Consider the following 50,939-nt stretch of genomic DNA (forward strand, 5'->3'; position numbering starts at 1 on the left):
GACTAACGGGATCGGGTGGTCAGGCTGGCTGACTTGGTTGACGCATGTCATCGGTTCCCAATTGCGCAGATCGATGCTCCTGTTGTTGATCACTGGATTGTCTGGTCCAGACTCGATTATTTACAGACCGCCGCCATATAGCTGTAATATTGCTGAGTGCGGCGTAAAACTAAACTCACTCACTCACTCACTCACTCACATGTTTACTAATACGTGATGTCAACACCGAATTTCTTCATTAGTGAAACTTTCAGGCTCGTCCATTTGTCAATTCTGCTGACTTTGTGCACATGTCACAGTCTTGTGCTAGTTAAATGTCAATAAATCAACCGTCAATGCATAGTATTTTATTATGCAGCGCTTTTGCATGCGAAGTAACTGCAGTGATAACTGGATACGATTGGCCTTGTTTAGCGTAAATTTTCTGTTCCCAAGTTTGATCGACAGTGACATATCCGTACGCTGACAGTGTGGATCTTTCTCATTCTAATGTGTTCAAATTACTAATTTTGCTTTCAAATTTAATTATAAGAACTGACTGTGTATATATATTTCGCCTTTGCTGGCGTTAGAATCTAAAAACCCGACGGGTTATAAGTAAACTTAGCGAATGGATAATATTGAACAAACCTGGGATATCATGCATGTCTATGATGTAATTTTCACGTGCAAATTCTGGACTGTCGACTGGGGTGTGGTCTTTACGGATTGTGAGATGGCGGATCGGATCGGGGTGGGTGTTGTGACATGAGAGGGAACCGAGTTGTTGAGGTTTCATAGCAACGAGGATGTACTCCACAGCACCGCCGGAGTTTCGTATCCAATGCCAACCAACTAACATAAGATAAATTATTTAGCACAAATACTCCTCTTTATGTATCCCGTCTTTGTTTACATGTATAACCCGTGAGTCTAGGGCCGTTACTAATACAATGTGTCATAATTTGCTTAGATGGCTGTTAGTCTATCTGGATTACCCACATCGAATGATGCTCATGCTTTCAGTCACTGGATTATCTGGTCCAAATATTCTGTTATCGTCAGAGCGCTGTCATATGCTGGAAAACCGCTGACTGAAGTATGAGAAGTAACACACAAATCAGGCCTTTCTGTCTGCCAGTCGACCGACAATATTAGATGAGCACAATATTCAAATGGTCAGAGAACCTCTAGCCTTTACTTTCCAACCGTTCATGAAAGACACGTGGGAGACTTTATCAGGACAGGAGTGCTCTTCCCAGTTTCCACAGTAATATGAACACTACCCTAAGCAGAGAATTTTCTGATCATTTACCTGGTTTTTGTAACACCAAGTTTAGTTCTTCCAATATCATGACTGATATTCTTTAAAACAAAGGAGCGCCCTCATACTTTTCCTTCTAACGACAAGGAACCTCTGACGTTAGAGAAAACAATTTCAAAATCGTTCGAAGTACATTTCAGACCTAGAAAGTTACGTATCAACGGAAAATACTCAAATTAACCTGTTTTTGCCTAAACAGATTTTAGAATATACACACAGAAATTACATGCAATGCACGAAGAGGCGTAACAGAAATGGTGACTGTCCGACGTTGGTGTTCATGCATGGCGTGTAGCTGCAGTATATTTCGTCACGGATCTGCATATACTGAGGGGCGGTGGGGTAGTCTAGTCATTATTGCATTCGCTAATCACGCCGAAAACTCTGTGTCGATTCCCCACATAGGCATTCTGGTGTTTCCCACCGTGATATTGCTGAAATAGTGCAAAAAAAGTGGTGTAAAACTAAAATCACTCACTCACCCATGCACATACTGACAGAACCCGCGAAGATCCGGATTAGAATTGATCGTCAGTTGTGCTATTCCTCGTTGTTTTGAATGGTTCACTGCAAAGGTGGTTCTACTTTTAAAACGGTCAGTTTTTTGCAGTCCCAGAAAAGTGAGAGTAGGATTTCTGAGAAAGGTGTCTACTATTCCATTAGGAAAGATTCACCGTGATTTGAAAAAAAAAATTGTTAGTCACAGAAATCATTATTCTTATAAACCTTTACTATATCTTAGAACAAGTAATCACAAACTACCAATAGACAAAATGATCGCTGGTCGAACATGCCTCGTGAGGAGACATTGTGTACATTGTGCCATTCCCAACAAAGGTCCATTGATTATTTAGATGTAAAACATTGGCGAATGAACAGTTCTCGTTTATCAGTAATTACTTTTATGAATTGGCTGACGTCACAATATACGCAAGTGGTTGGGAATAATAATAAGATAGATGTCCTGTGGATTTCTGGATCTTGTTTTATGTCATCTTCTTGTAATTCCATGTGACTATGAGTAGAATGATACTCATGTACCGCCAGTGGTGGTTCCTTTGAGTAATAACGTGAATCACTCAAGTAACCAATGCGTGTCCTTAGAGGTGACTACATGATGCTCATGCTGTCGATCACTCTGTTATCTGGTCCACATTCATTAAATACCACCGTCATATAGTGGAATATTGCTGAGTGTGGAGATAATCTAAAGTCAGTCACTCACTCACCGATGAAGGAAATAATGCATAAATTGTTCCCCGAAAAGCATATTATGAAGAATTGTTTTCAACACAATTGTTTCTGTCGATTGAAACATACCAAACTCAGCCTAGTGGAATATAACAGTTATAATGCATGTCTGGTCGGCTCTTCATGTTTGTGGCGTCTCATGTATCAATCGTTAGAAGTACACAAAACGTTCTTTTATAAAGTGTTAAATGGCATGTCATGTATTATATGATTAACAGTCCACACCCATCTGAAGACAGACTAAGAAACGCGTCTGGTTCACTTGTACGTAGAGACTGCAAATCGAATGTACCAATTCATACTCAGGTTTGTAGCAGAGATAGTTATCTGCACTATTCAGAAAAAGTTAAAGTGTCGTGTTTGAAACAATGTAGATTCAAATCATCTATTCGTAATGTGCTGTGTATTCTTGAGTTTGCCACTTTCAATAAAAAGTCGATAAAAAAACTCTTTACTCCTCGGTTTTGTGGATCATCGTTATATACATTTACTACAAGACAGGTGTCTGGGGTTTAAAGTGTACTTTAAGTGATATAACCATGATATGATACGGTGACATCCAAGGGCATTGTGACAGTATTGTATGTCGGACCCATCTGCCACATCCCAGTTGTACCCCTCTTTCCCACCCTTCAGCCTTTTATCGTGGCATATTTCTCGTACTTGTGTATCATATTCTTTCTTCCTGCCTCTCTTTCAAGCCTGCAGAACCACTCTATACTCTGTACGTGACATGGATGTAAATACTGCCTGAATATTGTCACGTTTTGTGACTGATATTGCTGCTTGTAAACAGAAAATGGAAAAATGTTAGTTTGCAGGCAAAAATGTCGACAAAGATAATTATAGATGTTACTAAACACTTTTTGACTACCAAACACACATTTTACTTGTTGTCACGACTTCAAATCAGCAGAATATGTCTTACCAAAGCGTAGTACATGGTGGTGCGTCGACTGAGGATTAGCTCAAAATTACCAGGAAAAGTACGTTGACGAAGACGAATGAATATGTTGAGTTCAAACTTCTTTTGTTCGTTCCACAAGACATGACAAATATACACGAATGAGCTGAACGGACTTCAAGCTCAACCCCAGGGCTTAACCTACTAGCGGCATTATCCTGCTCGCAGTCGTCCACACACAGACAGTCGGAGTACCGGACTAATCAACTCCAGTGTATATGTGAGCATACATACATATAAAATTACATTTATACAGTTTTTAACAACAATGGACAGACAAAGATTCAAAAATGGACAGATAGAGAAACAATAGCACTTCCTTCTACAGTTGATGTGATGGCAGACACAGCCAAGGGGGATGACCAATAAAGGCCATAAATGTTACATACAGTAATCAATGGAAGTAACGAAGAGGAACAAGGTAACTGAAAAGACACTGCACACTGTGGTAGTGACAAAAGTTAAGAATGCAGATTAAATAACAACAAATAGGTCTCATATGGCTTGGTTACTTAGTTTGGAGTTTTTAGAAATATTTGGACAATGGTTGTCCTGAATTAGACACTGTTACAGTTTTATAAGACGGAAATCATAAGTGTAATTATTTCACAAATTTTACACACTCTACAACAGTTTTTTCTTGTTTTGATAGCTGACTTTAATGACTTTTCTTTGTCTCAAAGCAGCATTTTATTTCAAACTATCTTTTGGACATGTAAATCACTGTTATTGGTTTATTTCAACATGGTCAAAAACAGGAGAATATAATTCTTCTAAAAAGATGAAGCATTTCACCTATATAGGAATGCATTTGAAAATTTCTCTTCGTGATTTGCAGACAGCTATTTTGTTGGGCTTTCTTCTACATAGAAGCCTTCTAACATATCTTTGATAGTTTTTCAGTAATTCATAAAGGTAGGAGGGTTACGTTTCTTTGGGTATATTGTGTATGCACACATTCGTTCACTCGTGTCCAAATTACCCGAAGATATAGACGGAGATATAAGCAGAGCAATTCTTATTTACTCCCTTGTCTGTTTGCATATACGTAATTGCATTGTTTAGGCGTAACCAGCATTCTGTATACTCCCACTAGTTTAGCAAATTGAGTACTTTTACACACAGTTTCTTATTCTTATTTCGTAAATAACTCTCCTACATATATAAATATAAGTGCTTCTTAATGGACTAAAAGTTGTTATTAATTGTTATATAGCAAATGTAAAGAGTTTTCAGTCATTTTCAAATACTCAACATGGAAGTCATGTGACTATTATAGTAAACTCCGGACAGTGGCTACGGCAATAACAGTATGTTGATAATTTATATGGGCATCGCCTGCCATTTGCTAAATGCTGTTGTAGAGTTTGAGCGCCACGACGAATCATACTCAAGCCAAGTTACTAGTAGTTAATTGAGTAAAGTACGCAAAGTATTATAGACCTGTCGAGTTTTAAGTGACTTTTGTGCGTTTTTCGTACTCCCAGATTTGTAATTAATTGAGTAAATGTGATTTTTATTGAGTAAAATACGCAAATACGCGAGTTATCTGGAGCTCTGTATAAGGCAAAGTTATTCGTTAATATATACAGTACCTCAAACTACACTTATATTGAACTTGCTGTTCACATATTTCCGAACGATATTGACGTTTTCTTCGTGTTTGTGACGTCTCATGTATCAGTCGTGAGAAATAAACAAGTTCTAAAGCTTTATTAAAACATTCTTTCTGTAAAGTGTTTAGTGGCATATCGTGGATAATGTTACATGTTTAACAGTCCACACATTTGTGACGACAGACGCACATAAGGGGTCTGGTTCACACGTCGGTATAGGTACAAATAGAATGTACCATACATGGGTTTGTAGCAGAGATAGTTATCTGGAGTATTCAGAAAATGTTAAAGCATCGTGTATAAAACAATGTAACATGAAATCATCTATTCGTTATGTACTGTGTATTCTTGAGTTTGACACTTCAATAAAGGCTGTCAAATCACACTTTAGTCATTGGTTTTCTTGATTATCGTTAAATACAAAGTGTACCCCCAATGTGCCCACTTTTCTTGAAACAACGAAATGCAGTCTCCCTGAGGTCAATAAGTGAACTAAATTAAATAAATTGGCGAACACATTTCAGGAAATGTGGCGACACCCCGAAAAAATTGTTGAACACATGTCACAGTCATGTAGATATATGATACAATGAACCCCCACCTTATCACTCACCATCATGGCTAATGCTCAAGTTGACGTTTAAGTACATCGATTATGCATGGGGTGGACAAAATTTGATCATGGTCACTATAAGTTTAGGGTCAAGAAATGCTGTCCACAGTCTGACTTCAGTCGGGGTGGTGACATCAAGAGACTCATCAAGCATGCTGCCGCATTGCCCCTTGCTCCCATAGCTCAGATAAGTGACATGTGGCGGGAAGTGTTAGATACTGCTCCTGACAACCAAATGTATCCCTGTCCGCACACCATGTAACAGAGTTCTGGGTTGAGGGTAATCTAGGTAGGGACATGAGGAATCGTCGTCATGACACCGAAGGCCCTCGTACGACCAACCATGTACAGGGTTGGCACTCTAAGATTTCAGGACTCTTAGGTCCAGTTCTTCAAGTCGGAACAAGCCAACACAGAAGCAATCATCCTTCAGCTGCAGAACCACAGCAAGCTACGTCCATCACAGAAGACTTGTAGAGACGGTAACAGAAGATTTCTCGCCATGACGGATGATCTCCACCACGGAGGAAAATCTGTCTACAATACCTTGATTGTGTATCTCATTTAACTGCATTATAAAACGACAATTAATGGACATGAACACGATTGTTGATGACGCGTTATTGAAGCTATTCATGTATGTTAATAAGTAACTATTATTACTTCAAACTCATTATAGGTGTGTTTTCTGAGTAATTGCCAGTTACTAGTTCCTTTATTAACCATGTAGTTAAGTGTATATATACTATATACCACTGCCATAAATAAGCATTTTTATTTATAATTTAACCTGTAACTGAAGTGTATGCACTTGTGTATGGCTTTGCATTGGGGCGCAGTTGGCACATTGTGTTCGCATGTGCCAAACAGGGTAGAAATTGTAAACTCCCATTCAATTCTATAGATGGGTAAGGTTTACTCTTCTTCAGTATACTGTTTTCCCTAGTACATTGTATGAATGTTTTGACTGTGTATTTGTATAACATGTCTATATTTTAATCGACTTGATACAACCTGTAAAATGTTAACCTGTTTGTTATATATATCATTTTCCTGGAATCATATGTTTTGATGTCTGTTGATATTTTGATCAAATATTGCAGGACGGTTTAAAATATATTGTGGAATTTAATGTGGATTCCTGAACCGACTACCCTAGAAATATAATGCCCTCACCCCTACCAGCGTAGTTGTTGTTTTGAAGAAGAGAGCTGGTCACATGTACATATGATTTGCAAGCTTTGGAACAGGTGTTTGAAGGAATAAATTGTGAACAATCGACCGCCTAAATAATTCAAGATTAAAGCTTACACTTGTCACATTGCCCTTCGTGTTGTCTATATGCAAAACAGTATGCATGCAGGTAAAGCTGTTTTCTGAACTGCGATGTTGTATTAATTGTATTGATTTTGTATTGTAATTACTTGCAATGATATGCACTTGAAGGGATGTCAGTTAGGTTGCTATGTGTGTGTGTGTGTGTGTAATTCTAGACTGGTCATAGCGCCAAGTTGCGCAATAGGACGGAACCCAGTAAACAGGAAACTAGACTGTCCCTTAATCAACGTTTTGACTTCCAGCAGACGCCCGTGACCCTCCACCAGGGACGTAAGGAGCAGGGGAACGCCCACAGCATGCAATGACCAGGGCCTACATTTTCGAAACTTTCTTAACGCTAAGATAGTCGAATTTAACACGTGCGAGTGTGAAGACACAAATGGTTGAGTTCTGGTATCTTGGTCCCTGTCTGTCCTCCAAACAATCTGGGAATGTTACATACCTCTACTTTACCACGTACCACACTTGTTGCCGAGAGAAAAGTTCCAGGATGCCTGTTTTTTCCGGAACATTGGGAAAAGTGAGAGGCCAGGAAAACAAGCTTGACCTCTGCCCAAAATGCGGGTCCACGGCCACCCATTCACACAACAAAAACTACATTGTCTACCTCGGTCAGTGCATCTATCCACTAGCGCCACGCACCAACCCCTCACCTTCACCCTGGATAAGCAAATATCTAAACACGTCAAACTCCACGTATGTAAACTGGCCAACATCTCAACCAGACTATCTGTGTGTATATGCCACACAAACGTCGCACCCAAACTCATAGTGTTAATACCTATGTCAGTTGTGTATCGTGTAGATGATTAATTCATTCATCTAAAAGCTCTTGCCAGTGTTGATAACCTCCACGTGGATTAAGTTCCTCTCGGAACAATTAATGCCGGCGTAAATGTATAATGAAAACATGCTCGTGTTAAATATTTCCATGAGAATAATTCCTCAAGAGAGATTAGTATAAAGAACAGATTCACAGCTCGAACAGAGTAGCCTCTGACGAACACGACGATCGCACACACATGTGCAAAACCAGCACTTTTATTCGTAATCGTTCCATAAATGTCGGAATTGCACAATGTAATTGGAGCGGTTTAAGTTTATAAAATTAATAATAAGATAGAATTCGACCGTCATTATAAAAAACGTTGTCATTGTTTCGTTTTCTATTGACTGAAAGCATGGCTGTTACCTGAAAGCAGACCAGATTCGTCATTCTGGTGTGTGCACCCTCTCCCTTGGCTGCAATTATCTTTTGAACCAGAAACTTATCTCAGACACAAGAGTGTGGACTGACGCTTTGAAGCCGAAGTGTTTGAACAGAGTGGCAAATAGGTGAGTTGAACCAGCAGAACAAGAGGTGAATAAAAACTAAACAATTTAGGGTAACTAGTTTAAATGATCAATGCCGCAAGGGCACTGACGCCGAAGCTCTTGCACGTCACATGCTGTCAGGACCTAAGTACAAGGTGAGGTGAGGTGAGGTGAGGTGAGGTGAGGTGAGGTGAGGTGAGGTGAGGTGAGGTGAGGTGAGGTGAGGTGAGGTGAGGTGAGGTGAGGTGAGGTGAGGTGAGGTGAGGTTTAACGTCGTACCTTAGCATATTTCGCTCATATGACGACATGCATACGTGTGGATGTGTGGCTGCTTGTAATAACCCAGACATAATAGTGCAGGGGATTGTGAAATTCCACGGGAATACAAAGCTAATATTATGTACGAGCTTTGTTTATTCCAAATTTTCAGCTATCCTGGGGTTTCTTATAAAAGAGGGCATACCATGTACGTGACTACACCAGTGACGTTACGTACACAACGCCTATGCTATAGTGTCGATTATATGCTTTCGGACACTGTACGTCTTTGGACGGCCGTGATACCACAACGCATAACGCACAACGCGGTGCTACAAAGGCATTGCAAATGTTGGAATGGCATGCGTTTAAAGAAACGTTGTACTTAATAATTTGGTGATACGTTTTACAGTGGTTCATAGGATCAGAGAGAAAACCAGATTCCCACATTTCCCCATGCTGAGATCGTTCTGTTCAAATTTCTTTCTGATTAGGTCTAAAGAGCGGGTATTTGGTTCTTCAAATCAATACTCGTGGTGCGGATCACTGGATTGTCTGGTTCTCTAAACAAGAAAAATATCACACGTTTCCCTGTTATGGCTTCACAACTGCTCCTCGTAAGCAAATGGGATTTCTTTATTCATGCACACTGGTTGTTGGATCAGGTTTGTGAAAAAGGCAAAGTACCAAGTGTGACCATTTAACATATCTATAAACCGTTCTAACGCACTCTATCCTTCACTAACTCATAACAGACCCTATGCATGTTGTCGTAAGAGGCGACTAACGGGGTTCCCAATTGCCCAGATCAATGCCCATGCTGGAACATTGCTGAATGCGGCGTAAAACTAAACTCACTCACTCACCCTTCAGCGGCTTGTCCCGCTTTGGATATCCACTTTTCATGTTGCTTGACAATGACTAACACAGCCACATAACATTGTCATGATACTTAGACACTATTTGACTGAGTGTTGATTATATTACAGAGCGCCGCCATATAACTGGAACATTGCTGAGTGCGGCGTAAAACTAAACTCACCCTCACTAATTCACAACAGTCCTTTCACCAAAGACGTCAAATACCAATCTGTTCCAATAAAATATTCTGGCGAAAATCTTGTTCAGTCGATCGATTTGCATATTTCTGATGTGAAATTCAAGAACGGTGTATTTGTAGAAAAGTTGATTGTCCAGTTAAAATAATTATAATTATCTACGATATACAGCGGGGATTTTTGCCAGATGGAAATTTGTAGAAAGATATCAAACGATGGCAATGAGCAAACATATCTAAAAACTTCATTTTTCAGATAACCGGATTCAACTTGACGAGATCCATCTAGTCCGGACTTAGAACTCTCTTCATCACTTATGTTCTTCTTTTCAATGAGCGTTATGTTCCACGTCGTTACCTGGGCAACCGTCTCGAGGAACACCTACTTGGTTGGCATGGGAACACTAAAAGAGGCAAAGTCTATCACGTTGATGAGAGAAGGATACTTGTGAACAACTCGAGAGAAGTTGAAAACATTGTTTGTAAAGTTACGAAAAATAGCTGAGTTGTTTACTTGCTTGTTTATAATTCAAGGTTGTCCGTAATTTGGCTGCACCTGGATGGAAAACATTCAAATGTAACATTCATTGACTGAGGATGAAACAATGTGTGTTTAGAACATACAAATTTTAATCTATTTCATTGTCCTATTGGGGAGAATATTTTCTCAAATCTCACTCAAATAGCGTCTGAGTATCATGACAATGTTATGTGGCTGTGTTAGTCATTGTCTTAAAACATTAATAGTGGATATCCAAAGCGGGACAACCCGCTGAAGGGGGAGAGTTAGGCAGAATTATGGAAGGTCGAAAGGACCAAATATTACGAACTTTATTGTACGTCTGCGATGAAAATTTTGATCACAGTCCTGCAGGAATCAGACATGATGAATTATTATTCTGAAACCTTGAGTAAAGAAAACACTGACCGTTTTGTTTCATGGCTTGTAGAATTGGAGTTTTATATCAAAGCTTAAGCTAAGAACGAAAGTGTGAGCGAGTTAGTTTAGTTTTACGCCGCCCTCAGTAATATTCCAGCTCTATGGTGGCGGTCTGTAAATAATCGAGTCTAGACCAGACAATCTAGTGATTAACATTAAGAGCAATTGGGAACCGATGACATGTGTCAACCAAGTCAGCGAGCCTGACCACCCGACCCCATTAGTCGCCTGTTACGACGAGCATAGTCGTCTTTTATTTCAAGCAAGGGTTGCTGAGGGCCGATTCTACCCCGAACCTTCACGGGTCACGAAAGAATCACTGTTGGAAAATGAATACGAATTAAAGCTGAAACAGAAATTAAACTGCGACAAATAGATTTACAAAGTCATATTTCTCTTGGTACCTTAACAGGCGATGGACTGTTCCACATTTCCCACAACATACTGCTGGAAATGTTTTGGTTTTTTTTCACTTTAACAAAAAGGCTAACAATTGAATATACTATTTAAGGGGAAAGCTAGAATTTTATTAACTATTGACAGAAGACTATTAATTATAATATTATTTGTCTTCATCATGGAAACATGGCTTCATCAAGGTAAACACTATGTATTTACATGTTGTTTATTGAAGTTTAAGGAACAAAAGTCCCTCTTATTCCAAAAAAACATGTTGCCGGAAGTTCCATTGATGTGTTTTTCTCCTTACTAACAGGTACTTTACTACAGAATAAATCATCCACCCATCACAATAATCATCCATCACAACGAGTGAGTGAGTGAGTGAGTGAGTGAGTATAGTTTTACGCCGCATTCAGCAATATTCCCGCTACATGGCTGAGGTCTGTAAATAATTAAGTCTGGTTCAGACAATCCAGTGATCAACTGCATGAACATCGATCTGAGTGGAATAGGTCTCCAGCAAACCATGCTTGCCACAAAAGGCGACTTTGCTTGTCGTATGAGGCGACTAACGAGATCGGGTGCTCAGGTTCGCTGATTTGGTTGACATATGTCATCGGTTCCCAGTTGCGCAAATCGATGCTCATGCTCTTGATCACTGGATTGACTGGTCGAGACTCGATTATTTACAGCCCGCCGCCATATAGCTGGAAGTACGGCGTAAAACTCACTCACTCACGAACTTGACAGACAATATAACAGCCAGCATATCAGGTAACTAGGGACAAAATCACTTCCACATTCATGATTTTCCACATTAAGGTTTTTCGGAGTGTCGTTTATCTTGTGTACAGAGAAACTTTACACTAGAGAGAAGCAGTTATACTCATGCTTTACTCATGCTTTAGTCCTCCCAGAGGACTTTTACTAGATTGGGTATAAGTCAACATAAAAGAGCAGCTGAGTCATTAATAGGATTGTAAGCATTTAAAGGTGGGTGGGATGCCTTGACCTGCAAACACAGGGGTCCTGGCTCTTCTCAGGAAGACCAGGTTCTGTTTCTGCTATTCAGTCAACAAAATCATGTAATTTCACCGATATTTCGCCATCTACGACCATAGGAATCTGATTTGCTTGATAAACAGAACTCGATAATGTCTGTAGATCAAACGGAATCAAGTCTCATGTGTTCAATGTATTACTTCAACAGAATAGAAAGCAAACACTGTTATTACTAATAAATGTATCTACCTGACTGGATCGGGGAGGTGGGATTGCTATGTCCAAAGTACTGACCAAGATTGAAGTGATGTGGGGTCAGTAGTGTTGTGACGTTGATATAAGATAAGTGTGGGAGGCAGGGTATTGTCGGGGTATTTGCACAGACATTTATTTAGCGTGTTGTTGTGGCTACGTGTCCGACTTGGGGTCATGCTTGTTTTTATGACATCACGAATTACTCAGTATTCAGGAAATTCAGGAAAAACTAGCATCCTGGAAGCATTTATCGTTTCGAAAACAAGAGATACGTGGGAGAGACAGGGGTATATAACACCCCAGATCCTCTTGGAAGACAAGACACGAAAAAATCAAACCAGAGCAGACGACAATTAAAACTCGACAGTCCGACACAGTCAATTTGAGAATCAGACGACATTTGGAAGAAACAGATGGCGAACATGTTTTGGTTTGAAATTCCTGCTCATTGCATGCTGTGGGCGTCCCTCCTGCTCCTCCCGTCCCTGGTGGAGAGTCACGGGCGTCTGCTGGAACCCCCATCTCGAGCCAGTATGTGGAGACTTGGTTTCAATACCCCACCAAATTACAACGACAACCAGCTATATTGTGGTGGTTACCAGGTGAGACCAAGGATATCTGTAGCCAAATACAAATAAAGGAATATACACTTTTCAAGAAGTATTTTCTTTTAATGTCTTCTTTCTTTGATGATCTGGCACCGTTGAATGTATTACAGAAGAATCCATCTACTCATACGTACATGAATCACATATATGGCCTATTTTGATATGTATATCTGAAATAATATCAAACGCAGATATCATTAGGTCCTCCCTCTATGTGCCATGATGGATGTCCGGTCTTAGCTGGATTTCAGCCCCACCATCAAACTCTTCATTTGTTTACATTAACGCGGCCAATAGTTTCTGCCACTTGACCAAGTTCACATTGATTTCCATTACAGAGACAATGGGAACAGAACAAGGGGAAGTGTGGTGTGTGTGGAGATCCCTGGGACGGAGTCCGCGAGAACGAGGCTGGAGGGAAGTACGCGAAAGGTATTATCGTCCGCAAGTACAATCAAGGGGAGACGATCACAATTACCATTGATCTGACCGCCAACCACAAAGGTAAGTTTCATTCTTGTTGCGCCATTTAAACGCTTGTAACGCATATGAATATATTTGAAAAATGTTATTTGTCTTCACCATGGAAACATGGCTTGATCAAGGTAAACACTAATAAGACAAATGCCCATTACAAACAAATTCTCCTGGTTCCTTATTAATTTATATATTTACATTTTGTTTATTGAAGATTGGGGAACAAAATTTCCGCTGAGATAATTTTGTTCTTCCAAACAAAACATATTGCCGGAAGTTCCATTGATGTGTTTTTCTCCTTACTAACAGGTATTTTACTACAGAATAAATGTTTCGTTATTCCTATTTCAAGGTTATTTTGAATTCCGCCTTTGCCCCAACAACGACCCCTCAACCCGTGTCACTCAGCAGTGTCTCGACAGACATGTATTGAAGCACACCGACGGTAGCACGCGCTTTAACGTCACAACGCCACGTGAAGGCAAATACAACATGGAGGTTAAACTTCCGGAGGAAGTGATGTGTTCTCAGTGTGTCCTGCAGTGGAAATACAACGCTGGTAAGTTTAACGATTAAACAAAAACTGAATCTAGTTATATTGTCAAATCTGCGTCTCTGTCGGCACTTTAATGACATATTTTTAGGTATGCACAAAGGCCACTCTCCATAAGGGTAAATATATATTTGAACAACATTTAAGCAGAAGTTTCTTTACTATATAATTGTGCATTCTTGAACTATCTTATCTTTTTGTTTATATGTGAGAATAATTTCGTTTTCCCTTTGAGAAAATGTAAGGTATATCATAACATTCAAGTAACAGGACTGTTCGTCAAATACGATTTCAAAAAAGTTGGTTTTAGTTCAGGCAAGCTACTGTTTTTATCTGACTACACAGAGGTCTTATTGGTGCAGGTGTTCATGAATAGCTCAGTTCCACAACAAATATCATTGTCTTGATCTATCATGGAAATAGGCAGAATGCAGTGAAACAGTGGTATATTTTTCTTTTTTCACAACTCCTTTGAGTAGCAGTGAACAGAACTCTGCACTGAAATATGGCACCCAAGACCAAATATAAATTGCTATCTATGAAGTTTATCAATATTGTAAAACGAATCAGGTCCGTTTTATGAATATGAAAAGGCGCTTTGCAGCTTCTATTTTTTTATTTTATTTTATTTATTTATTTATTTTTAAAACATCAGCTTTCTTTGAGCCTGACAAATTGAACATGCTCGTCTAGTTACACATCTCTCCATTTGACCAGGCAACTCTTGGGGATGTGAAACAAGTGGCCACTGCTGTGTTGGATGTGGACCCCAGGAACAGTTTTATGGATGCGCAGACGTCGCCATATTCCCGTCTAACAATCACGTGGAAACTGTCCACGTGACGCCATCTAGTGGTGATAAATCCGGATGTTCAGCTAGCGGTCTATGGGCAGGGAATAGCCGGATCGTCACATGGTGCAAGACAAACTGCGCCCTTGGTAACTGCCCGTCACAGTTCTGTTCCGAGGGCTGCCGTGCCCTTGGCAACCAGTTGTACTGATTCTAATGCTCACAAGACTTTAGAAATTGCTCAGTGTTGAAAGGATTATATTTTGATATAATATGTTTGTTTTGATGATGTTTATTTTGTAATAAAAGTTGAAAAATCAACTCGGTAGTACTTTCGTTTGTTAGTTTCCCACAAATGACATACGTTTCGAACCCGATATTCTCAAAGAATTGTCTGATTTAGACCTGATTAATTTACAAAGAACATCGTACACTTGTAACACTGCCGAAATAAATATATACTCATGATCTAATCATCATTGCACACATTGCTGTACACATTTAGAACATGTTTCTTGTGGGCGTGGAAAAGGGTTTGTCGGTATTATTTCTAAGAACCAACAAACAATCCTGATCCACAACTAGCTATGTAGCGTGTATGGATACTGAAATCCCATCTAGTGACGGCATGTCAGAGAAACGTAGGCCATTTTCACATGTTTACAATCTTTAATTCGTCTTACTTAATTCGTTTCAACACCTAATACTAGTCGGTATATAAAAGACACAATACATGGGTAATTGCGGGTCAGTATTCATCCATCAAACGACTGGGTGAGTTTAGTTTTACGCCTCCCTCAGTAATATTCCTGCTATATGGCGTGGTCTGTAAACAATCAAGTCTGGTCCAGACAATCCAGTGATGAACTGCATGAGAATCGATCTGCCCAGTTGGGAACCGATGACATGTGTCAACCACGTCAGCTAGCCTGACCCACCCGATCCCGTTAGTCGCCTCTTTCGACAAGCATAGGATCTGTTATGAATTAGTGAGGGAGAGCGTGCGATAGAACGGTTTATAGATATGTTAAATGGCCACACAAGGTACTTTCTTACGACTTCTTAGTCGCCTCTTACGACACGTAGAGTCGCCTTTTATGGCATGCGTTGCTGAAGATCTATTCCACCCGGATATTCACGGGTCGGAGGAAATAAGAAACCCAGGGTTTCTCTATGATCCCACAAACAACTGTAAAACCGTCAAGCATTGGTATACGCTGTGTAACAATGTTTCACCTATTGTATATTGAGCTTGTAGAATTTGTGAGGGGAAATGTTGTGCCAAATTTAGACAAGCTAATAAGAATCTTCAGTGACACTGAGAATATTCTGGAATGTTCAAGGCTTTTTCTTTTGTATGCACGGGGGATCTGGCTGTTGCTTCTCATTTGACATTACATCTCTAGAAATCCAGCATTGCATGTGATTATCATGTTGAGGATAATCCCCGCCTTACCCTTTCTTTCTTCCTTTTAAGTTGGATCACTCTTGCTGATGGGTGAATTATGCGATTATGGTCTTCATCCCTATAACCACTTACCTCTGAGTTTGTGCCGCCACTGTTTAATGCTCTGTCATAGTGATACATTTGTATCGGTTTGTATTTCCGCCTTCATTTAGGGAGCCCTTGGAGAGATCGAGCGTTAACATAGTGTTGGCAGAGATGGATGAAACCATGCAAATCCCACAGAGGACTCTTAACAATTAAGAATTTAACAGACCTTGAAGCACAGGCAACCCGTAGCGCAAATGGGTGTTGCGCAGCATAGAGAATATGACAAGTCTTCATATATGCGAGCGAAGCGAGAAAAGGTTGACAACGTACTTTCCTCGCATCGGATCGAAAAATATTTTTCATCTCCAAATAAAACATCGCCACCATCAAAGGTACACTCCCATTTCCTCACTTGGTTGTGTTCTCACATTTCCTACCCCACGTTTAATAATTTACTCACGTGAAATACGTTTTATTCAACATTGTAAGCGCCACTCAGATCGTTCTTCGCCTCCATTACCCTTGCCAGCATCCGGTTGAACGGAGTGACGGAACAAGAATAAGCAGAAATTAGAAAGAAATACCATATTGCCTAATTTTATCATGAACCTGTTGGGGCTTATTTATCGTATCTGTTGTCGCTATTGTTATAACTTTCGTAACAATTGTTCTACATAAAACACGTCTGGCGTAATGGGCGAATGAAGCAGAAGAGGTAACTGTAAGTATTCCATATGGAATAATACCCTCCTGTTCCTTCACTCCGTTGAACCGGAAGCTCGAAGGGGGAATGGAGGCGAAGAACGGTTTGATCTGAAGTGAGGACAGTACGTGGCCAATCTTTCTTCGTTTCGCTCGCACGTAAGAACGCTGGTCATTTTCTCTATGTTGCGAAACCCATTTGGGCTACAGTTTGCCTGTGCTTGAAGAAGCACATTCCTGTTCTGGTCGGAAGCAAGTCGCAATGAAACTGTAGTAGAGTGTTTTCCTGTAAAGATAATCAGCCACACCGTTAACTAAAGAGCGATTTGACGACATTTTCCCACTTAAGAAAACAGTATAGTTGCATTGTTTTATATACGATACATTAATATCTCATTAAATACAGAGGTTACCTATCTGTGTGGAATATGTATGTTCATTAATTCGTCTCGATAGGAGTGAGAATGAGTAAATGAATTCCTGCATGAGGGCCTACATGTGTGTAACAATGATTTTATGCACATGAAACAAGTATTTACTGGTGAAGGTAACTTGTTCCGAACAAACGCAGATTTGAGAAATCTCGTTTAAGGGGTAACTGAAACAGCGTATACCTGTGCAGATAACATGTTTTGGTGTATTACACGCAGAAACGTTTCCGCGTAGAGACTCGCCGGCAGATACAGAAACCCCAAACCCCCAAAACAATACTTCCTGCCAGGCGAATGAACATGGAAACGCTATAAATTGTAGGAAATCAGAAATTGTATCCATACTCTGTACACTGTTGACAATCGGCTATGACGACTATGCGTGCCATAAGAGGTGACTAACGAGATCGGGTGGTCAGGATCACTGACTTGGTTGACATATGTCATTGGTTTGCGCAAATCTATGCTCATGCTCTTGATCACTGGATTGACTGCTCCAGACTCCATTATTTACAGACCGCTGCCATATAGTACGGCGTAAAACAAAACTTACTCACTCATGTACTCTACACACAGTGGCCAGCATATCAGGTAACCCGAGACAAAATCACTTCCACATTCATGATTTTATACATTAAGGTTTTCGGAGTTTCGTTTATATCTTGTGTACCGAGAAAGTTTACACTAGACAGAAGTATTCATGCTTTACTCATGCTGTAGACCTCCCAGAGGACTTTTACCAGATTAGGCTCTGTTTGGAAGTTAAGAGAAAAGAGAAGCTGAGTCATTAATAGGATTGGAAGCATTTTTGTCACAAACTATATAGTCAAAAGTATTCTGTGGATGTATTTCTGAACGTATATGAGTATGGCCGATGTCATCACGATTCTGTGTCTATCAGTATCTAGTTGGAATACTATTAACACCTCGGACGAATGTCCCATGTCATTAAACACCTCAACAGGAAAGTATCTCGACTCACTTCCCCTCCTTATTTACACTGTACACAATGGGGCTTTGCTCCTGAACTGTAATGTCTTCATTTCATTACTGAATCTTATTCACTACTTGTTCGGTCTTGAGGTGCCTGGACGAAGAGTCCTGGCTCTTCTCAGGAACACCAGGTTCTGTTACTGCTATCCAGTCAACAAAATCATGTAATTTCCCCGATACGAGTAGTTCGTCATCTTCAACCATAGGAATCTGATTTGCTTGATAAACAGTACTCCATAGTGTCTTCGATCCTCGGACGAATGTCCCAAGTCATTAAACACCTCAACAGGAAAGTATCTCGACTCACTTCCCCTCCTTATTTACACTGTACACAATGGGGCTTTGCTCCTGAACTGTAATGTCTTCATTTCATTACTGAATCTTATTCACTACTTGTTCGGTCTTGAGGTGCCTGGACGAAGAGTCCTGGCTCTTCTCAGGAACACCAGGTTCTGTTACTGCTATCCAGTCAACAAAATCATGTAATTTCCCCGATACGAGTAGTTCGTCATCTTCAACCATAGGAATCTGATTTGCTTGATAAACAGTACTCCATAGTGTCTGTAGATCAAACGGAATCAAGTCTCATGTGTTCAATGTATTACTTCAACAGAATAGAAAGCAAACACTGTTTTTACTAATAAATGTATCTACCTGACTGGATCGGGGAGGTGGGATTGCTGTGTCCAGAGTACTGACCGAGATTGAAGTGATGTGGGGTCAGTAGTGCTATGACGTTGATATAAGATAAGTGGGGGAGGCAGGGTATTGTCGGGGTATTTGCACAGACATTTATTTAGCGTGTTGTTGTGGCTATGTGTCCGACTTGGGGTCATGCTTGTTTTTATGACATCACGAATTACTCAGTATTCAGGAAGAGCTAGCAACCTTGAAGCATTTATCGTTTCGAAAACAAGTGATACGTGGGAGAGACAGGGGTATATAACACCCCAGATCCTCTTCGAAGACAAGACACGAAAAAATCAAACCAGAGCAGACGACAATTAAAAATCGACAGTCCGACACAGTCAATTTGAGAATCAGACGGCATTTGGAAGAAACAGATGGCGAACATGTTTTGGTTTGAAATTCCTGCTCATTGCATGCTGTGGGCGTCCCTACTGCTCCTCCCGTCCCTGGTAGAGAGTCACGGGCGTCTGCTGGAACCCCCATCTCGAGCCAGTATGTGGAGACTTGGTTTCAATACCCCACCAAATTACAACGACAACCAGCTATATTGTGGTGGTTACCAGGTGAGACCAAGGATATCTGTAGCCAAAAACAAATAAAGGAATATACACTTTTCAAGAAGTATTTTCTTTTAAAATGTCTTCTTTTTCTTGATGATCTGGCACCGTTGAATGTATTACAGAAGAATCCATCTACTCATACTTACACGAATCACATATATGGCCTATTTTGATATGTATATCTGAAATAATATCAAACGCAAATATCATTAGGTCCTCCCTCTATGTGCCATGATGGATGTCCGGTCTTAGCTGGATTTCAGCCCCACCATCAAACTCTTCATTTGTTTACATTAACGCGGCAAATAGTTTCTGCCACTTGACCAAGTTCACATTGATTTCCATTACAGAGACAATGGGAACAGAACAAGGGGAAGTGTGGTGTGTGTGGAGATCCCTGGGACGGAGTCCGCGAGAACGAGGCTGGAGGGAAGTACGCGAAAGGTATTATCGTCCGCAAGTACAATCAAGGGGAGACGATCACAATTACCATCGATCTGACCGCCAACCACAAAGGTAAGTTTCATTCTTGTTGCGCCATTTAAACGCTTGTAACGCATATGAATATATTTGAAAAATGTTATTTGTCTTCACCATGGAAACATGGCTTGATCAAGGTAAACACTAATAAGACAAATGCCCATTCCAAACAAATTCTCCAGGTTCCTTATTAATTTATATATTTACATTTTGTTTATTGAAGATTGGGGAACAAAAGTTCCGCTGAGATAATTTTGTTCTTCCAAACAAAACATATTGCCGGAAGTTCCATTGATGTGTTTTTCTCCTTACTAACAGGTATTTTACTACAGAATAAATGTTTCGTTCTTCCTATTTCAAGGTTATTTTGAATTCCGCCTTTGCCCCAACAACGACCCCTCAACCCGTGTCACTCAGCAGTGTCTCGACAGACATGTATTGAAGCACACCGACGGTAGCACGCGCTTTAACGTCACAACGCCACGTGAAGGCAAATACAACATGGAGGTTAAACTTCCGGAGGAAGTGATGTGTTCTCAGTGTGTCCTGCAGTGGAAATACAACGCTGGTAAGTTTAACGATTAAACAAAAACTGAATCTAGTTATAATGTCAAATCTGCGTCTCTGTTGGCACTGTAATGACGTATTTTTAGGTATGCACAAAGGCCACTCTCCATAAGGGTAAATATATATTTGAACAACATTTAAGCAGAAGTTTCTTTACTATATAATTGTGTATTTTTGAACTATCTTATCTTTTTGTTTATATGTGAGAATAGTTTCGTTTTCCCTTTGAGAAAATGTAAGGTATATCATAACATTCAAGTAACAGGACTGTTCGTCAAATACGATTTCAAAAAAGTTGTTTTTAGTTCAGGCAAGCTACTGTTTTTATCTGACTACACAGAGGTCTTATTGGTGCAGGTGTTCATGAATAGCTCAGTTCCACAACAAATATCATTGTCTTGATCTATCATGGAAATAGGCAGAATGCAGTGAAACAGTGGTATATTTTTCTTTTTTCACAACTCCTTTGAGTAGCAGTGAACAGAACTCTGCACTGAAATATGGCACCCAAGACCAAATATAAATTGCTATCTATGAAGTTTATCAATATTGTAAAACGAATCAGGTCCGTTTTATGAATATGAAAAGGCGCTTTGCAGCTTCTGTTTTTTTATTTTTTTTTATTTATTTATTTATTTTTAAAACATCAGCTTTCTTTGAGCCTGACAAATTGAACATACTCGTCTAGTTACACATCTCTCCATTTGACCAGGCAACTCTTGGGGATGTGAAACAAGTGGCCTCTGCTGTGTTGGATGTGGACCCCAGGAACAGTTTTATGGATGCGCAGACGTCGCAATATTCTCGTCTAACAATCACGTGGAAACTGTCCACGTGACGCCATCTAGTGGTAATAAATCCGGATGTTCAGCTAGCGGTCTATGGGCAGGGAATAGCCGGATCGTCACATGGTGCAAGACAAACTGCGCCCTTGGTAACTGCCCGTCACAGTTCTGTTCCGAGGGCTGCCGTGCCCTTGGCAACCAGTTGTACTGATTCTAATGCTCACAAGACTTTAGAAATTGCTCAGTGTTGAAAGGATTATATTTTGATATAATATGTTTGTTTTGATGATGTTTATTTTGTAATAAAAGTTGAAAAATCAACTCGGTAGTACTTTCGTTTGTTAGTTTCCCACAAATGACATACGTTTCGAACCCGATATTCTCAAAGAATTGTCTGATTTAGACCTGATTAGTTTACAAAGAACATCGTACACTTGTAACACTGCCGAAATAAATATATACTCATGATCTAATCATCATTGTACACATTGCTGTACACATTTAGAACATGTTTCTTGTGGGCGTGGAAAAGGGTTTGTCGGTATTATTTCTAAGAACCAACAAACAATCCTGATCCACAACTAGCTATGTAGCGTGTATGGATACTGAAATCCCATCTAGTGACGGCATGTCAGAGAAACGTAGGCCATGTTCACATGTTTACAATCTTTAATTCGTCTTACTTAATTCGTTTCAACACCTAATACTAGTCGGTATATAAAATACACAATACATGGGTAATTGCGGGTCAGTATGCATCTATCAAACGACTGGGTGAGTTAAGTTTTACGCCTCCCTCAGTAATATTCCAGCTATATGGCGTGATCTGTAAATACTCTAGTCTGGTCCAGACAATCCAGTGATGAACTGCATGAGAATCGATCTGCCCAGTTGGGAACCGATGGCATGTGTCAACCACGTCAGCTAGCCTGACCCACCCGATCCCGTTAGTCGCCTCTTTCGACAAGCATAGTTTCTGTTATGAATTAGTGAGGGAGAGAGTACGATAGAACGGTTTATAGATATGTTAAATAGCCACTTAAGGTACTTTCTTACGACTTCTTAGTCGCCTCTTACGACACGTAGAGTCGCCTTTTATGGCATGCGTTGCTGAAAAACTATTCCACCCGGATATTCACGGGTCGGAGGAAATAAGAAACCCAGGGTTTCTCTTTGATCCCACAAACAACTGTATAACCGTCAAGCATTGGTATACGCTGTGTAACAATGTTTTACCTATTATACTTTGAGCTTGTAGAATTTGTGAGGGGAAATGTTGTGCCAAATATAGACAAGCTAATAAGAATCTTCAGTGACACTGAGAATATTCTGGAATGTTCAAGACTTTTTCTTTTGTATGCACGGGGATCTGGCTGTTGCCGCTCATCTGACATTACATCTCTAGAAATCTCATGATTATTATGTTGAGGATAATCCCCGCCTTACCCTTTCTTTCTTCCTTTCAAGTTGGATCACTCTTGTGATTCAAGTCTAATCACGTACCTCTGAGTTTGTGCCGCCACTGTTTAATGCTCTGTCATAGTGATACATTTGTATCGGTTTGTATTTCCGCCTTCACTTAGGGAGCCCTTGGAGAGATCGAGCGTTAACATAGTGTTGGCAGAGATGGATGAAACCCTGCAAATCCCACAGAGGACTTTTAACAATTAGGAATTTAAGAGACCTTGAAACACAGGCAACCCGTAGCTCAAATGGGTGTTGCGCAGCATAGAGAATATGACAGTCTTCATATATGCGAGCGAAACGAGCAAAGGTTGGCAACGTACTTTCCTCGCATCGGATAGAAAAATATTTTTCATCTCAAAATAAAACATCGCCACCATTAAAGGTACATTCCCACTTCCTCACTTGGTTGTGTTCTCACATTTCTCACCCCACGTTTAATAATGTACTCACGTGAAATACGTTTTATTCAGCATTGTAAGCGCCACTCAGATCGTTCTTCGCCTCCATTACCCCTGCCAGCATCCGGTTGAACGGAGTGACGGGACAAGAATAAGCAGAAATTAGAAAGAAATACCATATTGCCTAATTTTATCATGAACCTGTTGGGGCTTATTTATCGTATCTGTTGCCGCTATTGTTATAACTTTCGTAACAATTGTTCTACATAAAACACGTCTGGCGTAATGGGCGAATGAAGCAGAAGAGGTAACTGTAAGTATTCCATATGGAATAATACCCTGCTGTTCCTTCACTCCGTTGAACCGGAAGCTTGAAGGGGGAATGGAGGCGAAGAACGGTTTGATCTGAAGTGAGGACAGTACGTGGCCAACCTTTCTTCGTTTCGCTCGCACGTAAGAACGCTGGTCATTTTCTCTATGTTGCGAAACCCATTTGGGCTACAGTTTGCCTGTGCTTGAAGCAGCACATTCCTGTTCTGGTCGGAAGCAATTCGCAATGAAACTGTAGTAGAGTGTTTTCCTGTAAAGATAATCAGCCACACCGTTAACTAAAGAGCGATTTGACGACATTTTCCCACTTAAGAAAACAGTATAGTTGCATTGTTTTATATACGATACATTAATATCTCATTAAATACAGAGGTTACCTATCTGTGCGGAATATGTATGTTCATTAATTCGTCTCGATAGGAGTGAGAATGAGTAAATGAATTCCTGCATGAGGGCCTACATGTGTGTAACAATGATTTTATGCACATGAAACAAGTATTTACTGGTGAAGGTAACTTGTTCCGAACAAACGCAGATTTGAGAAATCTCGTTTAAGGGGTAACTGAAACAGCGTATACCTGTGCAGATAACATGTTTTGGTGTATTACACGCAGAAACGTTTCCGCGTAGAGACTCGCCGGCAGATACAGAAACCCAAACACCCCAAAACAATACTTCCTGCCAGGCGAATGAACATGGAAACGCTATAAATTGTAGGAAATCAGAAATTGTATCCATACTCTGTACACTGTTGACAATCGGCTATGACGACTATGCGTGCCATAAGAGGTGACTAACGAGATCGGGTGGTCAGGATCACTGACTTGGTTGACATATGTCATTGGTTTGCGCAAATCTATGCTCATGCTCTTGATCACTGGATTGACTGCTCCAGACTCCATTATTTACAGACCGCTGTCATATAGTACGGCGTAAAACAAAACTTACTCACTCATGTACTCTACACACAGTGGCCAGCATATCAGGTAACCCGAGACAAAATCTCCCACATTCATGATTTTATACATTAAGGTTTTCGGAGTTTCGTTTATATCTTGTGTACCGAGAAAGTTTACACTAGACAGAAGTATTCATGCTTTACTCATGCTGTAGACCTCCCAGAGGACTTTTACCAGATTAGGCTCTGTTTGGAAGTTAAGAGAAAAGAGAAGCTGAGTCATTAATAGGATTGGAAGCATTTTTGTCACAAACTATATAGTCAAAAGTATTCTGTGGATGTATTTCTGAACGTATATGAGTATGGCCGATGTCATCACGATTCTGTGTCTATCAGTATCTAGTTGGAATACTATTAACACCTCGGACGAATGTCCCATGTCATTAAACACCTCAACAGGAAAGTATCTCGACTCACTTCCCCTCCTTATTTACACTGTACACAATGGGGCTTTGCTCCTGAACTGTAATGTCTTCATTTCATTACTGAATCTTATTCACTACTTGTTCGGTCTTGAGGTGCCTGGACGAAGAGTCCTGGCTCTTCTCAGGAACACCAGGTTCTGTTACTGCTATCCAGTCAACAAAATCATGTAATTTCCCCGATACGAGTAGTTCGTCATCTTCAACCATAGGAATCTGATTTGCTTGATAAACAGTACTCCATAGTGTCTTCGATCCTCGGACGAATGTCCCAAGTCATTAAACACCTCAACAGGAAAGTATCTCGACTCACTTCCCCTCCTTATTTACACTGTACACAATGGGGCTTTGCTCCTGAACTGTAATGTCTTCATTTCATTACTGAATCTTATTCACTACTTGTTCGGTCTTGAGGTGCCTGGACGAAGAGTCCTGGCTCTTCTCAGGAACACCAGGTTCTGTTACTGCTATCCAGTCAACAAAATCATGTAATTTCCCCGATACGAGTAGTTCGTCATCTTCAACCATAGGAATCTGATTTGCTTGATAAACAGTACTCCATAGTGTCTGTAGATCAAACGGAATCAAGTCTCATGTGTTCAATGTATTACTTCAACAGAATAGAAAGCAAACACTGTTATTACTAATAAATGTATCTACCTGACTGGATCGGGGAGGTGGGATTGCTGTGTCCAGAGTACTGACCGAGATTGAAGTGATGTGGGGTCAGTAGTGCTATGACGTTGATATAAGATAAGTGGGGGAGGCAGGGTATTGTCGGGGTATTTGCACAGACATTTATTTAGCCTGTTGTTGTGGCTATGTGTCCGACTTGGGGTCATGCTTGTTTTTATGACATCACGAATTACTCAGTATTCAGGAAGAACTAGCAACCTTGAAGCATTTATCGTTTCGAAAACAAGTGATACGTGGGAGAGACAGGGGTATATAACACCCCAGATCCTCTTGGAAGACAAGACACGAAAAATCAAACCAGAGCAGACGACAATTAAAAATCGACAGTCCGACACAGTCAATTTGAGAATCAGACGGCATTTGGAAGAAACAGATGGCGAACATGTTTTGGTTTGAAATTCCTGCTCATTGCATGCTGTGGGCGTCCCTACTGCTCCTCCCGTCCCTGGTAGAGAGTCACGGGCGTCTGCTGGAACCCCCATCTCGAGCCAGTATGTGGAGACTTGGTTTCAATACCCCACCAAATTACAACGACAACCAGCTATATTGTGGTGGTTACCAGGTGAGACCAAGGATATCTGTAGCCAAATACAAATAAAGGAATATATACGTTTCAAGAAGTATTTTTTTTAAAATAAATGTCTTCTTTCTTTGATGATCTGGCTCCGTTGAATGAATTACAGAAGAATCCATCTACTCATACGTACATGAATCACATATATGGCCTATTTTGATATGTATATCTGAAATAATATCAAACGCACATTAGGTCCTCCCTCTATGTGTCATGATGGATGTCCGGTCTTAGCTGGATTTCAGCCCCGCCATCAAACTCTTCATTTGTTTACATTAACGCGGCAAATAGTTTCTGCCACTTCACCACGTTCACATTGATTTCCATTACAGAGACAATGGGAACAGAACAAGGGGAAGTGTGGTGTGTGTGGAGATCCCTGGGACGGAGTCCGCGAGAACGAGGCTGGAGGGAAGTACGCGAAAGGTATTATCGTCCGCAAGTACAATCAAGGGGAGACGATCACAATTACCATCGATCTGACCGCCAACCACAAAGGTAAGTTTCATTCTTGTTGCGCCATTTAAACGCTTGTAACGCATATGAATATATTTGAAAAATGTTATTTGTCTTCACCATGGAAACATGGCTTGATCAAGGTAAACACTAATAAGACAAATGCCCATTACAAACAAATTCTCCAGGTTCCTTATTAATTTATATATTTACATTTTGTTTATTGAAGATTGGAGAACAAAAGTTCCGCTGAGATAATTTTGTTATTCCAAACAAAACATATTGCCGGAAGTTCCATCGATGTGTTTTTCTCCTTACTAACAGGTATTTTACTACAGAATAAATGTTTCGTTCTTCCTATTTCAAGGTTATTTTGAATTCCGCCTTTGCCCCAACAACGACCCCTCAACCCGTGTCACTCAGCAGTGTCTCGACAGACATGTATTGAAGCACACCGACGGTAGCACGCGCTTTAACGTCACAACGCCACGTGAAGGCAAATACAACATGGAGGTTAAACTTCCGCAGGAAGTGATGTGTTCTCAGTGTGTCCTGCAGTGGAAATACAACGCTGGTAAGTTTAACGATTAAACAAAAACTGAATCTAGTTATATTGTCAAATCTGCGTCTCTGTCGGCACTTTAATGACATATTTTTAGGTATGCACAAAGGCCACTCTCCATAAGGGTAAATATATATTTGAACAACATTTAAGCAGAAGTTTCTTTACTATATAATTGTGCATTCTTGAACTATCTTATCTTTTTGTTTATATGTGAGAATAGTTGTAACTTTCGTTTTCCCTTTGAGAAAATGTAAGGTATATCATAACATTCAAGTAACAGGACTGTTCGTCAAATACGATTTCAAAAAAGTTGGTTTTAGTTCAGGCAAGCTACTGTTTTTATCTGCCTACACAGAGGTCTTATTGGTGCAGGTGTTCATGAATAGCTCAGTTCCACAACAAATATCATTGTCTTAATCTATCATGGAAAAGGGCAGAATGCAGTGAAACAGTGGTATATTTTTCTTTTTTCACAACTCCTTTGAGTAGCAGTGAACAGAACTCTGCACTGAAATATGGCACCCAAGACCAAATATAAATTGCTATCTATGAAGTTTATCAATATTGTAAAACGAATCAGGTCCGTTTTATGAATATGAAAAGGCGCTTTGCAACTTCTGTTTTTTTATTTTATTTTATTTATTTATTTTTTTAAAAACATCAGCTTTCTTTGAGCCTGACAAATTCAACATGCTCGTGTAGTTACACATCTCTCCATTTGACCAGGCAACTCTTGGGGATGTGAAACAAGTGGCCACTGCTGTGTTGGATGTGGACCCCAGGAACAGTTTTATGGATGCGCAGACGTTGCCATATTCTCGTCTAACAATCACGTGGAAACTGTCTACGTGACGCCATCTAGTGGTGATAAATCCGGATGTTCAGCTAGCGGTCTATGGGCAGGGAATAGCCGGATCGTCACATGGTGCAAGACAAACTGCGCCCTTGGTAACTGCCCGTCACAGTTCTGTTCCGAGGGCTGCCGTGCCCTTGGCAACCGGTTGTACTGAATCTAATGCTCACAAGACTTTAAAAAAATACAAGGCATATGTGTGAGAGGAGTGTTCAGCGTTGTAAAGATTATATTTTGATATAATATGTTTGTTTTGATGATGTTTACTTTGTAATAAAAGTTGAAAAATCAGTTCGGCAGTACTTTCGTTTTTCAGTTTCCAAAAAATGACATACGTTTCTAACCCGATATTCTCAAAAGCACGTATCAGAACTATCTCAAGAAGAGTGCTTCACACCTGACCATACCTATTTGTCATGACGGCTTGTGAGTAGCCATGGTCGAACCAGATAAGCAAATGACTGAAATGACGAGCATAAATCCAAGACTCTAGGGAACCATGATGCGTCTCCAGTAAATAGAAGCGACAAAACCCTTTCCACATAAGAAATCGAATTTCAGTTGTGACTCAGTCATGATCAGATGTTTGTTTCAGCATCAATGAATTTAGTTTTTTGGCCAATACTGCTGCAGGATGTAGGTTGTAAAAAGGGTCCATTCGCAGGAAGGCGAATTTTTTCGGAGTGTATAAACATTGAACGAATTTCGTTTTCGCCTTCATGCGAATGGTGGTCCTTTCCCTATCACACGAACAACAGGGGGCTTAGTTTGTTCGCGCTCCCTCGATGAGGGCAAAGTGAGAATTCGAACAGGTTGGAAACCAAACTACTAATACATTCAGATATTTTATTCAAGTTTACATTTGCTTACATATTGTACAAATTAGACTACATACATATACAAGCACACACTCATTGATCGCCATTTTTATATTAGGATATATCCGATATAGTATTTATTTTCCGGTACTGAAAGGCCACAGGCCTATAGTACAAAAACATTATTACATCGATATTTACACGCACATAAATATACCTGAAAGAGAGAAAATAATCAACTGTAGCTTACATTGTGTTCTAAGATATATTATGTTCTAAACACCACGGCATAGTAAGCAAACATGGACAAGTTTTGAAGCATAGTACGGTTTGTGTTATTTAATAAAGCTGCGAATCGATCAAGATCATGGACAGAATAATATTTCTTAATATGCAACTTCCTTTAATTAGTTCATTTAAACATCTTATAATTCAAACAATTACCGGTAAGTGATATTTTTGCAAACCATGCTTGTGAATATATATCTTTTAGTCTTTGTGTTAGTTCTGAAATAAACGTACCCTCAGAATGAACATACTGATTGTTCCATACGTAACCAAACCCTTTCGAGACAGAAAATGTCTAACAGAAGAAACCGAATTTGTATGTCCATTTTTATCGAATAGTATCAACATATTGTAACATTTCTTTGGTAACCTATAAGAAGGCATCTTCAGTAGTTTTGACCAATATTTTATCACTCTTATATTCGTATACAAGTACATCGGGTATTTACCACATTCTCCAAACACCACTATATTCATTGTAATGGACTTAACACCAAGAAATATTTTATATGCTATCAATTGGACTCTATATTTCGGCTCCATACAATAAAATCGGCTTAATTTAAATATGAACTGAAATTTATGTCTCCAAGTACATTTAGTTGTTTGAAGATACCTATCATGACTCACTTTTTGCGCTTGCAAACAAGCGTAATTAACATGTGCTGTCCAAGACAAACACTTGCTAAAGAACATTCCCAAATATTTGTATGAACTGGTGCATTCTATTTCTTTACCTTTATATGACCATTCCTCGGTTTTTGATAAACGCCCACCTTTTTTAAAAAGTACTACTTTAGTTTTATTTCTGTTTACGGTTAATTTGTATTTGTCACAATAAGTCTCAAGTTCTTGTATAAGTCTCTATAAACCTGCAACAGTACTTGAGAATAGCAGAATATCGTCTGCAAAAAGCGGAAGAAAAATATATACTAGGTCTGGATGTAACTGTATTCCATACTCACAATTGCTTTCAATTTGGTTTGTTAGTTCATTTATGAAAAATGAGAATAAAAATGGGCTTAGTATACAGCCTTGTCTTACCCCGAGTTGTAGTTGAAAGGAATCGGAGAATTCATTCTTAACACAAACTTTAACATTTTAATACATATTATGAATCAATATTTTCATTTTAGGACTTAGACTATGGGTATTAAGAATAGACCATAGCTTTTGTCTGTCGACTTAAATAACTGCTTTTTCAAAATCAACGAAAAGTGTATAGAGTTTACCCCCTTTGGTGTTGAGGTATCTCTGTATAATACTTTGTAATATAAACATATTATCTGTAGCCGTATGTCCATGTCTAAATCCTGCCTGGGATTCATTATTTTATTCAGTGCCATTATCGAAACTTATATTGAACAATAATTCTGAATATGGTGCTAAAATATCTGACGAGTTCTTAATTAACTCGGGTATTATGTCATCAATGCCTGGTGATTTATTGGGTTTTAAACATTTAATGCTGTCCAAATTCTCGTCTCTACTGATGGGAGAATCCAGCATATCCTTTGTTAGCGCAAAGTTCGAGTCAGGAGATGTTGGTAGGTTTGCGTTCCCCAAAAGGCTATCCGTATTATTTTCCGTATCCGTGTTGAAAAGATTACTGAAGTGTCGATGCCACTCAATCATACTAATATTGTTTTATGTTACGCTAGAACTTTTCAAAGTTTTCAACTTAAGCCAAAACCTTATTGAGTCCGATATGCTATTTTCTATGTCTAACCGTTGTTCTTTAAAGTAATCAAGTCGCTTTTGTTTACATGCAGTATTATATTCATTTCTAATTTGACAATATTCTTCAAATGACCTCTTATCTTTCGATTTTCTAAACTTATTTAAAAGCTTACAAAGTTTAGTTTTAAGTTTCTCACATGCACTGTCATACAATATTATTTGAATTTTTCTTTGATGTACCAGTTTTTCTTTTCATATTTTCAACAGCTAAACAAAGAGCATTGGTGACATATTTAATACTGTCATCGATATTTGTGAATGCGTTATCGACTGATTTATCAAGCAATGTTTGAACATGATCGGAAAACAGATTCTCTCTAAATTGTTCAGCTTTATCGTTTTCCCAGAACGATAAGCACTATTTGTATTTGTGTATCATCCGTCAGAATATCTAGCATGGCCAGTCCTTACTGATAGTGTTATTGGCAAATGGTCTGATTCGATACGAGTTCGTATACTAAAAGCACCAACAAAGTCGAATAATACTGATGATGAGATACTGTAATCTATTACGCTTGTACCATTACTACCTTTATACGTAAAATCCTCAGTTTCTAAGTCACTGCCGCATCGCCCGTTCATAATATGGATATTCAAGGTAGAGCATAGATCTAGTAAGGTTTTACCAACATTGTTTAGAATTCTGTCGGCGGAAAAACGGTTTAGATTAAAAAAGAAAGTCTTTTAAAAAGTCCCAGTAGGATTCTTTTTGATTTTCTGTATAATCTAATAAATCATCCTCTACAAAGTCCGGGTTTGTGCCAGTTCGAGCATTAAAATCTCCACCACAGAGAATATAGACATCTGGTAGATGAGATACAACTTCTAGTAATGATTCTTGAAATAAAAGTATTCCATTTTTACAATGTGGATGTAGTTTTCCGTACCATGTTGAGCCTTCTGGATGAATGTATACACACGAGTAGAGGATGTCTCTGTGTAGACCAAATAATGCACGGTCAAATAATATAAAAACAGCGTTTTCTGTTGTCTTTGTCCATTTTAGATATCTACAGAATTGATCACGTATCAAAACTAGTATCCCACCGGAAGCTCTTCCACATGTAGATATTTTATCTGCTGCTTTTAAAATCAGCTCAAAACCAGGGAAAATATTGTGGATGCTCTCACTCTAAGTTTCACTAATTCCAATAACATATAACACAAATGTTTTATTATAATCAATACAATCATTATCAGATAGTCTGTGTGTTATACCACCAATGTTCCAAAACACAAAGTCCGATGTATTGTTAACACGCGCTGGGGTCATATCTTCCTGCTGTTTCCGATGCGCAGTAAAATGATGACGAGAATCGTGGCCTTGGCCCCACCCTTAGTGAGAGTGTTCCCTGGGAGTGGCACGCGAACCTGACCTGAGACCACGACGGAGACGACACTGGCTACTACTACGCTCTCGCGAGGTGTTCTCCGCATGGAGTGAGGGAGACTGAGTGGGTGAGGGTGTGTCTGTCGTCTTCTCGGGGTCGTCCCAGAGAGCTTCCATCATTTTGTTACCCTTAGAATAGTAACGTATGTTGGGGTTTTCAGAACGTCGTCGTTGAAGTTCTTTGCGTTGGTACGTTGTGAGGTCGTTAGCAGTTCCCACCCCCTGGTCCTTCAGAACACTCCTCATTTTCACTGATTGCCACATATCCTCCCAATGACACATGCGAGCTATAATGGGCCTAGTCTTGTCACCCCTCTTAGTCGAAAGTGTATGTGCTCTTTCTATATCCCTCGGGGCTAAAGGTGGGAGATTCTTCACTTCCCTGGCCTTACTGAGAACTGACAAGACTTTATGCTTACTCTCAGTGTATGTCTCTCGCTGATAGCTCTCAAGCACATTATATAGTACGACATTGTTTCGTCTGCTACGTTGCTCATGATCCTCGAGTTTAGTGTCTAATTCTTCCAAGTATTTCTCAATATCCACTGTCCTGTCAACCAAAGCCTCTATATCTAGTTTCATCACATCCTGCTCGTGTTCATGTCCTCTCTGAGCTCATGGATGTCAGAGTTCATGTCTCTAATGTCATCTTTCATAGATCTTATATCCCTAGATAATCTATCCTCACTCGCCTTTAACTGTTTCACAATGTCCCTCCTCATCTCATCTAGACCATCAATAGGACCAGGATTGACTTCTATGTCTCCTGGCAGATGTAACGTGGATGGAATCAGTTTTGTTGACTAAACTGCAGTTATAGTCCTTTGTAAGGATTGTATGTAAGCATTATTAACTCTTACATTTATTGTTTTAGCGGTATGTAAAAGACAGAAACATAATTAACTCCCTTTATTTTTTTTAACGGAAGTGATGGTGCATGTGTTTTTCATGCGTCAGTTTGAGGGTACCCGTCAACTGGTGTGGAGGGTCTCAATACTTTTTTTAAATCCAGCGAGCATGCCTCTGTCATTCAAGGATAACAAGCAAGATGTCAACAAGTTTCCTTACAGGGAGAGTTGCTGTTGTCACATGTGTATAGCACAAAACATTGATCAGTCTCGAGCTATCTGTGACGTCACTATTGTCGTAAACAAACAAACAAACAAACAAACAAATGTAAACAAACATTTCCCCCAGCCAGTAGATCAAACTCAAGAGGCCCGGTCTCAGCACAAATCTCCACATATTGCACAAGGGAAAAAGACAAGATGAGATGTATTGTGAATAGTACAGCACAGAGAGTCAGTCTGCAGTCTACATCAGAGCTGGCGGTATACGGGGTGTAGGTGTCACAATGGCCGACCTGTCTGCTACCCCTCGGGTGTGCAAAGAGCCCGGTCCTCGCTCTATAGAGCATTAGGTCTATCATAGTTAGTTCATATCGATGCTCTAATCCCTTATAACGTAGTATTGACAGTTGATTGTCAACTATCACGCGTTAGATTGATAATTACCTAAATCCTCCCAGCTGCTGTGTTGCGTGACAATGTTGATAGGGGCGTGTAACTCTGTCATCTGATATATGTTATGTTACATTGACTAAAAATGGACAAAATGTTCTTACTTATTACACATATATAATGAGTCATTCTCAAACGTTGCAGCTATTTGGTGTACAAAAGATAACATATTTCAAATACATAATAATCAATCACTATTTACACAAATGGCAAACTACATTGTTAAGGTTCACATATCAACAATATTTGAGGCTTAATTGTGTTCAGTATTGTCATGAAGACTAATTAAACTAATTAGGTCAAAGCCACAATGTCTTTCCTGTAACAACAGTCATACTTTGAGATACATTGATACCTAAAGATATTACCTAAAGATATTGCATTGTAAATTCTACCTCACCTGTTATTTTCTTACACGCTTAAAAATACATTGATACCTAAAGATATTGCATTGTAAAGTCTACCTTACCTGTTATTTTGTTACACACTTAACAATTCAGTTCTAAGATTGCACGTTTATGTATAAACGTGATCTACACTGTGTCAGATGAAAAAGAGAAATCTGCTGGTACTTTTCAATGTTGATATCCCCTCAAATGTCTGTCATAAACATATTGCACTGAACGCGATTTGAAGAGAATATTTTGATATTTCGGATTGATTTCTGACAATATCTTACTATTTAGATCATAAAACATTTACTTTCAAGTCCTGTTATATGAAAGACAGTATCGTTATGTCAAAGACACTCTATGTTATTGGAAAGAAAATATGTGAAATAAATTTGAAAAAACTATTTAATTGTTACAAAAATCTTTGATCTGTCTGTAATTAAAGAAAGAGTTCTTTATATGTTACCCTCAGAAGTATAGTAAGTGTTACATGTTATATACCTTATCTCCAAATGAGGTTACTAACAATGACATGTTTGTTACAGAGAAGACAATTAGATTGTATATTTAGTCAGGATAAGAATACATCAGTGGCACTGATGATAAGCTAGGTTCATATCAATCAGTTTCTAAAAGTATTGTTTTTACCATACTTGTAGACCAAAATATATAATCTATATGTTAGAACTTTGCCTGTGTGTTAGCCTACAGGCATGTCAGTGTTACTGGAAAGACATTTCAGAACAAGTTAATGGAAGACAAAGAAAAATTTAAAAAACTATAGACTTCGTGCTTTAAATAAACAACAATTAAATGAGCAGTTACCATCTTGAAATTTGTTTCTTTTAGGAACAATTAATGACAAGTTTGACAGTATTTGTCATGAATTTATGAAACTGTCAAACAGGTTCACAAGTGACAAATGTATCAAATTTTGGATCACCATCCTCAAACTGTCAAACAGGTTTACAACTAACAAAAGAATCATCTGCCTCAAATTGTTAAATAATTGCTACTAACCAAGTATCAAAGTTTTGATCATCTGCCTCAAGCTGTCAAAGTAACAAATAAATCAACAAAATTAATCTCTGTATTTGTCATATCCATTTTGCCAATTCTGAAAAACATACAGAAATGAATGTTTCACGGATTTTTTGTTTTAGATTATCACCAGTTAACTCTATTTAGGAAACTGGATGTTCAACGCTTTGATTGTTTTTGCAGACTGATTATTACAGTGTCCTAATTAGTATGATCCGTCACACACTGCCTTTCAAATAACAGTCTTTAACATGGATATAAGCATGTTTCAAGAACAGACTTCTGTATTAAGCATAAGGTAATTTTGTCTCATATCTTAATGCACATCTGAATAAATCAGGAAAGAAAAACAAAAATGAAAGAACATTTATATTAAACTGTCCTTGCAGTAACAAACATAAGTCCTTTAAGTAACAGGTATTTTTGAAAGGTGTGACGCATACAAATTGTTAAGGAAAATATCAATTGTTACTTCAAATATAAACTTAATGGTCCTAATATAAGGACATTGCAAATCTAGATGAGCAAAGACCTTCTAGATATATTGGGTATTTTCAGATTTGTATTGAATTGTCTTTGCAGTTACATAACCTGTCTCTCTAGTAACAACATTAACAGACATAAGTATAGCTGCATTCAGTAGAGAAAGTGTAAAACGTGTTTCCGTTTCTGTATATATACACCTGAGACCTTTATCACAATTAAGCTGTTAATGACACTGACATTAAAATAAAAAGAATATGTGACTAATCAAGATATTTTTCTTTGAAGTAACACTGATGGTCTTTCCAATAACAAAATAGCTGTTACAGAAAAGACTGTTACTTGAGAGACAAATTGCAAAAGTAAATTCAGAACAAAATGACTATTCCCTTTCCCATTTCAGACAACATCCTTGTGTTGTAATTATGGTTCCAAATGCAAAGAGAAACACATATTTTTGGAAAATTGTTTGTTTCTTTTGTTAACTGATGTTACTTGAAGAGCACCCATACACCATTGAAAACTAACCCGAGTCACGTTCAGACATGCAAGTAGCGTTATGAGCATCAGACTTCGTTACTGGGATACTAAGATATACTTCACCCGAGTCAGTGAACCTGACCACACAATTCATGTAGCCGCTACCGACAAGAGAATTCCCACCCGGAACTTCACAGGTCAAACCGTATCTATCTAAATGAACTGATCACAAAACTGGTGGCACATAGAGGCCTTCAATATAAAAGTGTAACCTTGCTTAGAAAGTGAGGAATATGTAATTATCATGGCAGAATAGTGATGGTTAGAGATCTCGAGATCTGGTGATGTAACTAGTCATAGCAGAATAGTGATGGTTAGAGATCTCGCGATCTGGTGATGTAACTAGTCATGGCAGAATAGTGATGGTTAGAGATCTTGAGATCTGCTGATGTAACTAGCCATGGCAGAATAGTGATGGTTAGAGATCTTGAGATCTGGTGATGTAACTAGTCATGGCAGAATAGTGATGGTTAGAGATCTCGAGATCTGGTGATGTAACTAGTCATGGCAGAATAGTGATGGTTAGAGATCTCGAGATCTGGTGATGTAACTAGTCATGGCAGAATAGTGATGGTTAGAGATCTCGAGATCTGGTGATGTAACTAGTCATGGCAGAATAGTGATGGTTAGAGATCTTGAGATCTGCCGATGTAACTAGTCATGGCAGAATAGTGATGGTTAGAGATCTTGAGATCTGCTGATGTAACTAGTCATGGCAGAATAGTGATGGTTAGAGATCTTGAGATCTGCTGATGTAACTAGTCATGGCAGAACCGTCACGTGTAGAGATCTGGTGATGTAGCCAGCCATGCTAGACAAGTGATGTCTAGAGACCTGGTGATGTTGCCAGCTATTGCAGAACCGCCATGTGTAGAGGTCTGGTGATGTAGCCAGCTACGGTAGAAGCGTAATGTCTAGAGATCTGGAGATGTAACCAGCCATGCTAGACAAGTGATGTCTGGAGGTCTGGTGATGTTGTCAGCTATTGCAGAACCGTCATGTCTAGAGATCTGGAGACGTAGCCAGCCATGGTACTCTCTCTCTCTCTCTCTCTCTCTCTCTCTCTCTCTCTCTCTCTCTCTCTCTCTCTCTCTCTCTCTCTCTCTCTCTCTCTCTCTCTCTCTCTCTCTCTCTCTCTCTCTCTCTCTCTCTCTCTCTCTCTCTCTCTCGTTTCCCTGGACACCAGCAACACTATTGTCACGTTGTACTAAATCAGATTTTCAGTGAGTCGGAATAGTTCAAATTTGTTGACTAATTTCCGCACAAATAACTATCGACCGTGCCTCTCTGAGTAAGACGTGACATCACGTCCAGCGTACCGAACGTAGTTATTCACACTTTAGAAACGTCTGTTTCTGTTTCTATTTCAGAAGGTTGCTAGGCTCACAGCAGCAGCTGTGTTTTATGTCTACGGAGACGGTCCCTGTATTTGTAAATGTTACAAAGAAAAGCAATAATCAAGCATTGTCAATAATCAAATATTAATTATCCTTCTGTGATAACAGCTTTTACAGATTGACCGGACAAGACAAGGTAGCATGATACCGTTTTAAGGTTGTTTTCTCGTAGAGAAAGCTGCACCTCAGATTATATTGTGAATTGCGGTTGCTTACAAACAATATATGAATAACGAAAAGTACCACAGTATGAAAGGAGAACAGAACATCATAATACACTATCCTTAAAATGTTTAAAAGTAAGTTTGTGTCAAGTTAATTATCTCTCATTTTCTTTCACCATTGAGTGGGGAGTTACGTTACGTTTATGTTACGTGAGTTACGTGTGATACTGAAAAGATGAGATGATCCTGCCAGCATACACAACGTAATGAAACACCCGATTTAAAGTTTTAGTCGTGACAGTACCCAGCATGTGTTATAGGCCGTATTAAGTGGAATTTGTGTTTTATATGATTCCGTCCTTTACATTCTGCTAGTATGTCAACAGCGCTCAACATGTGGACCTCTTGAAGAACTGCAGTCTTTTCGTAGTCAGATTGTTGAAACAAATGTGATGTCAAACAAACATAACCTCAAACACAGTGTCGTTGTGACATTGGCCGAATCCAGCTGACTTAAATGCGCCTTTCCCACACAATGACTGGTAGACCCCAAGGTTACTAACAGCAAAAGAAACGCAAATCTGTTTTTGTCAAGTTTTTAAAAAGAAGACCGCCAAATTTGTGTCTAATCATTGATTTTGTAGAAAACACGGCTGATGACATTGAATTGCAATAAGTTCAAATTGATCACAGTCCGTCAAATGGAGACACCCCTGAACGCGAAAAGTGACAGTTCTTTAGAAGTGCGTATAGCCACCTCGAACTGGCACACAGGTTCACACGGAGTTTGACTTGAGTCTGAAAGAATGCATGAGGCAAGTGGTTCCACTCAAGCACCAATCTCTGTGCAGGTGTGAGTGATTGTCTACTAGCACTTGAAACCCATGTCCAATGTCGTCTCAGAATGTTCCATGGGAGTCATATCCGGGGAAAGAAACCGCCGAAGAATGTTAATGTTGTCCTGAGCCATGTAAACCATCGGCACCCTTGCTGTGTGAGGGCTGTGAACGTCGATGGCGTTGTTGACGTGACCGTCGACTGTGGATTCCAGCCGCCGAGCAATCGTGTCGCTGGACAATGTTCCCTTTCACCCATAAACTAACACTGCTGTTATTGTGGTTGCTTCATTCGAATGAGTGACCCAGATGAACCGATCTTGCGCACTGGGGAACTTTCCAGTGACCATTCCTCTCTGTTCAGTCGTTAGTCTAGGCATCAATTGTATAGCATGTTCACCTTCCAGCATCACTACTGAACTGTTGACAGATACCTTTATGAAGGATACGCGTTCAGTTGTTCAAAAAAAAACTTAGCTACTTAGGTTACGATCACCTTAAGAAAAAGATACTCCCGTGCACAAAACAAGTTTAGGGCAACCTTAACTCGGACTTCAACCTTAGCCATAACCTTATCTAAGGCTGACCTCTTCAGCGCAGGGGTAATGGACGCGTCCCTAGTTACCACGTGAATTCAGCATGTCCAGTTGACTCAAACCTCAAACTTCTCTCAATATCGTTGTATAAAATAAAAGCAGCCACCATATTCCCTTCCCAACCTTAGAGACGCTAAGGTTGGGTCGGTCCAACTTTAGTTATCAACCTTAACTAAAGGTTAACCTAAGTTAACGGGAGGCTAACCTCATTAACGGTCTAAGGTTGTAATCCTAGAGATCAAGTTGACCTTAAGAGATAAGGTTGACTGTAAGAGATAAGGCTGTTTGATCAACGGAGCACAGGACAACCAAATATCTACTTCAAACCTGTTCGAGACCTTCTGTTCATTATTCAGTATTGAATGCTTGTATTATGAACGGACGTGACCAATATACACCTAACATTCTTCAGTGAGTGCGTAGGTGAGTGAGTTAAGTTTTACGCCACACCCAGCAACAGTCCAGCTATAGGGCGGCGATCTGTAAATCGAGTCTGGACCAATCCAGTGATCAACAGCATGAGCATCGATCTGCGCAATTGGGAACCGATGGCATGTGTCAACCAAGTCAGCGAGCCTGACAACCGATCCCAATAGTCGCCTCTTACGACAAGCCTTTTATGGCAAGCATGGGTTGCTGAAGGCCTATTCTACCCCGGATCTTCATGGGTCGAAGGAAATTCGAACATTCTTCAGAATAATTATTGTTACTCGCAGATAATACCATTGAAGTTAAACAATTACCAGAAACATTGTTTGGAGTATAAAGTGATATAAACAACGATCGTATGAATACAATGCTCATGCGGCCATAAACTATAGTGAATTTGCTTTTCATATATGGTCAATTCCCTGAAAGGTCCCAAGGACAAAGGTAACTGACGTAAACAACATACACGCTTGAATTTCATTTTCCTTTTTACCTACTCGGGGATAACTGGGATGGACAAGTGTGAAACATAAAGAAGACCACATGGGTGTGCACGAATCTGTATATAAGGAAGATGCAAAGGCAGTGTCAGGCAGACAGACACAGTACTGCAGGTGAGTGTTTGTTTCTGATCTTTCGCACATTGTTTCTCCGCTGTATTGGTTGAGAGTTTTTAATGCGAGTATTAATTCTACAGTTTTCATATAAATTTATGACAAATATTGTTACTTCGTTGTGAATATGTTTTTTTCAGCCAACTGATTGTTTTAGAAGGGAAGAGTGGGGTCTTCGTCAGGGGTCAGGTCGCATTGCTGCATGAAGATAAGATTTTTTATATTTGTAAGACGTCAAGGCAGTAAGTTTCTACGGAAAAGCACCCTTCTTAACGTGGACAAATATTCAAAATTTAACATCAAAGATTTGGCTGATGATGCATCAGTTCTAATCGAAAGAGGAAAAGGGAAAAAAGGGAAGCTGAAATTGTCTATGGAATCGGAAACTTAATTTCGAAAATGGAAAAGAGAAATTCAACTTTGAAGCTGTGAATGAAAATGAGAGTTTCAGATTTAGAAATTAGACATTCAAGCTAACAAGGAAACATGAAAGAAACTGAGGCACTCTCTCGCTCTCTCTCTCCATATATGTGTGTGTGCGTGTACAAACACACACACACACACACACACACACACACACACATACACACACCCGTCATGGAGTGATCGATCTTTCATCTTTCCTTGGAGATAAGCCTTGTTTCCTTCTTTTTTAACATTCCGAAAAGGTGGGGTGCAATTGCAAATAGCCCAATGGTCACTAGAGCATGTTGCTGCAACGCCTCTATCGTGTTAAAGGAAGTGCATTCTGCTATCCCTTTTGCAGGAATTCGTATCATCATTTTGTACAAACTTCTGACTTATAACCCTTTTGTGTTTTACTTTCAGACACATACCGTTTACACTGGGCAATAACCATGAGTTCGATCTGCGAAATGTTCAACTGGTGTGAAGGCAAGTTTCATGAAGCACAGACTGAGATTCAAAAACGTCTAGTCAAGCAAAGAGAGCATGTTAATGGGCCTTCTCTGACACCAAAGGATGCTCCACAGTTTGTCATTCCTCGGCGCAGTCCAACATATCATTCTGGGAAAAAAAAGCTTAGTGGAGATGAGGAATTAAGGCTTAACAGAAATCTTGCTTTCTACACTTATAAAGCTCAGGGAATGGCAGAAAATGCCAAACTAGAGAAAATTAGGGATAAACAGTTCCAGGCGTGTTGGGCTTCACGGAAAAGATCGTCGGAACATAATGAGGACGGCGATAACGGTGATGAGATTTCTGAAGCACTGCTGCCTAGCATGTTCCCTGAAATAGATGTCATGCCTTCTGTCTATTTTGGACAGATTGACAACCCAAAGACAGGAGCTTTCTTTAAAAGAAGGACAGCACAACCTTAGATATTGCCTAAAAGGGTTTGGGGAGTCCTGGTGTTCTAGGTTTAGAAACTGACAATGTACTAGAAGAGTCTTACCAGATAGTGTACTGCCACCAGAAGATATTCTTAATCATTATTTATTGTCATCTCAAGCAGAGCGAACACAAGCCACTCAGAATGATAGCGCTGCACGGAAAGTCACGTGGGAAAATGGTGTACAACATCACCAGCGATATAACAGTTAGTCAAATGAAATAAAATAGAGATAAAATCATCCAAATCTTACTTGTGTTTTCAATAATGAATATGTTTATGAGTTGAGTGTGAATGGATGAGTGAGTGCGATGGGTTTAAATCCGTTTAGACAGCTTACAATGGTTTTCGTGGCACCTCACAATGTCTACCTGCAACAGCCTGACATAAAAGTAATACTCGCATTGGTAGCATATCTTTTGTCGTTTCTGCTGTGAGGGCCCCGGGGTATTAATTAAATTTAGTCATGTCAGTTACTCAATTAAGGTATGTACAGCCAGTGATTGGCATTATATCCAGGGGAAATGACTTCGAAAATGATTTTTGTTCCAAACGCCTTTGGCAAATGGTATTACATCCAGGGTATTACATGGGCAGGAAATCCGTTCTGGCAAAAACATGGTATTATAATTATACAGGGTGGCATTATATCCAGGGTAGCAATATATCCAGACTGCACTGTAATTCGACGCAGCCTTTTAGAAGGATTGCATCAAGACAGCTTCCATTGCGGTTTCAACCTTGTCGTATAATACAGATAAATTCAATTGGAATCAATTTCCTTTATACAAAAATGCAAGACAGATACATCAAAACCCAGGATAACATTTTCATTTTGAAAATATTCTTGGAGTTGGTCCTGATATTATCTTGATGAATTCTGCTTCCGCATACGTCCAAATTCCAGTAACACAAAGGTTATTTTAATAATAGCGTGTTGGCAGTCAAATTGCCTGTAAATAATTCACAAATAGTTAATGGTCTTGACTTAGATTCTTGTCTTAGTAGACGTGGGTGGAAAAACGTTCCCACTTCATTCGCAATATATTGACGGTTCCTGTAGATTTAAATATATTCTTCAACCATTGGTGGGTTAATTACTTGAGCTTTGCATATTCTGACACAGGCTGTCGCCATATTCACCGACGAATGTGGAAAAGAAGCCATTCCCATGAAATGAATGACTCGCTGTACCAAGCCAGCCAAATCCAACAGGCCGTACGATCTTACACAGAAACAGACCAATCATTCAGTAAAAACCCATGACGAGCCCTGTATCAGTGCGCTGAGTTACACACATTCTTCATAGAATAACTAACTTGCAAATATGTTTGTATCTACACATAAATTAAATACAGATAAACAAAAAAGATACAGTTAAACTTTCAAAATACGCAAAGAATAATATCCATGTTATTTCTTTTTTGAACAAAAAAGTCATTTTGTTCCTATCGTTTATTTGTTACTTTTCATTTACACATTCATTAACCAATAACAATATATAATTTCTGATCACAATCCAATTAAAATATGCACAGAATAATATCCATATTATTTCTTTTTCGAACAAAAAAGTCATTTTGTTCCTATCGTTTATTTGTTACTTTTCATTTACACATTCATTAACCAATAACAATATATAATTTCTGATCACAATTCAATTAAAATATGCACAGAATAATATCCATATTATTTCTTTTTCGAACAAAAAAGTCATTTTGTTCCTATCGTTTATTTGTTACATTTGATTTAGACATTCATTAACCAATAACAATATATAATTTCTGATCACAATCCAATTAAAATATGCAAAGAATAATATCCATATTATTTCTTTTTCGAACAAAAAAGTAATTTTGTTCCTACCGTTTATTTGTTACTTTTCATTTACACATTCATTAACCAATAACAATACATAGCGCAGTTTCTGATCACAATCCAGTAAAAATATAGATTAAATGTTGGCTTTTCTCAACGTATATCATTTAATACAAATGTCACAGTACCAGTGTTGACCACGAACAACAGACGCATAAGAAATACCGTGATGTCTCACGTATTATAGACTTGAATCGTTTATTAGATGAATATGTGGTGAAGAAATCCAAGATGGCAGAGATATCAGGCCTGCAAACAGGGCCTAGATTTTCGAAGCTCTCTTAGCGAGAGACAGTCGTAAGTTAATGTTAATGTATGACATTTACGACTATCTAAGAGCTAAGAGAGCTTCGAAAATCTGGGCCCAGATGCGGAGACAAGCCATGAGAGACGAAAAAGAAGCCGAGCTCAGATACAAATACAAGTTTCAAATTTCAAACAACTGTGATTAGTTACATTGGTATGCATATAGTTATTCAGCCATTAAACATTTAATAGGTTAAAATAAATCAGGACCCAGACATTAAAGATATAGCACGTTAAAATAAACATGTAAGTTTAATTCACATCGTGTAATAGACTAGAGTGTTGCAAATCGTATGGCATCATAATGGTTTTGGTTATGAAGTCACAATGTTTGCTCTGCTATCACAATGGCCTGTAACCTAGTTATGGCATTGTCACAGAGATATTGTTATAATGTCACGTTCTGTGTATAGGTAAGTAAAGAACAGAATATGTTTTTAAAATATTTAAATGTTTAAGCTAGTTAGTATCCTCCATGGAACATTTAGCTTGAAATCGTTAATTCCACGTTTCGGTGTCTCCAGTAAGACACTGACAGTGATAGCACTTTATCTAAGCCCTGCCGGCAAGCAGAAGACACTGACAGGGGATTTCAACGCCTTCTCCAATGAGTAGGTCACCAAACCCCGAGGTTAGATTCTGCTTGTGATGATGTTGTATTCGAGGAGCTTAATACGACCCAGTCCAACTAATTTCATCCAGTAACAGATCTCGGATGTACAAAAGCACGTTCCTCAAAATGAACTACATGTGTGTGACACCATCCAGACAAAATCCTGCTGAAAATACTGGATATTATTCTGCCAGTCAGCCTTAGTTAATCATCAGGCTGTGTATCATGATGCTTCAAGCGGGATGTAGTCAAACCGCTCTTTAAAGACACTCACTCCTGGCTCTCCATGCCTAATAACTATCGTCCTGTCTCGTATTCCTGTCTAAACTTCAGTCGAACAACAACGCTCGATCATCTTTAACAGCATAACTTGATTGACTGAAACTGAACGACGACAAAATACAAACAATTGTCACTTTGCTTACGAAGTTAAAAACTATTTGAACAAAACGTAATATTTGGAAACAGGCTAACAACTGAGGTGTGTGGTTCACGTACATACACTCTCTAGTACTGCATGAATTTACACCATCCCTTCAGCCCTTGGTATATGTGCTTAGATTTAGCCACAAATTTATATTACAATTACGATTGTAAAAGGGGAATGTGGCGTACGTATCCACTCACTAGGACAGTAATTTCATTTTTTAACAATTTTTTTTTACTTCTGGAATTATTTACTTAAGGCCCCTTTAAGCATATAGGAACTCTCAATATCGGATATTGATTTAAGCTAGCAATCGTTAAAATACATCTATCTACAAAACATATGACTCAAATGGTATCAGTCAGGTATATTTCGTTCACAAATTCGATAATAAGATGATAATGTTAATTGACACTGAAGATACACGGTTTTAATACACGGACATCCTGCTACGTACCAGTTGTAATCAATTATATGATTTTGTTAATGTTAAGCTGCTGTTTGTAAAAACATACTGTGTATATATACCTCTCATCATCTGGTTGTATTCTCTTTTAGCTTGATAACCTACATGGAAACATCTTCAGCTATGCAATAAATAAGAGCGGTGTTTTAGGAAAGGCTTGTCGCCCACGGCGGAGAGACTGTTATTTGGAGAAGCTCAAAAGGATCCAAGGCAGATTCACAGACCTAAATGGTCAGAATCGAATGGTTTAAGGCTGCTGGTTCCACCATGCACAATGGAGCCGTAAATGAAGGTTGGAGCAAGGTGAGTAGCCTGTATAGGTGTGAGAAGGTAGTTTGGCCTCTTTCCCAACTAGAACTGGAAGCAACGTTTAACGGATCAGGCATTGAGACTTCATATCTGGGAGAAACGTTAAATCAGGGTCGAAAAGCAAACTCAAGAAATGTCCCTCTTTTACAACTTTGATCGGTGTGCCGTGTAAAATATATTTCCTGGTTTTTATGCGGTTTATATTTTCTGCAGGCATTAATACAATTATTTGCATTGTAACAATACAATGATCTGACACATTTTATAAAATGCCTGGTATAATGTTAACCATACGCAATGTTTCCTACAATGTTTCCTACAATGTTTCCTACAAAGACCAATTACCCTTCGTAGAATTCCACCGTGGTAAAGATAGATCATCATCCGCTTTGAGGACAATAGGGAAGAGATCACTTCCACAAAGATCATTACGAGCGAACTATTCAAACTCGTTGTAGACATTTGATTCAAAGGACAGATCAAGTATAGAATAGGTTCCCGTGGCAGCATGTAAACAGGCATTAAAACGCATAAACTATTGTCAGAAATAAAATTTTCTTAAACTTTGCCCATATTGTTTTTTCTCGTGCTTCCTCACAGAGGTTATGCCAATTCAAATCGCCCACGATGATGAAGGGCTTGCGAAACTGATCAGGCCAGATTGTCGAAGAGGAGATGAAGGTGGAATGTACAGTGAGCATAGGGTAAATACTAACTAGAACTAGAATAGGTGAATCACCCATAGCGATTCAATGTGTGGTGTCTCACACGAACGTGATGCTAAAGAACTCCTCACAGACGTCTGTGACGATGGAATTACTTCATGTATTGTACATATCTTATTCATTTCAGCCATTCTACATGTATTGCACGTTTTCAAAGTGTCGTGAGAGTAGGAATAGGATCATTTTCACAACAAACATGGCAGCTTATTGTTGCAATTCTATCTGCCATTTGCTTTTGAATTTTTGGATACTCTTGGTGCACCTGGAAATAATCTCATCAATAGAAATAGTACCCTATCACAAAACCTTCAATGTTCGATACATTGTTTTAGGCTCGTGTTGTAAACATATCGTTTAGCTGATTGTAAAGTGTGATGAAGGAACTTGCGTGCGGGACCCGTGAAGGTCCCGGGATAGAATAAGCCTTCAGCAACCCATGCTTGTCATAAAAGACGACTATGCTTGTCGTAAGAGGCGACCAACGGGATCGGGTGGTCAGGCTCGCTGACTTGGTTGACACATGTCATCGGTTCCCAATTGCGCAGATCGATGCTCATGTTGTTGATTGTATGCTCCAGACTATTTACAGACCACAGCCCATATACCTGGAATATTGCTGCGTAAAATTAAACTCACTCACTCACTCACTCACTCACTTGCGTCCCGTATCAATACCCAACAGTATCTGAAAACCTGAAAAGTTTACATCGGTATTACATGTATAGTTTCAACTTATTCAAAACTGTTTCACACATGTACAGGCAACAAAGACATGGATAAAACTTTCAGGTTCAGAGTTGCCAAAAAAAAACCCCAAAAACATTGCTGTCAGCAGGGTTCATTTTCATAATCACACAGTTGTAAATGAATCTGTATTGAAATCCCAAAAGCTTTATATCCTTGGTACATTTTCTGTAGGTTGTGAAAATATTTTACCAAGGACTATCTATTTAACATGATTTTCGAATTTAGATCAGGGCTTTCTGCAGATGATTGTTTACACACTACGTCGTAGAACGTTCGACAACCCTTAACAGAAGAGATTAAGATCAGATGTATAAAAGGTCAAATTTGCATGGTTATGTTTCGTATTTTGACTCTCTCCAGGATTTTGGAATATTGTGTATAACTTGTAAGAAATCTACGAGAGAACCTCTCACGTCGTACCTATTTTTAAATTCTTCAAAGGAGAGCAGTCCATTTGGGTTTCAGAGGGTTTTTTAATTTTTGACAGACAGACATACATTTTTTGTTAGTAAAAAGGCCTCAGGCCCAAAATACAAACATAATTCAATTTCAGTCACTGAGCATTTTTTAAGTTCATCCTCTTCTCAGCATGATAGAGGAAATGTCCAACATTATATATAGTGTTTGTGTCGGAATCATTTAAAATGGTATTTTTTAACTTATTTTTTAATATCAAGGGATACCTTTTGTACACCATTTTCGTATTATAAACTTGGCCTGTTTAAATTGATGATTCAGCCAGTGGTTCAGCTAGAATATTATCAAGGTTGTTCTGATCAGTGGTAAAATTGATCTACACCTTTCCCTAGTAGTAAAAGCGCCTTTCCAAAATGAAATTTAGAACAGGTGAAAACTGTCAATAATTAAATCTTGAACGGGTACGTCGTTTAGGTTACTGAAGGTTATTTCTTATAGTTGAAACCATTTGAGAGTTTATAAAGGTATTAACATCGATCATTCTTAATGCGCCTTCATCATAGTCCCTCTTCAAAATACTCGCTCTTAATCTTATCTGGCTTATCGTTCCAGATGAAGTTACAACAGATTCTATTTCGATGATAAATGATTTGGGAGGGCACGCTAAGGTCCGAGAATACATGCACCAAAGTAGAGAGACCTAAGGTTTTTAACACAGTAATTGTGCCAATTATTGTTCAGTGTCTTTTCTCCAGTTCCTCAGCAGATTCCGAATTGTTTGTATTTGTTTCTTTGTGTTGAGGATCCAGAGATTTTCTAGCCTGACACTGGAGGTTATACCCAGTACGTCAAAATTGCCATTATACCAGTCTATAGTTCATCGTGGTAATAGTCTTAGATAGGTAATTGCCATTTCACCTATCCAAACTACCCTTGTTTTGTTTTTTTTCTATATTAATTTTTACACCAGACATTTTGGAACATATTGTCAGTAAATCTATAGAGACATTAAGCCCAAGCTCAGATCCGTCTAGGAAATGCTAAATGCCCCAAGCATATTTTCCCAACTCTTTGTTATGCAGAATATTCCCTTTAACATCTACATTTTTTCTAATCATTATACCTAAAATTTCAGCTACAAACAAGAACAGATATGGGGAGATGGGGTCCCCCTGCCTACATCCTCTAATTTGTTTAAAGAACTTAGATAAATGTCCATTTTAGATAATACAGGACGATGGATTTGGGTCATCCTCGATATCTCCAGGGTATACGCTCCGATAAGTCTCCACTATACCCTGGACGCATCTACGGCTCTGCCAGATAAATTTATTACCTCCCTTGACTGTCTTTTCATCCAGTCAGGTGTCTACGCTGGGAAGTTGAGCGAACCAATCACAACTCACTTTCGTTTTTTGAATTATTTAACCGATTATACTTGGCAACAGAAACCATGCAGAGGTTCTCTGGAAGAGGTAGAAGGAGTTCTTGCATATGTTGTTTTAAAGTTTCGGACCTGTCAATTTGTTTGTATGATTTCCCTAAAATCTGGGACGCACTGTGGGCAAACCTTCGCAGTTGCGATCGCTACCTTTGTTGACACTGTCAAGCTCTGTTATAACGGAGGCCTAGCTGATTGGCTTCTGTGAGAAGGCGGAGCCAGCAAAGGGAGGTAATAAATTTATCTGGCAGAGCCGTAGATGCGTCCAGGGCATAGTGGAGACTTATCGGAGCGTATACCCTGGAGATATCGAGGATGGATTTGGGTAAGATATATATCCATTTCAGTATGTATGGACCGAAGCCAATTTTGTTCACTAGACTAGAGTCACAGATGTTTTAGATGCTGTATCAAAAGCTTTTTCAAAATCTATTAGAACTAGAACACCCTAGAAGTTTTCAGTTATACAGCTTCAGGGTATAAAACCTGTTAAATTACAGTGTATTAGTTGTTCAAGTGTTTTCAGTCTCTTGGTAACACGTGAGCTTGTTATTTTATACATAGTGTTAAATTATGAGGTAAGGCGCCAATTTAAAAATATTTTCTGTATTTTATTTTAGAGATGCAGGTAACTATGCCCCTGTTCATAGTTAAAGTTAATTGATTATTCATAATGTTTGTTTGGTGTAGCTATAAATCCAATATTTTAGGTCAGGATAGAAGAATTTAATAAACTCGGTTGAAAAAGCAACTATGCCTGGGGTTGTGTTGATTTTCATATCTCTGACTGCTAGAGAGATTTCGTTTAGCTCTAATTCTTGTTCTATTGTGTCACGTAGTTATTTTGGTATAGGTGGAGTTTCCGGCTCTTCGAAGATTTTTAAAGTCTCTTGTGAGGACAAGCCTACGTTGTCGTAGAAGTGTTTCTCTTTGCTGAAGGTGATATAACGTCCGTAACGGTTTCTCTATTATATACAATCTGTTAATTTATTGTTTTGTTAGTGAATATCGTGTTTTCCAAATTACAGACATAATAGTGATTCTTTAAAATTCTGTAGATTTCTTCTCACACTGTCATCAGTTTCCTTAATTTTATTTTCTAAAATGTATAATCTGATATGTTTTTATATTTCTTTCAGATATGTTGAATGAGAAATTGATTTACCTCTGATCCCCATTTGCAGTGTTGCATCCAGAAATTTGAGATTAAGGGGGACACCCCCCTTAACTGTTACAAAAGAGGGGGACCTGACACCAAAAAGGTGGATCACATGCTGACTAATGATAGGTATATACTATAATGCTGACGCCGTCACAAAAATGTTTAACTGTTCACATGAAATTTCTTACCTGGCCTTTTGGCTCAACACTTTCGAAATATGCGTCTTTCTTTCTTACTTCGCCAAGCTGCAATAGCAGCATCAAAAGGAAATTCCTTGGAGCTAGGTCCCTCAATTTGGATTGTCATTAACTGATTCACTTTGCCTGAATCAAGTCTGTTTCTAGTGTTAGTGTGGATAATGTTCTGGCAACTAAAGCCCCTCTCACAGTCTGCAGTCTGAAGGGGAATGTGCAAGCCAAGCTTACCGAGTTTCACAAGATTAGGGAACTGAATTCCATGGTTTGATTTAACAAGCTTAATTAGCTGTGTTAAGATTGTCTCTAGGATGTCTTTGCTCAAGAACAAGGGGTTTCACTATGGACCATTCTGCCCTTGTGTCATCAGTGTTAATCAGTGCCTTGTTGCTAGTGCCTACTAATAGCCCCGGTTTGATCTTGACCATAATGTTGAATCAGGACATCTAGTGCTTCATTTCCAAATGTCAGTAATTCTTCCTTTGATAAGAA

At 39.1% G+C, this 50,939-nt stretch overlaps 3 protein-coding genes across 3 annotated transcripts; all 3 read left to right on the forward strand.

Moving 5' to 3' along the window:
* Positions 1-12,735: 12,735 nt before the first annotated feature.
* On the forward strand, positions 12,736-14,952 carry LOC137268481 (uncharacterized). The gene is made up of 4 exons (XM_067803047.1): positions 12,736-12,915; positions 13,260-13,425; positions 13,751-13,957; positions 14,669-14,952. The coding sequence occupies exons 1-4, from the start codon at positions 12,736-12,738 to the stop codon at positions 14,950-14,952; spliced, it is 837 nt and encodes a 278-aa protein (XP_067659148.1).
* A 4,483-nt stretch (positions 14,953-19,435) lies between these two features.
* Positions 19,436-21,655, forward strand: LOC137268500 (uncharacterized). The gene is made up of 4 exons (XM_067803061.1): positions 19,436-19,615; positions 19,963-20,128; positions 20,454-20,660; positions 21,372-21,655. The coding sequence occupies exons 1-4, from the start codon at positions 19,436-19,438 to the stop codon at positions 21,653-21,655; spliced, it is 837 nt and encodes a 278-aa protein (XP_067659162.1).
* A 4,442-nt stretch (positions 21,656-26,097) lies between these two features.
* LOC137268475 (uncharacterized) lies at positions 26,098-28,320 on the forward strand. The gene is made up of 4 exons (XM_067803041.1): positions 26,098-26,277; positions 26,622-26,787; positions 27,113-27,319; positions 28,037-28,320. Exons 1-4 carry the CDS (start codon positions 26,098-26,100, stop codon positions 28,318-28,320), a joined length of 837 nt encoding a protein of 278 aa, XP_067659142.1.
* Positions 28,321-50,939: the final 22,619 nt, after the last annotated feature.

Source organism: Haliotis asinina, chromosome 16, assembly GCF_037392515.1.
Source record: "Haliotis asinina isolate JCU_RB_2024 chromosome 16, JCU_Hal_asi_v2, whole genome shotgun sequence".
NCBI classification, from domain to species: Eukaryota; Metazoa; Mollusca; class Gastropoda; order Lepetellida; family Haliotidae; genus Haliotis; species Haliotis asinina.

What these genes read in the sequence shown, in the direction of transcription:
- LOC137268481 (XM_067803047.1), top strand. Translation starts at nt 12,736, where the DNA reads ATGTTTTGGTTTGAAATTCCTGCTCATTGCATGCTGTGGGCGTCCCTC. An exon ending in TATATTGTGGTGGTTACCAG is followed by an intron (nt 12,916 to 13,259) that starts GTGAGACCAAGG and finishes TTTCCATTACAG; the next exon opens with AGACAATGGGAACAGAACAA. An exon ending in TCTGACCGCCAACCACAAAG is followed by an intron (nt 13,426 to 13,750) that starts GTAAGTTTCATT and finishes TCCTATTTCAAG; the next exon opens with GTTATTTTGAATTCCGCCTT.
- LOC137268500 (XM_067803061.1), top strand. Translation starts at nt 19,436, where the DNA reads ATGTTTTGGTTTGAAATTCCTGCTCATTGCATGCTGTGGGCGTCCCTA. An exon ending in TATATTGTGGTGGTTACCAG is followed by an intron (nt 19,616 to 19,962) that starts GTGAGACCAAGG and finishes TTTCCATTACAG; the next exon opens with AGACAATGGGAACAGAACAA. An exon ending in TCTGACCGCCAACCACAAAG is followed by an intron (nt 20,129 to 20,453) that starts GTAAGTTTCATT and finishes TCCTATTTCAAG; the next exon opens with GTTATTTTGAATTCCGCCTT.
- LOC137268475 (XM_067803041.1), top strand. Translation starts at nt 26,098, where the DNA reads ATGTTTTGGTTTGAAATTCCTGCTCATTGCATGCTGTGGGCGTCCCTA. An exon ending in TATATTGTGGTGGTTACCAG is followed by an intron (nt 26,278 to 26,621) that starts GTGAGACCAAGG and finishes TTTCCATTACAG; the next exon opens with AGACAATGGGAACAGAACAA. An exon ending in GCAGTGGAAATACAACGCTG is followed by an intron (nt 27,320 to 28,036) that starts GTAAGTTTAACG and finishes CCATTTGACCAG; the next exon opens with GCAACTCTTGGGGATGTGAA.